Source organism: Oncorhynchus nerka, linkage group LG1 (genome assembly GCF_034236695.1).
Source record: "Oncorhynchus nerka isolate Pitt River linkage group LG1, Oner_Uvic_2.0, whole genome shotgun sequence".
Lineage (NCBI taxonomy): Eukaryota > Metazoa > Chordata > Actinopteri > Salmoniformes > Salmonidae > Oncorhynchus > Oncorhynchus nerka.
The window spans coordinates 10,604,163-10,669,456 of record NC_088396.1 but is presented as its reverse complement, the minus strand read 5'-3'; the positions used below and the strand labels follow the sequence as shown (position 1 = coordinate 10,669,456).

General features: G+C 42.5%; 2 protein-coding genes across 3 annotated transcripts; both read right to left on the bottom strand.

The window, feature by feature from the left end:
• Nucleotides 1-19,631: 19,631 nt before the first annotated feature.
• LOC115138755 (aspartate--tRNA ligase, cytoplasmic-like) lies at nt 19,632-49,947 on the bottom strand. Of its 2 annotated transcripts, XM_029675986.2 has the most exons (18): nt 49,781-49,947; nt 37,759-37,861; nt 37,518-37,547; nt 37,288-37,345; nt 36,540-36,632; nt 32,612-32,714; nt 29,479-29,581; nt 29,105-29,185; nt 26,898-26,957; nt 24,888-24,999; nt 22,853-22,987; nt 21,966-22,113; nt 21,624-21,770; nt 21,413-21,455; nt 20,743-20,823; nt 20,524-20,635; nt 20,290-20,361; nt 19,632-20,115 (listed from the first exon to the last, which is right to left on the bottom strand). In XM_029675986.2, the coding sequence occupies exons 1-18, from the start codon at nt 49,801-49,803 to the stop codon at nt 20,024-20,026; spliced, it is 1,596 nt and encodes a 531-aa protein (XP_029531846.1). In that variant the 5' UTR covers nt 49,804-49,947; the 3' UTR covers nt 19,632-20,023. The 2 variants fall into 2 exon arrangements, with proteins under 2 accessions (XP_029531846.1, XP_064859212.1); XM_065003140.1 differs by lacking the exons at nt 37,288-37,345; nt 37,518-37,547; nt 37,759-37,861; nt 49,781-49,947 and adding an exon at nt 34,100-34,219 and having other exon boundaries at nt 36,540-37,280.
• Nucleotides 49,948-58,633: 8,686 nt separating this feature from the next.
• On the bottom strand, nt 58,634-60,635 carry LOC115138692 (C-X-C chemokine receptor type 4-like). The gene is made up of 2 exons (XM_029675853.2): nt 60,530-60,635; nt 58,634-60,219 (listed from the first exon to the last, which is right to left on the bottom strand). The coding sequence occupies exons 1-2, from the start codon at nt 60,545-60,547 to the stop codon at nt 59,164-59,166; spliced, it is 1,074 nt and encodes a 357-aa protein (XP_029531713.1). The 5' UTR covers nt 60,548-60,635; the 3' UTR covers nt 58,634-59,163.
• Between the last annotated feature and the right edge of the window lie 4,659 nt (nt 60,636-65,294).

Genomic DNA, 65,294 nt, shown 5'->3' with positions numbered 1-65,294 from the left:
TTGTACAGGTCCAGGTTTTGCAGCTCAGAACATTTGCTATCTGGATTTGGGTGAAGGAGAAACTGGGGAGGCTTGGGCAAGTAGCTGTGGGGGTGCGGAGCTGTTTGCTGGGGTTGGGGTAGCCAGGAAGAAAGTATGGCCAGACGTAGAGAAATGCTTATTGAAATTCTCGATTATCGTGGATATATTGTTGGTGACAGTGTTACCTAGCCTCAGTGCAGTGGGCAGCTGGATATTTTTGTGCTGGTCGAGGGCAGTCAGGTCGGGAGTGAACCAAGGACTATTGAAAGTAACGCAGGCATTGTTACCGTAATAATATTAGCCAATTTGAAAAAGTAATTTGTTACTTTACTCCGTTACTCACAAAAATGATCTGATTAGGTAACACGTTATTTTCTAAATACCCCAACACTGATCCCAGATTAAAATCCCACCCACAGCTCTAATCTGGAACGCATTTCAATGTTGGAATCTTCCTCTGCTAACTTCAAAGACACTGGCAGGGTGGGATCACTGACGGGTGGCTATTTTTTGTCTCCTACATGTAAGTTTCATAAACATGAGCTTATGAGGAGTGATATATACCTTTTAACATGTTCGGCATAGATACAGTAGATACACTGTCCGTTGCACCACCCAAAAGACCTGTACATAATGGGAGCATTCAGAGAAGTGCGAAGGCATTCTGACAAAGCCTGTCCTGTGGACCACTGATGAGCCTCTCTTCCACGTCGCCCAGGATGGTGAATACCTTTGGGATTTGATGCCAGTAAGGAATAACAATGAGGATGGATTGTTCTCTGTACCGTACACAGCTTTTGACCTCTCTGTTGTAGGATCCACTGCTGTTTGTTTTCCCTGGCAGTGTTGCCGGGCTACACCTCAGCAGCAAACATCAGGTTTTCCTCTGCATACTCATGACCTGGGAAATACGAGTCCACACACGGAACACAGACATCAATACAATTCTTACAGAAGACTGGTGCAGAGATAGTGTTTCTAATTCCCATGTGTCCGTTTGAATTTAATGCACAGAAAAGAAGAGGGTAATTTCCCTACCAGGCCATAAGAGGGTTTCAACCCTTTTAAGGCGCAGACTGTGTCTAATGATGACAACATTGTTGAGGCACTGCCTTCATACATTTTCCCTGAAGACAAAATAAATATTTGTTGAACTCATACGCAACAAATAGACCTATCTACCATCATTACCACGATATATACCACACAGAGGATGAAACTCAAAACAAACTGCAGCATAGTGCAAAAAAACAAAAACTCTAAGTATAAAAATCCTTGTTTTTACTCTTACCATATACAGTGGCAAGAAAAACTATATGAACACACACCGTGTAAACATTCACAGTGCAGGGTGGGAAAAGTATGTGAACCCTTGATTTTACAACTGGTTGACCCTCCTTTGGCAGCAATAACCTCAACCAAACGTTTTCTGTAGTTGCGGATCAGAGCTTCACAACGGTCATAAGGAATTTTGGACAATTCCTCTTTACAAAACTGTTTCAGTTCAGCGATATTCCTGGGATGTCTTGTGTGAACCGCTTTCAAGGTCATGCCACAGCATCTTAAATAGGGTTTAGGTCAGGACTCTGACTGGGCCACTCCAGTTGATTTACTTCAGTGTTTTGGGTCATTGTCCTGTTGCATCACCCAACTTCTGTTGAGCTCCAGTTGGCAGACAGACAGCCTCCTGCAAAATGTTTTGATAAATTTGGGAATTAATTTTTCCGTCGATGATAGCGTTTTTTATAGGGCAGGGCAGCTCTAACCCACATCTCAAATCTCATCTCATTGATTGGACTCCAGGTTACGTAACTCCTGACTCCAATTAGCTTTTGTAGAAGTCATTAGCCTAGGGGTTCACATACTTTTTCCAACCTACACTGGGAATGTTTAAATTATGTATTAAATATAGTGTCACGCCCTGACCTTAGAGATCCTTTTGATGTCTCTATTTTGGTTTGGTCAGGGCGTGAGTTGGGGTGGGCATTCTATGTTTTGTGTTTTTATGATTTTCTATTTCTATGTTTTGGCCGAGTATGGTTCTCAATCAGGGACAGTTGTCTATCGTTGTCTCTGATTGGGAACCATACTTAGGTACCCTTTTTCCCACCAAGACTCTTCCTAGAGCTGGCCACCCGGCCAAACTGAGCAATCGGGAGAGAAGGGACACTGTGTTGTCTATTGTTGTGACTTCGATGAAGATCAGATCAAATTTGATGACCAATTTTTGCAGAAATCCAGGTAATTCCAAGGGTTCACATACTTTTTCTTGACACTGTATACAGCAGTGGTGGAAAAAATACCCAATTGTCATACTTTAGTAAAAGTAAAGATACCTTAAAAGAAAATTACTCAAGTAAAAGTAACCCGGTAAAATACTACTTGATTAAAAGTCTTCAAATATTTGGTTTTAAATATACTTAAGTATCAGAAGTAAATGTAATTTCTAAAATATACTTAAGCATTAAAAGTAAAAGTGTTAATCGTTTCCAATTCCTTATGTTAAGCAAAACAGACGGCACCATTTTTATTTTTTATTTACGGATAGCCAGGGGCACACTCCAACACTCAGACATCATTTACAAACAAAGCATGTGTTTAGTGAGTCCGCCAGATCAGAGGCAGTAGGGATGACCTGGGATGTTCTATTTATACAGTGGAAAGTATTCAGAACCCTTGACCTTTTCCACATTTTGTTATTTTTTAGCCTTATTCTAAAATTGATTACATTATTTTTTTCCCTCATCAATCTACACATGGGGGCAGCAGTAACCGAAAGGTTGCTGGATCAAATCCCCGAGCTGATAAAGTAAAAATCTGTCATTCTGCCCATGAACAAGGCACTATTCCCTGGTAGGCCATCATCATAAATAAGAATTTGTTCTTAACTGACTTGGTTAAATAAAAAATTTAACACACAATACTCCATAATGACAAAACAAAAACAGGTTTTCAGTATTTTTTGCAAATGTATAACCCCCCTATTTACATAAGTATTCAGTACTTCATTGAAGCACCTTTGGAAGCGATTACAGCCTCGAGTCTTCTTGGGTATGACGCTACATGCTTGGCACACCTGTATTTGGGGAGTTTCTCCCATTCTTCTCCGCAGATCCTCTCAAGCTCTGTCAGGTTGGATAGGTCTCTCCAGAGACCTGAAAATAGGTAACACTACAGGTAACACATAGCACAGGCCAAAGAGTTGAATCTTGATTTCATCAGACCAGAGAATCTTGTTTCTCATGATCTGAGAGTCCTTTAGGTGCCTTTTGGCAAACCTCAAGCGGGCTGTCATGTGCCTTTTACTTCCGTCTGGTAGTGGAGTGGTGGTCTTCCGTCTGGTGGTGGCCGGGTGGCTAGCTCTAGGAAGAGTCTTGGTGGTTCCAAACTTCTTCCATTTAAGAATGATGGAGGCCACTGTGTTCTTGGCGACCTTCAATGCTGCAGAAATGTTTTTGGTACCCTTCCCCCAATCTGTGCCTCGACACATTCCTGTCTCGGAGCTCTGTGGACAATTCCTTTGACCTCACGGCTTGGTTTTTGCTCTGACATTTACTGCTGTATTTAACATTCAGCAAAAAAAGAGCTTGCGTCCCTCCTGGAATAGTCTATAGGTATAAGAAATGCAAAAAAAAAATCCAGAAAGCAATTCAAGTCTAGCTTTTCCTGCATGGCACTACAAGAGTGTTTTTTTAAAGAGGCCAGTAGAGCACAGGTACTTGCGTATTGCACAAGAGACAAAGGCTATAAGTTAAAAGCTTATTATGCATAACCCATCATTAATTAGATACATATCAGGCTAATACTCCATTGAATGTATTACCTGAAAATGGTAGGCTAGGACATCTATATATGTGGCAATATATCAATCTAGAACAGGATATTCTATTTTGGATGCAATTTTAATGGAGGGAGAATTTTAAAAGTTGATGGAGAGAGAGTGCTCAAGCATGCACTGATTTAAAGCAACGATATTCGAGTGATGGGCTTTTTTTAAACTCTGCAGCTACAATTAAAAATAAAACGTCTTTACAATTAAAAATAAAGGTGAGGCCAGGGGTTTTTAAACTGACCCCCGAAAGCCAGATGGAGATGTGTAAATTAGACATGAATTATATTACTGTAGCATACGCTATGCTGCAGCAAATGTATGCCTACATGTCACAAGAATAAAAAATTCCAAGATGAGATAAGTCTACATGCATTGTGAACTGCGCTGGCTGTCCCCACCCTGAGCGTTGATTCATCATACAGAGGCCGTAGAGAAACTAATTTCATTTCACGCCATGGTGTTCATATAAATCATTTACAGGTTTCTCGCAGTTATTTATCTCAGGAAAAGATAACCGCGTTCCCGCCATTCAACCCTAATTGACTCCGCCTCTAGCGTTGCAGTGGTCATAGACCCTGCAGACCCACAGAGAAATGAGGTGGGTGATGGGTCATGGTTATGCCTACTTTGTAAATATTACTTTTTCTCTCTTGAAATAATACTCTCTCTTGAAATAGTTGGGACACTATGAAGTCTATATCATGTTAATAAACAACACATATGGTGAGGTAGGAATACTACAGGCTATACAGTGGATTTCAGTAAATAAGTCACCATCCATAAGGTTATTTGGGCGATTGAGGAAACCCAGAGTAATACACTTTTAGATGCTCATCCATAAATTTACCTCTGGAAGGGCTTTTACTGACCGTCGTAATGCCTCATCAGTCGAAAGAAATCAAGCGCCTCGTTCAAGAAAGGAGACAGCTTAATTAAGAAACAGTGGAAGAAGGCCTCTGAAGTGGAAAAGGAGGGCATAGAGGCACTTCGGGCTGACATCAGGCTAGATCCAAAATGGCGTAGCAGTCGAACGTCTTGTCGTGTCGTGTCCCGTGTATATATCGTTTTTTAATATTTTTTTAAACATATTTTTCTTCGCATATCTTTTAAAACATTTTGTTAAACCTCAACTTCTAAATACTCTCCTGCAACCCGCCTCACCCAATGTAGCTATTTTCTTCTAAAGTATTTATATCTACTTTGGATCCGGAACCCCTCAACTGAAGCTAGCCAGCTAGCTACCAGCTAGCTACCAGCTATCAGTCAGCAAACCATTGCTAGCGGTCTTCAGCTAACCGGTCATCAGCTAACCTTTAGCTCGGAAAGCTCTCGCCAGTTCGAACAACGCGACTCTAACCAGAGCATAACGGACCTATTATTTTTTATCCCCGGATTCCCACCGGATTCCCACCGCAAACGGAACATTTTCAGCTGGATTCCTCACAACTAGCTATCTAGCTAACCGCAACCCCGGATGATTACTCCTGGCTAGCGTTTCCACCCACTTAGCTTGAAGCTAGCCCGGCCAGAGCTCCTGTGCTACCACCGAAGCATACTCCTGGGCTACAATATCCGGACCCACGACCGGTCTATCGATGTCACCGCATGAAGAGGAATAAACAGACTCACCCCATCGCGACGTCCCCCAAAGGCTAACTTTCTAGCCCTTGCTATCTCCTTGCTTGCTAATTCCGCCTGCTAACTACTAGCTTGTTTAGCCCGGTCCGCTAACTGCTACCTTGTTTAGGCCTGGCCTACTAACTGTTAGCTTGTTAGCACAGGCCTGCTAACCGTCTGAATCGCCACGTCCCAAACACTCACTGGACCTATATTTACTTTCTATCTCTTTTCGATTTTTAATTTGTTTATACCTTCCGGTAACCTGCCTCACCCAATGTGATACGGAATCGCCATTATATTTTTAATTTTTAGAACACACTCAAGAACCTCCAGAAGCTAACATTTACATTACATTTACATTTAAGTCATTTAGCAGACGCTCTTATCCAGAGCGACTTACAAATTGGTGCATTCACCTTATGACATCCAGTGGAACAGCCACTTTACAATAGTGCATCTAAGTCTTTTAAGGGGGGTGAGAAGGATTACTTTATCCTATCCTAGGTATTCCTTAAAGAGGTGGGGTTTCAGGTGTCTCCGGAAGGTGGTGATTGACTCCGCTGTCCTGGCGTCGTGAGGGAGTTTGTTCCACCATTGGGGGGCCAGAGCAGCGAACAGTTTTGACTGGGCTGAGCGGGAACTGTAGGCAAGCACCATGGTCTTGTAGCGGATGCGAGCTTCAACTGGAAGCCAGTGGAGAGAGCGGAGGAGCGGGGTGACGTGAGAGAACTTGGGAAGGTTGAACACCAGACGGGCTGCGGCGTTCTGGATGAGTTGTAGGGGTTTAATGGCACAGGCAGGGAGCCCAGCCAACAGCGAGTTGCAGTAATCCAGACGGGAGATGACAAGTGCCTGGATTAGGACCTGCGCCGCTTCCTGTGTGAGGCAGGGTCGTACTCTGCGGATGTTGTAGAGCATGAACCTACAGGAACGGGCCACCGCCTTGATGTTATTTGAGAACGACAGGGTGTTGTCCAGGATCACGCCAAGGTTCTTAGCGCTCTGGGAGGAGGACACAATGGAGTTGTCAACCGTGATGGCGAGATCATGGAACGGGCAGTCCTTCCCCGGGAGGAAGAGCAGCTCCGTCTTGCCGAGGTTCAGCTTGAGGTGGTGATCCGTCATCCACACTGATATGTCTGCCAGACATGCAGAGATGCGATTCGCCACCTGGTCATCAGAAGGGAGAAAGGAGAAGATTAATTGTGTGTCGTCTGCATAGCAATGATAGGAGAGACCATGTGAGGTTATGACAGAGCCAAGTGACTTGGTGTATAGCGAGAATAGGAGAGGGCCTAGAACAGAGCCCTGGGGGACACCAGTGGTGAGAGCACGTGGTGAGGAAACAGATTCTCGCCACGCCACCTGGTAGGAGCGACCTGTCAGGTAGGACGCAATCCAAGCTAACTAGCTACAAGCTATTTAGTCATTGTTAGCCACGGCTAACTGTTTTTTAACCTGGATAACACTCGCCAGTCCAGCTTCCCTGCCCCATCCACCGCTGCCCCCCTGGACACTGATCACTTGGCTACATAGCTGATGCATGCTAGACTGTCCATTAATCACGGTACTCCATTCTGCTTGTTTATGTTTTATCTGTCGGCCCCAGCCGCACTCAGGCTCTGTGTGTAGTTAATCCGACCCTCCCTGCCTAGCCAACGCCATTTTACCTGCTGTTGTTATGCTAGCTGATTAGCTGTTGTTGTCTCACCTACTGTTTTAGCTACTGTTTTAGCTAGCTCTCCCAATTCAACACCTGTGATTACTGTATGTCTCTCTCAAATGTCAATATGCCTTGTATACTGTTGTTCAGGTTAGTTATGATTGTTTTAGTTTACAATGGAGCCCCTAGTTCCACTCTTCATACCCCTGATACCTCCTTTGTCCCACCTCCCACACATGCGGTGACCTCACCCATTACAACCAGCATGTCCAGAGATACAACCTCTCTCATCATCACCCAGTGCCTGGGCTTACCTCCGCTGTACCCGCACCCCACCATAACCCTGTCTGCGCATTATGCCCTGAATATATTCTACCATGCCCAGAAATCTGCTCCTTTCATTCTCTGTCCCCAACGCTCTAGGCGACCAGTTTTGATAGCCTTTAGCCGCACCCTCATACTACTCCTCCTCTGTTCCGCGGGTGATGTGGAGGTAAACCCAGGCCCTGCATGTCCCCAGGCACCCTCATTTGTTGACTTCTGTGATCGAAAAAGCCTTGGTTTCATGCATGTCAACATCAGAAGCCTCCTCCCTAAGTTTGTTTTACTCACTGCTTTAGCACACTCTGCTAACCCTGATGTCCTTGCCGTGTCTGAATCCTGGCTCAGGAAGGCCACCTAAAATTTGGAGATTTCCATACCCAACTATAACATCTTCCGTCAAGATAGAACTGCCAAAGGGGGAGGAGTTGCAGTCTACTGCAGAGATAGCCTGCAAAGTAATGTCATACTTTCCAGGTCCATACCCAAACAGTTCGAACTACTAATCTTGAAAATTACTCTCTCCAGAAATAAGTCTCTCACTGTTGCCGCCTGCTACCGACCCCCCTCAGCACCCAGCTGTGCCCTGGACACCATTTGTGAATTGATTGCCCCCCATCTAGCTTCAGAGTTTGTTCTGTTAGGTGACCTAAACTGGGATATGCTTAACACCCCGGCAGTCCTACAATCTAAGCTAGATGCCCTCAATCTCACACAAAGCATCAAGGAACCCACCAGGTACAACCCTAAATCTGTAAACAAGGGCACCCTCATAGACGTCATCCTGACCAACTGGCCCTCCAAATACACCTCCGCTGTCTTCAACCAGGATCTCAGCGATCACTGCCTCATTGCCTGTATCCGCTACGGAGCCGCAGTCAAATGACCACCCCTCATCACTGTCAAACGCTCCCTAAAACAGTTCTGTGAACAGGCCTTTCTAATCGACCTGGCCCGGGTATCCTGGAAGGACATTGACCTCATCCCGTCAGTTGAGGATGCCTGGTCATTCTTTAAAAGTAACTTCCTCACCATTTTAGATAAGCATGCTCCGTTCAAAAAATGCAGAACTAAGAACAGATATAGCCCTTGGTTCACTCCAGACCTGACTGCCCTCGACCAGCACAAAAACATCCTGTGGCGGACTGCAATAGCATCGAACAGTCCCCGCGATATGCAACTGTTCAGGGAAGTCAGGAACCAATACATGCAGTCAGTCAGGAAAGCTAAGGCCAGCTTCTTCAGGCAGAAGTTTGCATCCTGTAGCTCCAACTCCAAAAAGTTCTGGGACACTGTGAAGTCCATGGAGAACAAGAGCACCTCCTCCCAGCTGCCCACTGCACTGAGGCTAGGTAACACGGTCACCACCGATAAATCCATGATTATCGAAAACTTCAACAAGCATTTCTCAACGGCTGGCCATGCCTTCCGCCTGGCTACTCCAACCTCGGCCAACAGCTCCGCCCCCCACCGCAGCTACTCGCCCAAGCCTCTCCAGGTTCTCCTTTTCCAGATAGCAGATGTTCTGAAAGAGCTGCAAATGGACCCGTACAAATCAGCTGGGCTTGACAATCTGGACCTCTATTTCTGAAACTATCCGCCGCCATTGTCGCAACCCCTATTACCAGCCTGTTCAACCTCTCTTTCATATCGTCTGAGATCCCCAAGGACTGGAAAGCTGCCGCAGTCATCCCCTCTTCAAAGGGGAGACACCCTGGACCCAAACTGTTACAGACCTATATCCATCCTGCCCTGCCTATCTAAGGTCTTCGAAAGCCAAGTCAACAAACAGGTCACTGACCATCTCGAATCCCACCGTACCTTCTCCGCTGTGCAATCTGGTTTCCGAGCCGGTCACGGGTGCACCTCAGCCACGCTCAAGGTACTAAACGATATCATAACCGCCATCGATAAAAGACAGTACTGTGCAGCCGTCTTCATCGACCTTGCCAAGGCTTTCGACTCGGTCAATCACCATATTCTTATCGGCAGACTCAGTAGCCTCGGTTTTTCGGATGACTGCCTTGCCTGGTTCACCAATTACTTTGCAGACAGAGTTCAGTGTGTCAAATCGGAGGGCATGCTGTCCGGTCCTCTGGAAGTCTCTATGGGGTGCCACAGTGTTCAATCCTCGGGCCGACTCTTTTTCTGTATATATCAATGATGTTGCTCTTGCTGCGGGCGATTCCCTGATCCACCTCTACGCAGACGACACCATTCTATATACTTCCGGCCCGTCCTTGGACACTGTGCTATCTAACCTCCAAACGAGCTTCAATGCCATACAACACTCCTTCCGTGGCCTCCAACTGCTCTTAAACGCTAGTAAAACCAAATGCATGCTTTTCAACCGTTCGCTGCCTGCACCCGCACGCCTGACCAGCATCACCACCCTGGATGGTTCCAACCTTGAATATGTGGACATCTATAAGTACCTAGGTGTCTGGCTAGACTGTAAACTCTCCTTCCAGACTCATATCAAACATCTCCAATCGAAAATCAAATCAAGAGTCGGCTTTCTATTCCGCAACAAAGCCTCCTTCACTCACGCCGCCAAACTTACCCTAGTAAAACTGACTATCCTACCGATCCTCGACTTCGGCGATGTCATCTACAAAATTGCTTCCAACACTCTACTCAGCAAACTGGATGCAGTTTATCACAGTGCCATCCGTTTTGTCACTAAAGCACCTTATACCACCCACCACTGCGACTTGTACGCTCTAGTCGGCTGGCCCTCGCTACATATTCGTCGCCAGACCCACTGGCTCCAGGTCATCTACAAGTCCATGCTAGGTAAAGCTCCGCCTTATCTCAGTTCACTGGTCACGATGGCAACACCCATCCGTAGCACGCGCTCCAGCAGGTGTATCTCATTGATCATCCCTAAAGCCAACACCTCATTTGGCCGCCTTTCGTTCCAGTTCTCTGCTGCCTGTGACTGGAACGAATTGCAAAAATCGCTGAAGTTGGAGACTTTTATCTCCCTCACCAACTTCAAATATCTGCTATCTGAGCAGGTAACCGATCGCTGCAGCTGTACATAGTCTATCAGCAAATAGCCCACCCATTTTTACCTACCTCATCCCCATACTGTTTTTATTTATTTACTTTTCTGCTCTTTTGCACACCAATATCTCTACCTGTACATGACCATCTGATCATTTATCACTCCAGTGTTAATCTGCAAAATTGTAATTATTCGCCTACCTCATGCATTTTGCACACAATGTATATAGACTCCCCTTTTTTTCTACTGTGTTATTGACTTGTTAATTGTTTACTCCATGTGTAACTCTGCGTTGTCTGCTCACACTGCTATGCTTTATCTTGGCCAGGTCGCAGTTGCAAATGAGAACTTGTTCTCAACTAGCCTACCTGGTTAAATAAAGGTGAAATCAAAATAAAATCAAAATCAAAACCCGGTTGGCATCCCTCCGTAGAGCAGAGAACCTACAGAAACGCAGAAGGAAGAAAGAACAAACTAGAACTTGATTCGATGTTTAAAACGGGAACGTTTTTCATCCCAAAATTGTAATAGCGCCCCCTAATGCATAACTGGTTAAACCATCCAAGTCACGCAGAATCTCGATTGTGAAGGGAGTACTCTCTGACCTGAAATTCTTCATCGGAGATGACCAAATCCCAACAGTGTCTGAGCAGCCGGTAAAAAGCCTTGGAAGGTGGTATGATGCAAGCCTGAAGGACAAAGACCAGGTGCAACAGCTGCACAAAGACATCAGTAGTAGCCTACAGTCCATCGACAACACCCAGCTACCTGGAAAGCTAAAGGCCTGGTGTCTGCAGTTTGGTCTCCTACCCTGGGTGTTGTGGCCCCTAGCAGTGTATGAGGTTCCAATCTCAACAGTGGAGAAGATGGAAAGAGGAGTCACAGGCTACTTAAAGAAGTGGCTCGGAGTTCCACGATGCCTCTATGGAGATGGTGTCCTCAAGCTGCCCCTCACCAGTCTAACAGAGGAATTGAAGTGTGCAAAAACCAGGCTCCAGATGACACTGAATGAATCTCGAGACCCAGTGGTGAGCAACAACGCGCTGACCTTGGCAACTGGGCGCAAATGGAGGCCAGGAAAAGCAGTCCAGGAGGCAACAGCAGCCCTCAGACATGCTGACATTTTGGGTCATGTTCAGCAAGGGAGAGGAGGCCTTGGGCTAACTAGCCGTGCTACTTGGAGTAAGGTCACTGCACCAGAGCGGCGGAAGATGGTAGTGCAGGAAGTACGCCATCAGGAGGAGGCTGCAAGGTGGGCCAAGGCAGTCTCTCTTGCCAAACAGGGACAGTGGACTCGATGGGACAGTGTGGAGAAGAGGAAGATCAGCTGGAAGGATCTGTGGGCCATGGAAGCGAGGCGGTTGAGCTTTTCCATCAGAGCAACATATGACGTCCTTCCAACACCAGTTAATCTTCACCAATGGTATGGTGAAGATCCGGACTGCGCCCTCTGTTCCATGCCAGCCAACCTCAGGCACATTCTCACATGTTGCAAAACAAGCCTCACCCAAGGACGCTACACTTGGCGTCACAACCAAGTCCTTAAAAACCTTGTGTCCGCCCTGGAGGACAAGCGAGCTGCCACCAACTCCCTACTACCCCCAGCAGCATCACACCCCTTACGGACAACCTTTGTCCGCGAAGGGGCTAAAGCACCGAAGAGCATCTCTACACAATTAGAGCGAGACCAGCTGCGTTTGGCCCGCGACTGGAAAATGCTAGCTGACTTTGGCCGACAACTTGTGTTTCCTCCGGAGATCGCAACCACCACCCTAAGACCTGACATGGTGCTCTGGTCCCGTTCGCTCAAGAAGGTCTTCATCATTGAGCTCACAGTACCCTGGGAGGACTCAGTAGATGAGGCTTATGAGCGAAAACATCTGCGCTATGCCGATCTAGCTGCCGAAGCACGGCATCATGGCTGGAACACAGAAGTCCGACCAGTGGAGGTGGGCTGCAGAGGTTTTGTGGCAACATCTACAACCAGACTGCTTAGAGACCTGGGAATTAAGGGCCAGAGCCAGCGTTCGGCAATCAAAGCTGTATCGGAGGCGGCAGAAGGCAGCAGTCAGTGGCTCTGGATGAAGAGGAAAGACCCCAGCTGGGCCCCGAAGTGAGAGGGCCAGGAGACTCAGGGAGGAGGACGCCCCTTCCATGCATAGTCCCATGGGATGTTGGCTATCAACAACAAGGCAACTCTATGACTAATTGGGAATGGGACGCAAGCTTAGGATTGATCACCCTGTCGCTGGCTGCCTTTGGGGAGGGTGTATAGTGTGAAAGGCCGAAACACCCTAGGAACCAAAGGTACACTACTGACGATGCGCTCCCCAAATTTCACCAGGCTCACTGTTCATGAACTCTTGGAAGTGCTTGCACAAAGGATAGTAACATCTCATCCTGTGTTCTTGGAATCCTATGTGGCACCTCCTCTTGGCTGGAATGAAACCCTCTTTGATTGGATGTAGCCAGCTCTGGTGCCAATCTGGCCTATGTCCCATATGCATACAATGATTGCTTAGTCTGGATTAGGCCAGGGGTTTTCAAACTTTTCTTGCCCAGAGACTCCCGCACAGGCAAACCAGTGACCCAGGACCCCCATCATGTCAGCAAGAAAAAAATAGTTATCATTAGGTGAATGATACTGGCAAGTAGAAGTAATCAACGTTTTAAAATGAATACATTTGGTAGACAGTTTCATTATTTATACCTCCCCACAGTTCATTGGAAGAGGAAGTGTAAACTCTACCGTAGATCTTCCGGCGCCGACAGAGATGGCCGCCTTGCATCACGTTCCTAGGAAACTATGCAGTATTTTTAAAATTTTATGTAGACAGTGGCGATTTTAGCATGTAAATCTTGGTGGGATAAATTCCCCATCAAAGCCATTCCAAAAAACAACACTAAACAATGCATTAATTGCACTATAACGGTGACAAACTGCGCCCACAAACTGTTAAGGCCTGCATAAAGCTGTCCCAACAGCAGAACTTCCTTTTCAGCTGAGTCTTGTCTGGCAGCAAAACAGTTCTTTCAGCCTCCTTTACTGCCTTAAAAAAAACTGTGGATATGGCTGACTTGCTTAAACAAATGTGGTTTCTACTGACAATTGAGATGTACAAACTATGGCATAAGACTTGGTCAATAGAACTATTTATTCAGCACTTTTGAAATGTACAGTGACCAAATTCAGAACATGGGCCATTCTTACAGTATTCTCCTTGTACAGCAAGTCAGAACCGTATGATAAATAAAGAGGGCATATAAGCAGACAATGAAAGTTCTTACAATATTCAATGATGACATTTCTCTAACACAGGCTATAGGCTACATGTGCACCACCATGTCAGAACAGTAGGCTAAGTTATAAGGGGGCAAGAGAACAAATTATTAAGGTGAGACACATGGGCTACTAACAGCTTACTACACAACATACACCTATTATTACTTTCGTAGCTACAGTATGCATCTCTCCCAGGCATATTACATAATTTATTTAATAATTTATTCATACTCACCTTGTTGTGCTGTGCTCACTTGAACAGGAAGGTGGCATGGCGATCCTTTTTGTGGACAATTTTTTTTTAATCATCAAAGTCTGGGATTCTCTGGATTTATGGTGCTTTTAAGACAACTGGGAACTCGGGGGAAAAACAAGGTTGAATCATGATGTCAGTGATCTTCAGGTCGGAGGTCTATGAAGAGGCTAGAGTTCCCGAGTTGGAATTCCGAGTTGGATGACCGTTCAAAACATATTTTCCCAGTCAGTTCCCAGTTGTCTTGAACTAACTGAGGTCTGAGATTTCCCAGTTCCGAGTTTCCAGTTGTTTTGAACAGGGCAGAAGTCATGCTGGATTGACAGAATGGCCAATGTATTCTATATTTTCTGGCACATTGTTTTACATGTGAATGTTTATCCTTTTAAGCTTGGAAAGGAGAACGTTAAACCCAGACTTGGTCCACACACCCACTCCACTGAATAGCAGGCTAGTGATTGCTTTGCAACGCTTGCAGTTAGCCACTGATTGCTTCCAAACCACTCATTGTTGAATTTGCTATTTCCAACTTGTTGGCGTAATGTTTATGTCCAATGGCCAATGAGCACTGATACGTTTTATCTAGAATTTCTCTTCATATGACAAGTATTGAAAAGGATTTGCCAGTCGATTGTCGACTTGATTCGTGATGATGACTGCTTGTCTAGCTGGCTAGCTAAGATTTTGAAAGTATGATGTTGACATGATATGTCCAATCAAAACTACGGTAGATATAGTGTGATTTGATGCCATTTTATCTGTGACCAATGACCTTGAGCCTTCTTGGATGGGCACTTCTAATGTAACTCTAATGCAGCACCCAAGGGGCTTGAATTTTCGAGCTCTTCCCATAGATTCTGCATTGACGTAGTGTCCCCATTAGTGACAGAACACTGAGCCAATCACAGCGCAACTAGAGAACATTACCAACCCCTATGCTCTGTATTTTCCGCTGGCTGCCCCACCACCACAGAATGCGCTGAGCTAGGCTGAAACATCTGCATTTTGGAGCGGCCTTAGACAAGAAATCAAAAGAGACCACGTTTATCTGCAGCTTTATTAACTCAATGATTTTTTTTGTACATTGTTTGCAAACTCATATGTGACACGTATTAATGCCAAAATAACATGCCAAACAAAAAAATATATCTGCCCCACCTGCCCTGAACGACTGGTCGCCACTGCCTGTAGACAAAAAATGTGACGTGTAAGTAATATACTAATCTTTACAGAAGCTAACATTAATTGACTTAACACGAATAACCTGTTGTTAAAATCACATTTAGGTTTTACTTCCATGGGCTGTGCTCTGGAATGTCCTGTGGGGAACCAATCGCTATACTTTCTCATCTGTTTCTTGTAATATATATAAACAAGTTAAGATATTGTGTACAATGTATACCTACAATTGAATAGCTTGTCTTAGTAAGTTGTTTTCATACATTATTTGCTGGCAAAAATACAATAACAGATGTAGCTACCTAGCTAACAACAAATGTTCCCACAACATTAGAGAACGTTCCTGTCACGCCCTGATCTGTTTCAACTGTCCTTGTGCTTGTCTCCACCCTTCTCCAGGTGTCGCCCATCTTCCCCATTATCCCCTGGGTACTTATACATGTGTTTTCTATTTGCCTGTTGCCAGTTCGTCTTGTTTGTTCAAGTCAACCAGCGTTTTGTCTCAGCTGCTTTTTCCCAGTCTCTCTTTTTCTCGTCCTCTTGGTTTTGACCCTTGCTTGTCCTGACTCTGGCCTGCCTGCCTGTTCCTTTATTAAGAGTCTCCTTATGTTAGTACCTAACATTTTCATAGGAGTGTTCCAGTGATGTACAAGGAATGTTTCTAACAGAACATTCCCTTAATGTGAAACAGACCTTACCCAGGTGCTGGGTCTCCGCTAGGGATGTCCTGGACTCAGGCCTCATATTAATGTTCTAGACACGTTTCATGGGAACGTTGCAAGAACATTCTATTTCTTTGGGACCGCCTGGAAAGGTCCTGATGACTGACACACAGGAATGCTCTTGCAACGTTCCCATGAAACGTATCTAGAACATTATTATCTTATATTCTGAGAAAATGGCAATCATGTTCTGTGTATGTTTGGTGGGATGTTGATGGAATATTCTCCTATCCCTCAAACTGGACACAGGTCAGGAATGTTCTTGCAACGTTCCCATGAAATGTGTTTACAACATTAATATCTTATGTTCTGTATATGTTTGGTGGGACGTTGATGGAACATAAAAATGGTATGTGGATGAAGGTCATGCTTCGGTAGAAGATATTTATTTGGTAAAAGACCGAGTCCATATTATGGCAAGAACTTATCAGATAAGCAAAGAGAAATGACAGTCCATCATTACTTTAAGACATGAAGGTCAGTCAATACGGAAAGTTTCAAGAACGTTGGGTAAGTTCATTAGAGTTACCAGGCCAAATAGATTCTTCACAGAGTTCAAATAACAGACACATCTCAACATCAACTGTTGTGCTAATTAATTACTTAAAAATCATACAATGTGATACTCTGGATTTTTGTTTTAGATTCCGTCTCTCACAGTTGAAGTGTACCTATGATAAACATTACAGAACTCTACATGCTTTGTAAGTAAGAAAACCTGCAAAATTGGCAGTGTATCAAATACTTGTTCTCCCCACTGTATATGAAGTTAGAGTTCATAGTCCATTGATGTGCCATTTTATGAAACATTCCAACAATTGGACCTTATTGATTGTCGTATGACCAATGATGTGAATAACATGTAGCTATGTCTATGCTTACGGCAGGTGGATTTTACATCTTGTGGGAGGGGGGACTTTTAGGTATTCTTGCCATCGTAGTCTTAGTTACTGGGATAATCACTGCCATAGTACTATCCTTCACGTATGTAAGTGCCTCGGTGTAGTCAAATGTTGAACTATTGAAAAAAAAGCTGAAATAATATGCTTGCATCTTTTTCACATCAAATGCACTTCAATAGTAGGGTGTATCTCTATTTGTAAGTACACCATATATACAAAAGTAGGTGGACACCCCTTAAAATGAGTGGATTTGGCTATTTCAGCCACTCCCGTTGCTGACAGGTGTATAAAATTGAGCACACATCCATGCAATCTCCATAGACAAATATTGACAGTAGAATGGCCATACTGAAGAGCTCAGTGATTTTCAATGTGGCACCGTCATAGGATGCCACCTTTCCAACAGGTAAGTTCAATACATTTCTGCCCTGCTAGAGCTACCCCGGTCAACTGTAAGGGCTGTTAATGTGAAGTGGAAACGTCTAGGAGCAATAACGGCTCAGCCGTGAAGTGGTAGGCCACACAAGCTCAAAGACTGCCAAGTGCTGAAGCGCGTAAACATCATCTGTCCTCGGTTGCAAAACTCACTACCAAGTTCCAAACGGCCTCTGGAAGCAACGTCAGCACAAGTACTGTTTGTCGGGAGCTCCATGAAATGGGTTTCCATGGCCGAGCAGTAGCACACACGCCTAAGATCACCATGTGCAATGATAAGCGTCGGATGGAGTGGTGTAAAGCTCACCGCCATTGGACTATGGAACAGTGGAAATGCATTCCCTGGAGTGATGAATCACGCTTCACCATCTGGCAGTCCGACTAACAAATCTGGGTTTGGTGAATGCCAGGAGAACGCTACCTGCCCATATGCATGGTGCCAACTGATTTTCGTGGTTCGGCCTATGCCCCTTAGTTCCAGTGACGGGAAATCTTAATGCATACTATGACATTCTAGATCATTCTGTGCTTCCAACTTTGTGGCAACAGTTTGGGGAAGGCCTTTTCCTGTTTTAGCATACAATGCCCCTGTGCACAAATTGAAGTCCATACAGAAATGGTTTGTTGAGATCGGTGTGTAAGAACTTGACTGGCCTGCACAGAGCCCTGACCCCAACCCCATCGAACATCTTCGGTATGAATTGGAACGCAGACTGCGAGCCAGGCCTATCACCCAACATCAGTCCCCAACCTCACTAATGCTCTTGTAGCTTAATGGAATTAAGTCCCCGCAGCAATGTCTCAACATCTAGTGAAAAGCCTTCCCAGAAGAGTGGAGGCTGTTAAGCAGCAAAAGGGGGACAAACTCCATATTAATGCCCATGATTTTGTAATGAGATGTTTTCATTTTTATTTAACTACCGGTAGGCAAGTCAGTTAACAAGTTCTTATTTACAATGACGGCCTACACCGGATGACGCTGGGCCTATACATACAGTAAAGAAGGTCCTGTGTTTTCTTCCACTCGCAGGTCCCACGGCTTCACGTGCTATACGTTGCAATCGGAGCTGTCGTTTACACACTGGTGAGCTCTTTGAAAACCCTCAGTATTTCAGAGGCAATTGGAGAAATGTACATTTCTCTTGAACCAACCTGTACGGAATTAACCATTTCTTGACATTTTTAGCACCTAGCTACTCATCGGAAAACGTGAGCTTTCCGTCATCCCAGATGAGTGTTTTTTGGAGCACTTTCACTTTATGCTGACATCGTCCAGATCTTTATTTTCCTCATGCAACTAGTTGGCGCTTCCACAGAACAAAGGCAGGGGGATGACGTTTGACCTGGTGTGGATCATCCTTCTATTGTATTTATTCGCCCAATCGGTCACTGCTCCTAAACAAAACAAAAAATGTCTGTCTTTTGATGCCGTTAACATGGTAACCTTATGAGAGTGCTGCACAATTTCAATTAAGACTAAATATATACCACAGTATATTTATTATTCCCCGAATGGATGTTATGAATGCAACAGGCTTGTCTGAATGACATATGACTTGACCTAAGTATTTTTGTCAAAAACTTGCCTTTTCTCCTGAAACAGTACAAATAATTAAATATGAATTGTCAATACATTAAATGTTAAAATAGCTCAATAAACTGTGTGCTTGTATGCATCCATTGATACTATATTACAAATGACAGTATATTCTAACATCGCTTCTCTTAAAAATTGAATGTGATACACTGTAGAAAGGGATGAACTTTCCTTGAGATATATATTTCAGAACCCCTCCTTAATCGAGACAAGTACATATCAAAAGGTCTCTGTAGTTCTGCAGTTCAGTCTGTGAAAAAGCAATTATTCCATGGGGACTTAATTACAACCCAATCACCAACCTAACTGATTTAGGATGGAATAGAGGGGGGATGTAATGAAAAAAAGCATGTTCTCATATACAGCTTATCAGTATAGGGACTTTTCCAATTATGAGCCTACTGATGAGTTCTTCCCTTGAGTTGATTTCAGACACTATTCCTTTCAGGTGCCATTTCACCATGGTGCTTTTCCTGACAAAAGGAGCTTTATCATGTCCACCAATTATAAAAAGTATAATGAACCCTGAAATATGTTTCAAACATGACATCAGCCGTCCCCACAGGTAATCAAAAGACTTCTACATTGTTTCTCAAGTAACCAGGCTTGTAGTGATAAAAACGCCCGAATGAATCAGTGGAGAAAAGCAAGCACCTTAGCACATTCTCTATAGCAAAGAATGTGTTGAATACGATAGGGGTCGTTTCTCCCATAAAAGAACGTAAAGAAATTAAATGTGCTTTTGAAGTTCTTAATACTTTTTACTTTAAAAACATCAAACAATTACAACAAATGTCAGCAGACCATGATTATTTATTAGTCATACCTCTGTAGTGTGACAAAGACTGGTATCAAAGTTGATCGACCCCATAGAAAAGTGTTAAGAGATACAACACAAGGTAAGTAATGCATAGGTGAGCCTAAGCCAACACATCCCTTAATCATATTCCACTTCTGTATTGTGTATTAAGACTCTTTCTCCCTTATATTATCAATCTATTTCTTCATGTGTCATTTTCTATTACTGAATACTGTTGACCGTAGTAGTACCCTGGCTTGATTCTCTATTTGTTAACCGCAGTAGCACTTCAGTGTCGTGGCACTAATTTCTCAACTCTGTCTGGTGTTTTGGAGATGAATATAGATTCCCCATGTCCTGCATCTGTCTCCAGTGGCGATGGCCGTTCAGGGGGTCAAGCGTTTGGGGTCACGGGGGAACATGGAGACCTGGCGGACATTGTGAAGACCCAGGTAGAGCATGCAGACTCTTTCCAGCCCTGAGGGAGAGAACTCACCGTCACCGTCACAGTACACTAACGATGAGTATATTTAGAGTACCTTTACAATGTTTTTCATAATGACTATATTTACCATGAGTATATTTAGCATATATTTACATTGGATTTCATATTGAGAGGGTATGGGTTTAGAATAAGTATTTCATGTCTTACCAATGCCACCACCTCCGTGTGGGGGAGCTCCGTAACGGAAAGAGTCGATGTAGGACTTGATCTTCTCCAGATCTGCATCAACACTTTACATATCAGCACCAGCCACCAGTGAATTCGTAACATAGTAAAAATATGCTTATTCTCTAGCAATCGCTTGAGAGGAGGGAAGGAAGCATGATTTATTGAGTGACAAATATTGCCGCTTTGAATAACAAGGCAGAGTTGTCTAATTACCAATGTTGTGGTGAATGGCCCTCTCAGTGAGCAGCTGGGCATCGTGGATCCTCTGAGCGCCAGAGAGGATCTCCTCTCCTCTCATGAACATGTCGTAGGAGTTGGAGTATTTCTGAGGAGGAAACATCAGTCGTATAACAAGTTCAGTGAATGCCACAATGGTGTCATGAGCATGTGTTGTGTGCGTGTGTGTGTGTGTGCGTTTAGTGACGCGCATACTTTGTCATTGGGGTCAGGCATGGTGTAGAAGGGCCTCACAGCCAGGGGGTACTTGTCCAGCACATAGAAGTCAGTGTCATACTAACAGAAAGGAAACAGAGATGAGTTAGTCCGCTTTACAGCTAGATATGACCTGCATGTGTACCTACAGGTAACTGCCAAAAATAAAGGAAACGCCAACTTTCGTGTCTTAATAGGGCATAGGGAAACCACGAGCCGGCATGGATTCCATGTCTGGAACTCGATTGAAGGGATGTAACGCCATTCTTACAAAAGAATTTCCATAATTTGGTGTTTTGCTGGTGGTGGGAAATGCTATCTCAGGCACCGCTCCAGAATCTCCCATAAGTGTTCAATTGTGTTGAGATCTGGTGACTGAGACAGCCAGGGCATATGCTTTACATCATTTTCATGCTCATCAAACCATTAAGTGACCACTCGTGCCCTGTGATTTGTTATCTTATGGGGGCATAGCCATGGTAGCCAAAATAATGGCCTACCCAGCATTTTATACATGATTAACTCCGAAACCACACCTGTGTGGAAGCACCTGCTTTCAATACACTTTGTATCCCTTGTTTACTCAAGTGTTTCCAATATTTGGGCAGCTACCTGTAGCTCCAGAGAGTAATATAACTACCCCCGAGAAGTCAATGGCATGATAACATACCTTTTCTTTCACCAGACGACCGAGCAACTTCTCATTTGGAGTGCTGTGAAAAATGTTAAACAATTGACTTTAGATCAATTAAAAGATAAACAAGAAAAACATCAGTTCCCGACTTAAAAGCAAAGCCGTCTTTATTTGAACTTTACTTGAAGGTGTTATCAACAACATGCGTAAACGTAACACTGCTGCAAACTCTTGACCCGCCACGGACCTGAGGTCCTCCTCGTCTCCCATGTCCACCCCGGCCTCCCGGAGCATGGCCACGCCCTCCGTGTACTCCAGCCTCAGAGTGGGCTCCAGGAACCTGAAGGGCTCACTGGAGTACTGCTTCCCCACCGTCTGGATCTCAGTCTGGAACCTGGACAACATACACACACATAAACAAACAGGCGAGCGAACATACACATCGATGCCGTGCCCTTTCAGCGGTGTACTTTCTATAGGGCGTCATCCATGTGTTCCAGTTATAGCCCTGTAATGGGCCCTCTAAAGATTCAACCGTACTCATTCACTTTGCTTGCAAATATGGGTTAGAAGTGCATCAACATCTTACCTTTCTCGGAGCCCTTTGAAGATCTGCACCATGGTGTCGGTGATGGACTCGATCACTTCGTGGTAGTGGTAGTTGAACGCCAACTCAATATCCAGACCTACAAACTCTGTCAGATGACGATGGGTGTTGGAGTCTTCTGCTCTGAACACTGGAACGGAGAACATCTTCAGTTAGTATATCAGTATTTCACTAAGAGGATTAGATCCATCACCCCAGAGGTATACTAGACATCGGAGGCAGCGTCTCAAATGGCACCCTACTCCCTTTATAGTGCACTATTTCGACCAGGGCACATTGACCAGACATACGAGACTGCAGTGTGGGGAGAAGTCATTACTCCCCTGGTTATGTGTGGATCTGGCCAGGTGATGTCCCTGTTGAGCTACCTCACAGAGAAGAGACTGGGGACATTATGCAACCAAGCACAAGCCAGTGAGATAAATGTTTCCTATGGCTCAACATGTGCGCAGTCACAACACCATCTACATATGCATGAAATAATCTGTGTATATGTGGTAATCCGCCCAGGTTTAATATTGTGTAGGTCACTTTTCCTGAATAGTGTTTGTTTGTTGACTACATAACTAGTGACTGATGTATTCAACACAACAGTTTCATTCATTCCCATTATTGGATAGTGTTCATTGGGGAGTGAAAAGGGGTTAGGTGAAGGGCTTAGAGATGTTGTCTTTTCAATATATATATTTTTATATTTGACACTTTATTCAGATGGCTTGAAACAAAAGGGGAGAGACGGTCCAGCAGGAACACAGAAGTAAGGGGGACGCGAGGATGGAACCCTTGTCTCCGGGGGGGGAGTAAAGTATATGTGCCTGGCGGGAAGCATTACAGCTAGACCACAGGTTCTGCCCTAGATATTGACTCACCTGGTCCCACACAAAACACCTTGTCAAAGTCAGCACAGATACACATCTGCTTGTAGAGCTGGGGAGACTGGGCCAGGTAGGCGCTGGTTTTGAAGTAGGACACAGTGAAGACGTTCGCGCCACCCTCACTGGCAGCTAGAGAGGAGAAAGATACCTTTGAGTCAAACTATCTCAGAAGAGAAGCAACACATGACCCAAAATAATATTTTTTAACTAACCTTTGTGACAATTCAATTTCCTAACAATTTAAGCATTTCACTGTTAATCTACATCTGCTGTTAACGAAGCATGTGACAAATACAATTTGATTCGATTTTGATTCCAATTATTAACCATTAAAAGAGATTCTACAGTACTTTTAGCTAGTAGTTCTAAAAGTAGCGGTCATGACCAAAAGTGGTCCCCGGAAAATGCGTATTACAGCAGATATGTGCCCAACTTCATTGCTCTCTCACTCTCTAAAATGTTTATATTTTTTTGTTTTTTAAACTCATTTACCGACTTCGGTAGAATTATTTGAATTCCATTATGTTTTTTTTCTTTCTGTGAGCTCAATGTGCAGTTTCTGTAGAGATAAATCAGATCAAGCCTAAACTGTGATATGTAGTAGGGAGTTGTAGTTTCCAACAGGCCAATATTCTACATAGTTTAAGGCAGAAAACGTGGTAACAACAATGACCATAATCCATTGCGCGTTTGCCTACTTGTGCGGTCTGTATTGAGCTATAATAAGAACAGTGTAGGAAGACACGGAGACAGGGGAGAAAACTTGCAATCAAGAGGGACAGAAAGCAGTTGCTTCGCTACCCGAAAATACCTGATATAAGTGATTGATAGTTGGTATTCAGTAGTCATAAAAGCATGCCTTGTTTACTTTTAAGAACTTCTAAAATTGTGATTTTGTCAGACAGCATAGGTAGCAGCTCTATAGAGATGAGATGATGACTAGGAATTAAATAATAAAGTCATCAAATAAAATAAAGTAATGTGAATAAATTATGGTTAATAAGTAATAAGCAGTAATGGGCACTAACCTTCATTTTAGATTTTTTTTAAACTTGTATTTAATGTAAAAAAAGAAGAAGATTGAAACCGAAACCTGTGGTTATTTTTTGTAGAATCTAACTGTAACCGAATGAACCTCAAAAAGCACTAACATTGACACATCCAGGTTAAAAATTTAAAAAACTTAGTAGGCGCCACATTTCTGGAGCATGTCTCTAATTTACGTATGAGCCATATTTGACAAAGGTGTTGTCCTTTACAGAAGGGTGGTCACAGAGTACATTTTGTACAGTGTACGTGTGATGGGTGTTGGCAGAGGAAAATACGTTTTTTCTTTGAGTAGTAAACACTGTTGATACACAGCTGCTTGCACCTAAAAAGGCGGCAATTTTAAATGTGTCAATGCCAGGCTGGGCTTATTTCATTGGCTCCTACAGTTGAGGAAGTGAAAGGAACACTTGTTACACCCCAGCTCAGTACACTACACGAGGTAGTACATGTTGTGATGTGGTGGAATGTACAGCAGTAAACAACACTTATGTCTTACGTTGGTTTAAAGCTTATTTCTATAGCTACAAAATATGACACACGCTCACTCATTATGTGCTCACACTTGTGAAGTGCAGTTTAGCTCATCAATAAGAGCACAAATGACCAGACAAAGTCGAGCCGGCACTGCTCCACAAGGTAACTGGTAGACAGTAATCCTACTGTGAATTATCTCAAGGGTATGTGAACTAGAGACCCTATCAGCAATAGAGGAATGAATGGCCTTTTGAGCTTGAATTTCTACACTGCTCACACTCTACTCCCCACCTTCCATTACCCAAACCCATCTGAACATGAAAGAGCATGTATCCTTGAGACAGTTTGCAATTTGCAGACAAAATAGTGGGAAAGTACCTCGTCTTCCCTACTACCTGTACTTAATACAAGTCAAGTAGGAATCTAAAGGCCAATATTGTTCGCCTTTAAACTTTTAATTGACAAATCATGTCCAGTCTGAGACACAGGGGCACGTTGGTGGTACCTGATATGATTTTGGGGGTCTGGATCTCCACAAAGCCCTTGTTGGTCAGGGTGTCTCTAAAGAGCTGGCAAACTCCCGACTGCAGGCGGAAGATGGCCTGGCTGGTTGTTGTCTACCAGAGGAGCAACAAGCAGAAACAACAAGAGTCAACAGAGGTATTACACAATGCCAAAGATGAGTCAATAACACTGCTTTGAGTCACATCTTGCCTCATACAGTCTCGACACCTTTCATTTCATTAAAGGGAGTGGAAATAGTAAGGCTTGGCCTATTTCCAAATGGAACACTCAATTTTACCTTTTTATTTTTTTGCCGTTGATTCAAGTTAGAGTAGGGTGCATTTCACACTAATATCAGCCTTTAGAAAATAAACATGAGATATAAAGCTTTGTTCTCTTTTTAAAACCTAACATTGGCAAACAAGTTAATCTGAAATTCTCTATTCACATACAAACATATAGTCACATATAAAATCAGCTTTGAGAAATCTGGTTGTATACAGAGGTAAACTTAGTTGCATAGAAAATAACCCAATCATCAAAACAACTCGTGATGAGGCACGTCAATGAGCTGGGTATTACACAGAACATCTGTGATGAGCAGAGGAACCGTTAAAACCCCCCCAACCCTATGACCGTTGGGCTACAAACAGCATTGTGAATAGGTGTGCTCTTAGTTCTAAGTTGACTCATTTCTTAATATGACTGGTGTTATTAGTAAGGATTTATTCAACCAGTTCTATCTGGCTTCATGCATATACATAAAGCCAGGGTCAGGCACTTTGATGAACCTCCTGATTGAAAAAAGGCTCACATTTCTATCTTCTAGACTTTCCCAAAGTCCTGAACGGGAGTTTTCTGTGACTATCCTATTGTCAGACAATGACTCTGGGCCAGTCAGACTTTAGTTCAGGGCCCTGTTAGAAATGGTCAACTGATATTTTAGTCCATGAACCCCCCCCAGCTCATGGATTATATGTATAGTTGACAGAGGTCAGAAAATAACTACTGCTCTGATGAATAAAAACACTTCTGAAGAACCCTAGAAAAAAACACTAGACAAATACCATACCCGGCGAGCCAACCAACTGCTATGATAGCCTGAGTAGGAACTGACATATCAAAAGTATTTACATAACTCAAGGATTTCCTGTGTAAAACACCTCTACTGTGAGCAGATGGGCGGGGCTGTGGTGTCATCATAGATCACTTCTCTTTCGACATCCTCACACCAGGGTGGAAGGTATAAAAGAGAGTGAGAGCAAAATAGCTCAGTGCGTCACTCTCGTTGACATTCAAGCTCTCAAAACAAGTGTCTAACGGGCCATGGCTTGTGGTTTTGGTCACACGCCACCACCACCACTCAGATTGTGACTTACTGCTATTGTCTTTCATTAGAGTGCAGCCATTTATTTTCAGCAAAAATGTCTAGCTAGTATATCTATTTCTCAAAGGGAGTTCCAATGAAAATTCTGGGAACTAATCCTTCCATTTTCACAACAACTTGGAAAACCCCAGCCTGGTGTGTTAGGAGCCGTTTCATTACTTTTGACCCTTGATTGTTGAGCCGGGTTTGGGGTCTGTGTGAAAACCGCTTTATGGGTTTACTGTTCATTTAAGTGTGGTTGTGATAACAGGCCCAAGTCCATGAGCTCAAAGAGACATTGTGTAGAAGCAGGTGTTGTGACAAAGCCAGTCTGAGGCGAGCGCTAAAGCTGTTTTCCTGCTGCTGCCACATCAGTGTGGGCGCCTCAGAACAGGGCACAACAATGAGACCTCTAGCAACCCTTTCCTTCCCGAATCCCTGCAGTTCTATACTGCACTCTACAAGCAGGCTAACTCAGTGCCTTCCTGCGATTCTGTCACAAATGGCATCTCATCATTACAATATCTGTTGATACAAATGTAATGTCTTCAAAACCCAATAAAACTCATTATGTTTCGTTTTTGTGTAATTAATTTGTCATCGAAGAAGGTAACACTGGCTTATGAGTGATTGTGTAGAACTTACTCTGAGATCAATGACTCGGTTGTCCAGTCTGGTGTCCTGGTTGACCGTCGCTCTTCCGTCCTGAGGAGACACACAACCATCATTTCACCACATTACAAAACACTGAAGTACTTAACACATCTGAAGAACATCGGAAACAAGCTAAGTGTGAAAACTGTGCCTACAGTGTGATATTCAAAATGTATAAAATGTTCTGTGTGTCCTACAGTACACTGAGTGTACCAAACATTAGGAACACCTTCCTAATACTGAGTTGCGCACCCTGGATTCACCTGTTCAGTCTACATCTTAGAAAGAAAAAGTGTTCTTAATGTTTTGTACACTCAGTGTATATCTATGTCTGTTTGTTTTTAAACAAAGCAGGTCTATAAGGTTTAAAAATAGAACAGGATAGCACACAATAAAAAATAAAAAATTATAATAAAATGTAGTGCAGCAGTAAATATACAAATAGTATGTAAACATTATTAAAGTGACCAGTGTTCAAAGACTATGGTCATGGAGCAGCAGTCTCTAAGGTGCAGGATAGAGAGAGTACCCGGTGGTAGCCGGCTATTGACAACCTCTAAGTTGAAGCAAGTGGCTGAATAAATAAGGTGACGGGGCATTATATAGTGTTCACTTTCTGCCGTGTTTGAGAAGTCCAAGCCCATTGGACGAGTTATCTGTACAGCTGCCACTGCTTGATTTCCTTGAGTTTTTTTCTCCTCTCTGTTCTCGGCCTGTCTGCTTCTCCCCCCTCTTCTCCGAGCAGAGCCGGCAGGCCCGTTGCCCTAACGACTCCATACTCCACACAGACAAAGCGTGTACACTGTACTGTTCTTCCTTCAGACAAGCATATGTCAAGACTTTGTTCATTAGCACAATGTCTCTCGTTCACATTCACTTGTATATGACCAAACTCGTTAGACCCTACCTACATATGTGTAACTTTATAAGCTGGATTGCCTGTCTTAGCATTACGTTTATTTTAGTTTGAGCTCGTTAGCATATTAAGCTATGAGCCTCCATGGAAATGATCTATTACATGTGCTAATTTAGTTAGCATTCTGGAAATAGACACCCAATGGGCTGTTGCGTTTTTGGCGACCCCTTATGTACTAAGCCGGTAATACCGTAAATCCCGGTATGTGAGGAGGACGGTATGACTATATGAAAATCTGGATAGCACCCAACCCTACTAAACACCTTCAGCCATTTCAAGGAAAACAACAAAGCAACCGACGTGGGCCCCTGCCACTCTTGAGGACTGTGTGCTCCCAATGTACGTGGCCGACGTGAATAAGACATTTAACCCTTGCAAGGCTGCCAGCCCAGTCCTCAGAGCATGCGTAGACCAGCTGGCTGGAGTGTTTACGGACATATTCAATCTCTCACTGTCCCAGTCTGTTATCCCCACTGGCTTTAAGATGTCCGACATCGTCCCTGTACCCTAGAAAAGAGTAGGTAACTGAACTAAATTACTTTTGCCCCGTAGCACTCACTTCTGTAATCATGAAGTGCTTTGAGAGGCTATTTAGGGACGATATTACCTAGATCTTACCCAACACCTTAGATCCACTATCCGCCCCAACAGATACAGACAATGCAATCACCAATGAACTGTTTGAATACGACCAATTCCAATCATACAAAAGATTAAAAGAGCACAGAAGCTCCTAAATATTAAAACACAATGCCCAAGGTTGTCAGGCTTCCTGGAACTCACGTGGGGTTAAAACAGCCTTTGAACACAGTTCACACATCCTGCTCAGACAGGGAGACACAGAGCCAGCCCTCCCCAACGGCAGGTGCTGTAACGGACAGACAGAACAGACAGGCCCAGCCCAGAGTCTCCTCCCCAACGGCAGGTGCTGTAACTTAGTGACGGACAGACAACACCTGGGCCGCATCTGCAGCTGGGTTTCGCTTATGGCATAAACACCGACACCCTTCAGCTGTCTCTGAACTGTACCACACTAGAGAGAGACGACCCTTGAGACAGACACCGACCGAGAACATGGCAGTATAGGACCAACACAACTCCAAAACAACAGCCACAGGCATTGAGTGTGGGGACCAAGTCATGCATTTTTCATCCAGTATCTGTGTTTGAACTGGAACAGCATTAGAAGAGAGGATCATCTCTGAATGCAATGAGTTTGACATTTGATCAGCTACAAAGGGCTGCCTGCGGGAGGCCCAAGAGCCCTGGCCCTCATCCTCACCTCATCCCCCTCTCCATCCGGCCTCACACAATCCTCCAGCTGCAGGGGCAGACGAGGCTCGGCCTGGCTGATCACAAAAATCTGAGACAGGGGGGGAAGGTGATTTAGTTTTATTTATTTTTTAGAAGGGAGATGTTGGTTCAAATAGATTTACAGTTAAGAGTACCTCTACATTCACGGTACTTTCCAAGTTGAACTGCTGAGTGGAAAGGAAAGTACCACAATTCCAAAATCAGAAAGCAAATCAAGTCTCATACAGTTATCTTTTAACCAGTAGTTTCTCTGATTAATAATGAGAGTCAATGGCTGTCCCTTCATCACAGTAAGTCTGTTGGAATGTGGGTGTGGTCAGACGGAGCATCAGACAGCCCTACCCTCTCAATGTGCAGCTCCACATCCTGCTGAGTGCAGCTCTCGATCTTCTGCTCCACTTTCCTCACCATCGCCTCCACGTCCACGATGCTCTCCTTGTTGATGCTACAGGCGGGGGGGATGAGAAGCACAGCGCTTAGAAGTCTACACAGTTCAATTGGAGTCAAACAAGTGGGAGGCTAGCTGAGAACTGAAAGTTTCCATTCAAAACCCTGATTGAAGTTCAAACAGTCACAGAAGTGTTTCAAAAGCTGAGAAATTGTGTTTGTGTGTGTGGGGGGAGGGGGGGAAACTTGGATAAAATAATAATAATAAAACAAATCATAACACTGACTACTCTTCCTGAGGTAAAATGTCACAGGATCACATTGTTTGGATGGTTTCAATATGACCATATTGACAGATATATTTCCTATATTCTTTTGATTGAATCAGTCTATTGGGAGAACGTGTAAAAAAAAAAATGTTTTAAACATAATGAGACACCAATATGAACTACAGTAAAACACCAGTGGCCACACAACAAAAAGACAGAGGTTAATCAACTATCTGAAAGACATGTTGAGAGAACACCGGAACAGGCCACCGCTGTCCTTTCTCAATGTTCTAGATCCAACAGAGCCATATAGAAATATGATGAGCTATCAATACCAATTGTCACATAGCATGGAGCCAGATGGAACAATCCCAGTGTAATCCTTCACCTCTTCTCATTAAAAAGCAGTAACGAGAGACAGGACAGTGGTGAATGGTGATCCCAGTCAGTCCTCTGCAGCTGCCTCAGTCACAGACATCCACTACGAGGATCAGCTAGACAAATAAAGCCCACATTAATAACCTCCTCCCTCAAACATCCTACCAGCCTGCCTGGGGACAATAAACACTGCCCATCAACTAATAAGTCATACAAGTAATGCTTTTGATTGACCGGACTAGTGTCTTGTCCACGGGCTGTACTTGTACATCAAGCTGCCTTCACAATACAGAAAAAGGAGATCCTATGGACCGCTCTGGCTCAGAAATGGCTACTTACTATAGTCTTAGCGAACAACGGACTATATATTATAAAGATATGTGAAACATTTCAATGCATTGTTTAACGCGCTCTAGTAAGAGAAAGTAAAACGAGACACGTAGAGGAAATTGTTGACGGGGACGCAGAGGATACCCTAACCCTAATTTAACTCTGTATGGGGAAGTTTAAATACTGTATGTGACAGGTGTTGCAAGCTCTTCTCTATATGTCACCACTAACCTCAATCAACCTTGATGAATATGAAAGGACTCCTGTAATGCAAAGCTTACTAAGCGTCCATAGAATTCAAGGAACATAGAACATTAAGAGGCTTGATTTGAACAACTTGTTAGGGCCAAGTGTGTGCTTTGATAGATGCTGAGTGTGCTTTGATAGAAGCTGGTTTGTGACTGATGCTTAGTCATGGATCAAATGGGTAGTATCCCAAATGGCACCCTATTCCCTATATAGTGCACTACTTTTGATCAGAGCAGTCAAAAGTAGTACATTATGCAGGGAACAGAGTGCTATTTGGGAAGGAGCCATCCATGGGCTAAGTGGTTGCATGCAATAAGTGCAATACAATCAACTGCCACATCAAACCACATGACATTACACAAGCAAAGGAAAAAGGAACCAAATCATTTGAGGAATCGCACCACAGGATTTCTATGAAACACACAATCTGATAAGACAAGATCAAGCCAGAGCATTAATGTCCTTAAAGAAGTAAAAACCAGGGTCGTATTCACTAGGAACCAAGCGAAAGCAAATGGGCCAAAACAGGGGCCTTGCTGAATTTGTCCAATAAGAAACGCATGTTTTTGTTCTCGGTTGCAAAGAGTTTTGCTTCGGCCTGCACTAATGAATACGAGCCAGCTCTGAAGCAACCTTCAGATTGTATCATTACACACAAAAGGTTGAGAGGAAACAGAGTGGTCAAACCACTCTGATACAACTTACAAGCCTGGTCAGAGGTTTCCATCAATGAGGTGGACCAGTGTGACTTAAGCCTTGGCCTAAATAACTTGTGTGGCCTTTATTTGTGGTCAGTTTCCTTCCTTACCAGTCTAAGCCTGACATAGACCTAGTTCAGCAGGAAACCAACAAGTGGCTGAGACCTGGTAAGAGCTTTTCTGGGGTCTGGCAAACATGTGACATTAAGTGGAATTCATTTTTATTACCTTTATTTAACTAGGCAAGTCAGTTAATAACTAATTCTTATTTTCAATGACGACCTAGGAACAGTGGGTTAACTGCCTTGTTCAGGGGCAGAACGGCAGATTTGTACCTTGTCAGCTAGGGGATACAATCCTGCAACCTTTCGGTTACTAGTCCAACGCTCTAACCACTAGGCTACCTGCCGCCCCAAATACGCATGGAAGGTGCGTCACAATCGCTACATGTAAACAACTGGAGACACTGCCAACTAGAATAAGAGTGTAGGAGTGATTGTTAATTGTTAATCATTTTTGCTGGCTAAACGTGGGTCTAACTTTAAACAATTCACTTATTTACCGTTAATTAGCCATCACAAATCTCTTTGCTAGCCAACGCGACATTGTCTCCAAAGTATCTCCAGTAAAGTTAATGTTTTGACGTTTGTCTCCACATTCCAAGCGTATTGGACTGATTTACTGATCACAAAACAAGTGGCGTTTGACCTATCCGGTCCTCCCGTTTACACTTCATAGTTTGTAACGAGTGTTCGAGTCATTCATTACTGTCAGGTGCAATCAAGTCAACTGAAAGAGATGAGAACATATCACATGCTTGGTATGGAAAAGTACAGTATCCTCTTATTGTTATGCTTTTCATAAAAAGCTCCAGTAATGGACTAATTTGACTCTGACCCCAGAATGACTAATGATGCTCAGGCTCCTAACTACCTCTTCAACTTTGATGTACTGTATATATTGTATCTACTCTTATCTGGGCAGGAACGGCTCCATTAAACACTTCTGTACTGTATCCCATCTGAAAAAGTGGACCCTTTTGTCGGGAGCGGAAAAATTACAATTCTTTCAGAATGTGTGAAAATGAATCGGGAGCCCATTAGGATCCAGCTTTTCCCACCATTGTTTGTCGGGGGCCACCAGGAAATGCAGTCTTGTACTCACTTGGCGGCAAACTTCACCATCTGCTTGCTGGCACGCTCCCCCACGGCGACTAGGGCCTGCACGTTAAACTGCTGCTGACGCAGGACCAAGAAGCACTGCTTCCCTATAATGACCACAACAACACAATAGACATCAGCTGGGTACATCTAATTGGGTCTAGCAACTCCTAATGCACGTGTCAAAAAAGGAGAGCCATGGTTCTATACAATGCCAGGTCACTATCTCAGGCCAACATGGCAGAAGTCATACCTGCTTTAGATACCACCTCTCGCCCATAAAAAAAAACACATTTTCAATGCATTTCCAGGTAACGGTCAGAGAGCAGTGAACGGACGACCCTTTAAAGAAAGTGTAAGGGGGGGTCGAGAGCCAATTCCCAAACCACACACCTTGAGACCAAGGTAAACTATCATGCCAACATCAGAGACCACCCAAGTGCTTTGATGTGGTTTCCTCTGTTCATTGACTGGAGGAGGGCCGATTACAAAAAAAACATTCACTTCATCCCAGTGTAAATCAGGATGTTATTCTGCTCTCAAGGACATCCTTCACTGTAGAGTTGAATGAATGGAGGGGTTTTCCTGGAAGGAAGCCTTCACGAGATCATCACAATATGATGGTTTATTGATTAGCATATTGTTATCACAGATGTGTACGTGCTCGATGTTTCGAATCATTCTGGATGGCATCCGACTAAGGCAAGGCTCACTGAGTTCATTGTATTATAGCCTCAAACTCAGACAACCTCGGAAAATGACTACATTTAATCCAAGTTTGTGGTGCCATTTAAATAACTGAGCTTTGGTCTGAGTTTTCAAACTTTTCAAAAAGGAACTTGCATGTGCCTGTGTAATACATATAAACATAACATGTAAAGTGTTGATCCCAAGTTTCATGAGCTGAAATAAAAGATACCAGAAGTGTTCCATAGGCACAAAAAGCTTATTTCTCTAAAATATTTTGAACAAATTTGTTTACATCCCTGTTAGTGAGCTTTTCTCCTCTGCCAAGATAATCCATCCACCTGACAGGTGTGACATATCAAGAAGCTGATTAAACAGCTTGATCATTCATTACACAGGTGCACCTTATGCTGGGGGGGCAATAAAAGGCCGCTCTAAAATGTGCAGTTTTGTCACACAACACACCACAGATGTCTCAAGTTTTAAATGGCGGTGTAATATGCATGCTGATTGAAGGAATGTCCACCAGAGCTGTTGCCAGATAATTGAATGTTTATTTCTCTACCATTAGCCACCTCCAACGTCATTTTAGAGAATTTGGCAGTATGTCCAACTGGCCTCACAACAGCAGACCACGAGTACCACACCAGCCCAGGACCTCCACATCCGGCTTCTACACCTGTGGTTCGTCTGAGACCAGCCATCCGGACATTTGATGAAACTGTGGGTTTAAACAACTGGGGAATGTCTGCACAAACTGTCAGAAAGTCTCAGTGAAGCTCTACTGCGCACTTGTCGTCCTCACCAGGGTCTTGACCTGACAGCAGTTTGGCGTTGTAACCGACTTCAGTGGAAAGATGTTCACCTTCGATGGCCACTGGCATGCTGCAGAAGTGTGCTTTTCATGGATGAATCCCGGTTTCAACTGTACGGGGCAGATGGCAGACAGCGTGTATGGCATTGTGTGGGCGAGCTGTTTGCAGATGTCAACGTTGTGAACAGAGTCCCATGGTAGTGCTGGGGTTATGGTATGGCAGGCATAAGCTACAGACAATGAACAAAATTGCATTTTATCGATTGCAATTTGAATGCACAAAGATACTGTGATGAGATCCTGAGGCCCATTGTCGTGCCATTCATCCGCCGCCATCACCTCATGTTTCAGCATAATAGTGCACAGCCTGATCAACTCTATGTGAAGGAGATGTGTCGCGCAGCATGAGGCCAAGGGTGATCACACCAGATACTGACTGGTTTTTCTGATCCACACCTCTACCTTTTTTTTTTTTTAAAGGTATCTGTGACCAACAGATGCAAATCTGTATTCCCAGTCATGGGAAATCCATTAGGGCCTAATTTATTTCAAATGACTGATTTCCTGACATGACCGGTAACTCTGCGAGTTATATAAAACTTTGCACTCTGCGACCCCCATCCCCTAGGTCCCTCACCACCCGGGTTGCAAATAAGGTGAAAAACTCCATTCTGGTACCATGCAGTTATTTTCCTAAATTGTGTACATTTCTAGTAGCTGTTGAACACATTTGCCAACCTGAGGAGAGTTGACTGAAAATAATGTCTATTTCACCAGCCACGTTGGCGGGTGGTCAACTTGCAGGGCTCCACAGTGTGAACGTTACATTTGAGAATAACAATGGTCAAAAGTCAAGTATGTGGAAGTCAGGATTAGAAAAAAGCTGCAGTAGTCGTTCAAAGTTTTTCTGCTGTTCTGTTTCATAGCTGCTAATCGCACAAAGAAATAGGAATCCTATAACCCACCTCGCAAAGTAACACTGCTTGGCAGGAAAGCTGTGCGCACTGAGTGAAATGCTGATAGATTCATTTTTGGAGGCGCTGCACACAGGCATAAAAATTGGTCTAATTTACTTGAAAGTTTACAAAGTGAAACTTTGTCCTCGTGTTTCTTGGCCATTTACATTTAACTAATTTAGCAGATGCTCTTATCCAGAGCGACTTACAGGAGCAATTAGGGTTAAAATGTCTTGCTCAAGGGCACATCGACAGATTTTTCACCTAGTCGGCTCGGGGATTCGAACGAGTGACTTATCGATTACTGGCCCAACGCATTGAAAATGTACATTGTTTGTTCACAAGCTTGGTTGTTTTTCAACGTTAGTTTGAGTCTGCTGCTTCAACTGATAGCGAAGAGACGCCCTAGTCAGAACTCAAATCTCACACACACACAATGACTCGAGTGGACCCGTTACCACGGTAACTGCACGCCCTTAAAGGGGCAGCTGAACTTTTTGGTTAAAAGACTCCAGTAACAAAAACTGAAATTAAATTGAGCAATATACCACATTACTTCTTACGAATACATTTCTTGTTTCAGAAACAATTGAAAGCATGGTCATCTGTTGTTTTGTGTTTTTTGAATGTAATTATGGAAAATAAATATTTTTGTTGGTTAAAGATCTGAGTGACTGGAAGATTTTTGATCTACCTGCTACAGTGACTGGTGAACCAAATAGTTCATTTTAGGCCCTGATATTTGGCCCAATGACAGTTGGTGATCTGTTTGGTAAACCCTGAGGTTCAGTTACAGAGCCATTTAGATTAGAAGCAAGGTACTTAAGTGGTGTAAGGTACTTAAGTAAAAAATACTTTAAAGTACTTTAAAGTACTTTTTTTAGTATCTGTACTTTTCTTATATTATTGACAACTTTTATTTTTACTTCACTACATTCTTAAAGAAAATATTGTAGTTTTTACTCCATACATTTTCCCTGACAACCAAAAGCACTTGTTACATTTTGAATGCATAGCAGGACAGGAAATGGTCAAATTCACACACTTATCAAGATAACACTTGGTCATCCCTACTGCCTCTGGGCTGGCGGACTCAAACACACAAATGCATCTTTTATAAATAATGTCTGAGTGTTGGATTGTGCCCCTGGCTATCCGTACATTTTAAAAACAAGAAAATTATGCGGTCTGCTTTGCTTAATATAAGGAATTTTAAATTATATATATTTTTACTTGGGTATATTTTAGCAATTACATTTACTTTTGATACTTTAGTATATTTAAAACCAAATACTTTTAGACTTTTACTCAAGTAGTATTTTACTGGCTGACTTTTACTTCGAGTAGCTTTCTATTAAGGCATCTATACTTTTAATTAAGTATGAGAATTGGGTACTTTTCCCACCACTGATAAGAAACATGGCTGTGGCCTGAGGAAGTGTGTTATGAAGCTGGACAAAGATGGAGAATCTCACCTTTAGCTCTGCTGGTGTGAACCCTGGCACGCACCCAGATCAGCTGGTCAGCCTTCTCAGGTGTCAGCTTCTGGACACGCACCAACACCCTGTCTGGCTCACAGGGCAGAAAAGAGCACCTTTCAATACAACTTAAAAGACCATATACTCCCTTCCCCCCACACACACACTAATATTACGAGGAGAACAAAAGTCATAAATATGAAACACTGCATAGAAGTCGCCCCATTCTCTGTGCCTTATGACAAATGGACTCGGCTTTGCCGTGTCACTCTGAGGCATGCTTAAAGTTATTATGATCAGCTAGTTGAGACAGAGAGCGGCCTCATGCGCCCCGACGGCTGTGAGCCGCCCATTTGGCTGAACCTGATTCCACCCACATGAAAGGCAGGCTGGCTGTCTCTATCGTTCCTCATCCCCGAGGACAGGCATGCAGGTGAGAAACAAACTTTGTTCTCTGCCATTTGGAGCTGAAAAAGCAGGCAGACAGGTGGACGACCCAGTTTCTTTCACGTTTATCTGGGAGCAATGGCAGGCTATTAGTCACCACAATCATCTTTGATATCTAGGCCGTCTCTACTACTGCCACTACTGACGCCATGTCCCTGAGTCACTCAGATATAATCACGTTGTCTATATTACTTAACAAGTAGTAGTAAACATGGTTGTTGAAATGGAGATATCCTCTGTATATAATATGTTTGTTTTGAAGAACAAAGAGGAGGAGGAAGTTGCTGACTGTACTGACCCAGTTTCTGCTGGGACTGGACCATCTGGGGGACACCGTACCGATCCTTGGCAAAGTCCTGCACAAATAACAAATAATCTGCTAAGCATTTAAATACAATAGCATTAAAGGAAACATCAGAGGTGCATAAAATGTCATATTCATTTAACATTCCACCATATAGAAAAGGTGTAAATCAATAAGTAACATATGAAAACTGAAAAAGTGAATTGATCCTCCAGGATATTTACATCTTCATCTGTGCTTTGTGTGTCAGCAGCCTGAAAACAATAGAGACAAAACAGTTAGTTAATGCAACGGGACATCCTGATGAATCCTGATAAAGGGCCTTGTATTGGAAACAGCCAGTGGACTGATATTATGACAAATATAACTGATAAACAATGGAACCCCCCTCCCTTGCCCGATTGTGCCCTCCGCACGTCACGTCAACAGCTGTGAGGGGCAGAGAGGCAGATAAAACCCACTGACCAGCTTGGCCTGCTTCTCAGCTTTCTTCGCCGCTTTCTCTGCTTCCTTCTGCTGTTTCTTCAGGCCTTTCTTCGACTGGGCCTGGTCCGCCTCCTCCGCGGCTCTGCAACAGGAAGTCCAGAACAACGCAAAACATTTAAGTCCACTTCCTAGGTCTATTTTTCCAGCTTCCTGTAGGAAGTTTTTGACCAGTTAATTCAAGCCATCACCACCTCTGGCTTGCTGTCCCAATGACAGGCTTTTAAGTTTGTCTACCTTTAATCCTATTGTTTTCACATGCTTTCAAACACAGCAGTTAGCATGTGAACTCTGGGATGGAGCGGGGAAAGGTGTTTACACTGTCACACAGTGAGATTAGATGGATAAACACAAAGCAGGTATGAGCTGGGGAGTAGAACAATGCTTTTACTATTCCTCTCTAATCCCCTCAAAAGGAGAAAAGCCCTCGAAATGAATAGTAGATACGGATAACCTTGTTATGATAGCATTCATCTGGATAACTAGTGGTGCCTTTATTTGCAAACAATGTGTTATGCTGACAATTCAATAACTCAAGGGGAGCTGGACAGAATACAATCAGTCTACTGTGAAGACAAATAAGGATGTGGACATTAATTGCTAACGACATAGCCTGGACAGCAACATGGCTCATCAACCTAACAATGGACACAACTATTAGGGAAGTAATAGGTTGCTTCAAATTGTTGGCCAATGGGATTAAGGACTACAAGGGTATCAAGCCTACAGTTGAAGTCGGAAGTTTACATACACCTTAGCCAAATACATTTATATTCAATTTTCCACAATTCCTGACATTTAATCCTAGTAAAAATTGCCTGTCTTAGGTCAGTTAGGATCACCACTTTATTTTAAGAACATGAAATGTCAAAATAATAGTAGAGAATGATTTATTTCAGCGTGTATTTCTTTCATCACATTCCCAGTGGATCAGAAGTTTACATACACTCAATTAGTATTTGGTAGCATTGCCTTTAAATTGTTTAACTTGGGTCAAAAGTTTCAGGTAGCCTTCCACAAGCTTCCCACAATAAGTTGGGTGAATTTTGGCCCATTCCTCCTGACAGAGCTGGTGTAACCGAGTCAGGTTTGTAGGCCTCCATGCTCACACACGCTTTTTCAGTTCTGCCCACAAATTATCTATAGGATTGAGGTCAGGGCTTTGTGAGGGCCACTACAATACCTTGACTTTGTTGTCCTTAAGCCATTTTGCAACATCTTTGGAAGTATGCTTGGGGTCATTGTCCATTTGGAAAAACGATTTGTGACCAAGCTTTAATTTCCTAACTGATGTCTTGAGATGTTGCTTCAATATATCCACATACTTTTCCTCCCTTATGATGCCATCTATCTTGTGAAGTGCACCAGTCCCTCCTGCAGCAAAGCACCCCCACAACATGATGCTGCCACCCCCGTGCTTCACGGTTGGGATGGTGTTCTTCGGCTTGCAAGCTTCCCCTATTTCCACCAAACATAACAATGGTCATTATGGCCAAACAGTTCTATTTTTGATTCATCAGACCAGAGGACATTTTTCCAAAAAGTATGATCTTTTTCCACATGTGCAGTTGCAAACCGTAGTCTGGCTTTTTTATGGCAGTTTTGGAGCAGTGGCTTCTGTTTTACTGTGGCTAGAGATACTTTTGTACCCGTTCCCTCCAGCATCTTCACAGGGTCCTTTGTTGTTGTTCTGGGATTGATTTTCACTTTTCGCGCCAAAGTATGTTCATCTCTAGGACACAGAACACGATAATAATATTACTAACCAGTTAGGTGTCGCAAGACAGGAGGTATTATTCTAATACACAACCTGTGATAGTCAAGAGGTTTCATTGTACTCAGACAGTAAATGGTCTACAGGAAATAACACTGATCAAGGGAGAACGGTGATATAAATAGCAATATAAAACAACATTCACAACAGCATTAGATGACGTTGTGCACATGATTTTAAAAGAACGACCTGAAGCACCTACCAGTATTTTTTAACAATTCCCGGTCAACTTGTTTTCTTTCGCAAAGGAAATCTTAATAGCTTTTTTCACTTTAAAATATACACTACCGGTCAAAGGTTTTAGAACACCTACTCATTCAAGGGTTCTCCTTTATTTTTACTATTTTCTACATTGTAGCATAATAGTGAAGACATCAAAACTATGAAATAACAAATATGGAATCATGTTGTAACCAAAAAAAAGTGTTAAATAAATCAAAATATATTTTATATTTGAGATTCTTCAAATAGCCACCCTTTACATTGATGACAACTTTTTGCACACTCTCGGCATTCTCTCAACCAACTTCATGAGGTAGTCACCTGGAATGAATTTCAATCAACAGGTGTGCCTTAAAAGTTATTGAGGTCACATGATAAATTCACTTCAAAATGTAGATGAAGGGGAGGAGACAAGTTAAAGAAGTATTTTTAAGCCTTGAACATGGATTGTGTGTGTGTGCCATCCAGAGGGTGAATGGGCAAGACAAAATATTTAAGTGCTTTTGAACAGGGTATGGTAGTACGTGCCAGGTGCACCGGTTTGTGTCAAAAACATCAACGCTGTTTTTCAAGCTCAACAGTTTCCTGTGTGTATCAAGAATGGTCCACCACCCAAAGGACCTCCAGTCAACTTGACACAACTTTGGGCAGCAGTGGAGTCAACATGGGCCAGCATTAGGGTTGCAAAAGGTCGGAAACCTTCTGGTAAATTTCCGAAATTTGTCTTTCATGGGAAGTTAAGCACGGGAATTTGGGGAATTTTGCTTAAATTCATCAAAAATGTTAGCTTAAAACAGTGAACCTTTTTTTGTGGGATACACAAGGCAATCCTAGGTCTTGTAGCATATTTTGGTTAAACTATCCCAAATTCAATGGAATTGCAACCCACTGCATGCACAGTGCATTCTTCCATCACATGTACAGCTGATTCTCAAGATCTTGCACACTAATGAGATTCAATTGAGCACACAGTATTACACTACACGCTTTCTGGTAAGTTTTGATTACAATACTGGGTGGGGGGAATATATTGTATATGACAAACATGATTTTTTTGTTAACTTCTTGAGTGTAGGGGGCAGTATTTTCGTTATTGACTAAAAAACATACCCATTTGAAACTGCCTATTTCTCAGGCCTAGAAACTAGAATATGCTAAATATTGTCTGTGAGTATGACAGAACTGTTATTGCAGGCGAAAACCTGAGGAAAATCCAACAAGGAAGTGCTGTTTTTCCTGAAAGCTCTCTGTTCCATTGGATGCCTTGCCTCTGTTTAAAGGGATATCAACCAGAGTCTTTAGGCATAGTTTCAGGCTTTTATTTTGAAAAATGAGCGAGAAAGAACCCATCGCATCAGTGGATGGCTGGATGCCAGCAGAGTTTTTCATGCGCAACAGCCATTTTCTCTCGCTCGCCTTTCTACACACTTTACGGATACTATTTGGAATTTATCTGCGATGTCGTGACCGCTCGAGCCTGTGGATTTCTGAACATAACGCGCCAAACAAATGGAGGTATTTTGGAAATAAAAATCATCTTTATGGAACAAAAGGAACATTTATTGTGTAACTGGGAGTCTCGTGAGTGCAAACAGCCGAATATCATCAAAGGTAAGCGATTTAATTTATTGTTTTTCTGATCGTGAACAATCTACTTGGTTGCTAGCTGTTCGTAATATTTTGTCTACTGATAGAGATGTGCTTACATAAACGCTTGTTATGCTTTCGCCAAAAAGTTTTATTGAAATTTGACACGCCAGGTGGATTAACAACAAGCTAAGCTGTGTTTTGCTATAGTGCACTTGTGATTTCCTGAAAATTTAATCTTTTTAGTAATTTAATTTGAATTTGTCGCTGTGCAATTCAGCGGATGTTGATGAAAATGATCCCACTAACGGGATGGGTGCGTCAAGAAGTTAACTAGTAAATAGTAGCCTACAGCAAAGTGTGTTTAAATCAACTTGTTAACAATTTCTGCTGGTTCGTTTTTGCTACCATGTGGGTTTGAGCTTGCTTGAGCCTGCTCACTGAGGAGTGTTAATTCACCTGTTTCCATACATATTTCATTTTAAAACATTTGTCTTACAAAGGAGTTGTTTAATCTAACTGCTTAACTATTTATCTATACATGGAATTGTATTTGGTTTTTACAGGAAAATGCTACGGGCACCATCTGATGTGTGGAGACATTTCACTGCAGCTAATGTAGAAGGAAAAGTTTTGTACATTTGCAAATACTGTGCCAAAACAAATGTGAGGAATACAACAAAGATGCAGAATCATCTGGCCAAGTACCTAAAGTTCCCTCAGCGCTCACAACAAGCAACCTCTGACAAAAGTCCCTCTACTTCTAGTCGAAGTGAAAATGATGAATCAGACACCTTATCGAAAGCAACAGCTCATGGTCCTCCTGGAATAAGAAGTATTTTTGACTCAATAGAGGAACATAGTCAGAGAAATGCTGATGAATGTCTTGCTCGAGTTGTATGAAACTTTTTCACCTCTAATGGTTACAGGCAATGTGTATTGGAAGATATTTCTGAATATTCTTCGCCCAGCATACACCCCTCCAACCAGACATGCTTTATCTACTCATTTTCTGGATGCAGAGTTCAACAGAGTTCAAGTGAAGGTCAAACATCAAACATCTCCAATCGAAAATCAAATCAAGAGTCGGCTTTCTATTCCGCAACAAAGCCTCCTTCACTCACGCCGCCAAGCTTACCCTAGTAAAACTGACTATCCTACCAATCCTCGATTTCGGCGATGTCATCTACAAAATGGCTTCCAACACTCTACTCAGCAAACTGGATGCAGTCTATCATAGTGCCATCCGTTTTGTCACCAAAGCACCTTATACCACCCACCACTGCGACTTGTATGCTCTAGTCGGCTGGCCCTCGCTACATATTCGTCGCCAGACCCACTGGCTCCAGGTCATCTACAAGTCCATGCTAGGTAAAGCTCCGCCTTATCTCAGTTCACTGGTCACGATGGCAACACCCATCCGTAGCACACGCTCCAGCAGGTATATCTCACTGATCATCCCTAAAGCCAACACCTCATTTGGCCGCCTTTCGTTCCAGTACTCTGCTGCCTGTGACTGGAACGAACTGCAAAATCGCTGAAGTTGGAGACTTTTATCTCCCTCACCAACTTCAAACATCAGCTATCCGAGCAGCTAACCGATCGCTGCAGCTGTACATAGTCTATTGGTAAATAGCCCACCCATTTTCACCTACCTCATTCCCATACTGTTTTTATACTGTTTTTTTTATTTATTTATTTACTTTTCTGCTCTTTTGCACACCAATATCTCTACCTGTACATGACCATCTGATCATTTATCACCCCAGTGTTAATCTGCAAAATTGTATTATTCGCCTACCTCCTCATGCCTTTTGCACACATTGTATATAGACTGCCCATTTTTTTTTTCTACTGTGTTATTGACTTGTTAATTGTTTACTCCATGTGTAACTCTGTGTTGTCTGTTCACACTGCTATGCTTTATCTTGGCCAGGTCGCAGTTGCAAATGAGAACTTGTTCTCAACTAGCCTACCTGGTTAAATAAAGGTGAAATAAAAAAAATTAAAAAACAAATCATAGAGAAAGCAGACTGTATATTGCAATCATCTCTGATGGGTGGCCGAATGTTCGTGGGCAAAGAATAATTAACTACATCATCTCCACCCCTCAACCAGTATTCTACAAGAGCACAGACACAAGGGACAACAGACACACGGGTCTCTACATTGCAGATGAGCTGAATGCAGTCATCAATTACCTTGGATCACAGATGTTATTTGCACTGGTGACAGACAATGCTGTGAACATGAAGGCTGCTTGGTCTAAAGTGGAGGAGTCCAACCCTCACATCACACCCATTGGCTGTGCTGCTCATGCATTGAATCTGCTCAAGAACAACATGGCACTGAAAACAATGGATACACTCTACAAGAGAGCCAAAGAAATGGTTAGGTATGTGAAGGGTCATCAAGTTATAGCAACAATCTACTTCACCAAGCAAAGTGAGAAGAATAAGAGCACCACAATGAAGCTGCCCATTGGGGTGGTGATGTCATCATGTTTGACAGTCTCCTGGAGGGGAAGGAGTCTCTCCAAGAAATGACCATATCAGTCTGCCGATATGGACAGCCCCATCAAGAGGATCCTCCTGGATGACGTATTTTGGGAGAGAGTAGTAAGCAGCCTGAAACCTATAGCAGTAGCCATTGCATGGATTGAGGGAGACATCCTGTCTGATGTTCAGACTCTGCTTGCAGATGTAAGAGAAGAAATCCGTATGGCCCTGCCCACTCCACTGTTGCGCCAAGCAGATGAAACTGCAGTTCTGAAATACATCAAAAAGCGTGAAGACTTCTGCCTGAAGCCCATACATGCCGCAGCGTACATGTTGGGCCCCAAGTATGCTGGCAAGAGCATCCTGTCTGGTGCAGAGATCAACAAGGCTTATGGAGTCATCACTACCTTGTCTCGCCACCTTGGCCTGGATGAGGGCAAGGTTCATGGCAGTCTGGCGAAGTACACTTCCAAGCAAGGGCTTTGGGATGGAGTTGCAATATGGCAGTCGTGCCAACATATCTCATCAGCCACCTGGTGGAAGGATCTTTGTGGATCTGAGGCTCTTTCCCGTTGCCTACATCATCCTCCAAATCCCACCAACATTAGCTGGCTCAGAGCCATATTGGTCCATATTTGGGAACACACACCAAAGCACTCAACAGGCTGACCTATACAAGGGTTGAAAAATTGGTGGCCATCTGGGTAGATTTGAGGCTTTTTGAGCCTGACAACGAGCCATTCTCAACAAGGCTGGAAAGTGATAGTGAAGATGAGGCCTCAGAGTCTGATGTTCAAGAGGTGGACATTGAGGAGGTCCAGGGAGAAGACATGGAATTCTGAGAGGAAGACAACCAAAACTTTACTTTCTAGACTATCATTTTACAGATGTTGAAAACGTTATTGGGAGATGCGATGGATCATTGGGGATCATTCAATATTCCCCTTTGTTGTTCAGTGAAATCATCCCATGTGAAGAGTCAACTCATTTAATTCAAGTTCGATTTATAACTAAATTATTATTTTTTTTTCTTCTATTGGAAGGATTTAATCATTTGCAATTATGTCATAATTGGTTTACGTCTCAATTTGATATGATAAATATACCCAATGCAAAAAACATCTACATTTAAATGGTATTAATAATAATTTGCATACATTTTTGTTAATTCCCATATATTACCATGGAAAGTTTCCACCTCTGAATATTCCCCAAAATGTGCAACCCTAGCCAGCATCCCTGTGGAACACTTTTGACACCTAGTAAAGTCCATGCCCTGACAAATTGAGGCTGTTCTGGGGGCAAAAGTGGCGTTGCAAATCAATATTAGGAAGGGGTTCCTAATCAAAATCAATTCAAATGTTATTGGTCACATACACGTACTTAGGAGATGTTATTGCAGGTGTAGCAAAATGCGTGTACAAAAAAATGTTCTGGGCTAATAATATAAGAAATAACGCACAAAAAAACAATACACAGCAAAGTTGCTTAGGAGCTAGAAGCAGAGCTGCCATATCTGTCGGCACCATCTTGTTCTTGTTTGGTATACTCAGTGTATGTCTGCTGCAGAGAGACAAGAGAGAGCATGACAAAACATAATAAATCAGGGGATAAAAAAAAGTGCTAAAAACATGTTGGCTCACAATTAAAAAGATGGAGAACAAGCTATAGGATGAAAAATATCTGAGTTTTGTCGCAGGTATAGCCATCTAGCGCTAGCTGACGCTACCTAACGCTACCTACAGTAGCAAAAAAATAAAAAAAGATGTAATTGTAGTGATTTTTCACCCCCATCATTAGAGTACATTACATTATACTGTACTCTACTTATGTGGGCTCTACTGTAATGCACTATACTCAACTTTTCTTTACTGTGCTCTACTCCAACTGTGGTTTGTAACTACTATGATTTCCCATTGTGGCCAATTCAATTGTAGTCATTTTGTTACAGATTATTCGGTCACTACCGATTTGGTAACAGGGTGATGAGTTTTAATAATTTGAAGGGGCAGCGCAGTTTTTTAAATATTTTTTTATATATACACACTATGGGATCAAAATAATACTGATATTGTGAAAATTATGATAATGCCCTTTTTGTGTAAGGGCTGTTTTAAATAAATGCCTGGAATTTCAGCCTGTTCAGGTGAGATGGAACTTTTGGCCACAATGTGATCTGATTATAATAGACCAATGACTGTTCCTACGGGTAAGGGACTGGGCTCTAGACCACCCTATCAACCAATCAGAGCTTTGTATTTAAATTTTTTATTTTTTTATTTTACCAGGCAAGTCAGTTAAGAACAAATTCTTATTTTCAATGACGGCCTGGGAACAGTGGGTTAACTGCCTGTTCAGGGGCAGAACGACAGATTTGTACCTTGTCAGCTCGGGGGTTTGAACTTGCAACCTTCCGGTTACTAGTCCAACACTCTTAACCACTAGGCTACCCTGCCGCCTCAATATCTTGACATTTGTTTCATATCCCACACAATCAGACTGAGCATTTCAATGGACAAAGGAGGCTCAGGGAAATAAATTATTAAAACTATATCTTTTGGAATTATTTTTCATTAAATAAACACACATTGATTTATTCGATATATGCTACCCTTCCTACGGGCTCATCCTGACATGACACTCCAGCATGACAATGCCACCGGCCGTATATATACTGTACTCTACATCATCGACTGCATCCTTATGTAATACATGTATCACTAGCCACTTTAACTATGCCACTTTGTTTACTTTGTCTACATACTCATCTCATATGTATATACTGTACTCGATACCATCTACTGTATGCTGCTCTGTACCATCACTCACTCATATATCCTTATGTACATATTCTTTATCCCCTTACACTGTGTATAAGACAGTAGTTTTAGAATTGTTAGTTAGATTACTTGTTGGTTATCACTGCATTGTCGGAACTAGAAGCACAAGCATTTCGCTACACTTGCATTAACATCTGCTAACCATGTGTATGTGACAAATAAAATTTGATTTGATTTGATTTGATTTACAGTGAGGATTTAAAAATAGAATGCTTGGGGGCTTTAATAATTCATGAACAAAGTTATTACTGATACAATTTAACTAATTGGTAGGTCTACCTGTACTTGTTACTTCTGTGAACTTTCATAATCCTCCCTCCTAATGGGGTAGAGAAAGTTGGTAACAGAATGACTAGGCAATAATTCCTAAACCAACGAAGAGAAATAACTTCCGGCTTTTACTTCAACATTATTGTGTTTTGATGTACTTTCTAATACCTTAAGACTTTTTCTAGTAGATGTTTTTCAGAACCCTTTTCCATCTGTGTGACCAGATATCAAAGCCTTGCTTTATTAATAATTTTAGGATAGAAAAATGGTTGAAAAACATAACTATGCCTTAATTTCCCCAAAATATAGACTCTTAGCATTCATTTAATACCAAAATGGATATGCTCCTATAAACTTCAAATTGGTGCTCATGGGGTCTTAAACATGGAAATGACCACGAGGCAATCTTTCACCCAAACTCAAAATTCCTGACATTGAATTATGTGGCAAATCCTTAAATTCTGTAATACGATCATAGCAACCCCTGGGAACCATACGAGTATGTCAATAGACAATATAGCCAGGATGAGTGAGGGGAATTAAGCACATTCACACCCATCTACATATCCAGTGGCATTAAAACACAATGAGGAGAGGAGGAAATTGGTGGTAGGACCCCTGACCAGGCTGCAATACAGTTAATGCCATCTAGCTTCACAGATGACATATTCCTCCAAATGGAAGACTCAGGGAGTCAGTCTAAATATGTTAACGGGTGCCATCATGCACAGACGAATAAAGTACTAATCATTAACAGAAAACAAATCATTGAATAAGTTAAAGTAAAATGACATTAACTGATTCATTAGGTACAATACTCATTCTTAACTTTAATGAACAGGCCTAGGATACTGTACACATAGGCCTAGGCTAACTTTCACTCATTATTACAGTGTTTCCACTTTTTGGGACTTCTGCTGCCCCCATGACACCTTCCCTCTGCTGTCAAATCACTTCTGGAATAGCCTACACCTGCCGTGAGCATGGTCTTCATTACATTTAACCCCGCCAATTGTAGTTGTTTAATGCACAGTAGATGCAAATATATACAGTACCAGTCAAAAGTTTGAACACACCTACTCATTCAAGGGTTTTTCTTTATTTGTACTATTTTCGAATCATGTAGTAACCAAAAAAGTGTTAAACAAATCAAATTAAATTTGAGATTCTTCAAAGTAGCCACCCTTTGCCTTGATGACAGCTTTGCGCACTCTAAGACAGCCCTACAGGGAGACAGAATTGTCCTCACAGTGACAGACCACGTATAACAACACCTGCAGGACAGGTACAGGATGGCAACAACAACTGCCCGAGTTACACCAGGAACGCACAATCCCTCCATCAGTGCTTAGACTGTCCGCAATAGGCTGAGAGAGGCTGGACTGAGGGCTCGTAGGCCTGTTGTAAGGCAGGTCCTCACCAGACATCACCGGCAACAACGTTGCCAATGGGCACAAACCCACAGTCGCTGGACCAGATAGGACTGGCAGAAAGTGCTCTTCACTGACGAGTCGTGGTTTTGTCTCACCAGGGGTGTTTGTCGGATTCACGTTTATCGTCGAGGGAATGAGCGTTACACCGGGGCCTGTACTCTCGATTTGGAGGTGGAGGGACCGTCATGGTCTGGGTCGGTGTGTCACAGCATCATTGGACTGAGCTTGTTGTAATTGCAGGCAATCTCAACGCTGTGCGTTACAGGGAAGACATCCTCCTCCCTCATGTGCTACCCTTCCTACGGGCTCATCCTGACATGACACTCCAGCATGACAATGCCACCGGCCATACTGCTCATTCTGTGTGTGATTTCCTGCAAGACAGGAATGTCAGAGTTCTTCCATGGCCAGCGAAGAGTCCGGATCTCAACCCCATTGAGCACGTCAGGGACCTGTTGGATCGGAGGGTGAGGGCCATTCCCCCAAGAAATGTCCAGGAACTTGCAGGTGCCTTGGTGGAAGAGTGGAGTATCTCACAGCAAGAACTGGCAAATCTGGTGCAGTCCATGAGGAGGAGATGCACAGCAGTACTTAATGCAGCTGGTGGCCACACCAGATACTGACTGTTACTTTTGACCCCCCCTTTGTTCAGGGACACATTATTCCATTTATGTTAGTCACATGTCTGTGGAACTTGTTCAGCTTATGTCTCAGTTGTTGAATCTTTTGTTCATACAAATATTTACATGTTAAGTTTGCTGAAAATAAACACAGTTGACAGTGAGAGGACGTTTCTTTGCTTAATTTATATACTGTATTCTATCATATTCTACTGTATCTTAGTCTATGCCGCTCTGACATTGCTAATCCAAATATTTATATATTCTTAATTCCATTCCTTTACTTTAGATTTGTGTGTATTATTGTGAAATTGTTAGATATTACTTGTTAGATATGACACTGTTGAAGCTAGAAACACAAGCATTTCGCTACACCAGCAATAACATCTGCTAAACACGTCTATGTGACAACTTGATTTGGTGCATGATGGCACGGTCAGAAGACATTCGCATGCATGCATGATTAGCTTGCTAATGCTAGCTAGCTCCTACTAACAAGTTAGTTCACTGTCGTTAGTTGCTAACGTTAGCTAGCTGTCACACTTTAACTGTAGCTGCTATGCTTGACTTTTTCTATGCAAAAATGGCCAGTTACATGTTTGCAATTACCTAGCTAGCAAACTAACGTCCGTTTATTTATTGGTAGAAAACTGATAAATTCAATTGCTTTAGAAATCACCTGCATTAGCAAGCCAGATGCTAACGTTAGCAATTAACGTTAAAACATTGAGAAATGAGAACGCTGATCATTTTCTCTTACCCTTGGACAGCGTCTTTAGTCATGACACTTATGGTTATTTTGGGTAGTTAAGGTGGCTCGATATCAAACGTTTCTTGACTATTATTCTTTGACAGAGTTATCACATCATCTGCTCACATGCATTGGTGGTCGTAGAAGGACCTGATGCAAAGGAAAGGAGTTTCACTCAATCCGGGTAGAAACTGTGGCAAAGAACAATAGTTCCGCCAGAGCTGTGGAAATCTCTCTTTTTTTTATAATAATAATGAAAGATCGATAATATGGATGTTCACACTTTTTATTTAAGCAATAAGGCACAAGAGGCAGTGCTGTATCATAAATACAGTCCCAGGTAAATGGCATTGTCGCGCCAGAGCAGTCAACCCATTTACCAGTGAGGGCCAGTCAACCAATGTCTCCCATGCCTTATTGCTTTTTTTAAACTGTTACCAACATATTTAAATAACAATGATTTACATATTTTAATGAACGTTATACCATGGCATTGTTGAATAGTTGTTTCTGATTGGCTTGAAGGTCATTCTGGAGCGTGCATTATTTCCATATAACACACAGTATATATGCATGGTAGAATTCAATGGTTGTAGGTCATATAAAAATTTCAATATACCACGCCTATACCAGGGCTGTTCTTATGCACAACGCAACACGGAGTGTCTGCATACAGCCCTTAGCCATGGTATATTGACAATACACCATAAACACCCACCATGCTATTATAAACTGCTTAACAACATAATTATATTAATACAAATAAATGTTTTGTCATACTTGTGGTATATTTAAGCAATAAGGCCAGGGGGGGTGTGGTATATGACAAATATACCATGGCTAAGAGCTGTTCTTATGCATGACTCAACGCAGAGTACCTGGATACAGCCCTTAACCGTGGTATATTGGTCATATACCACAAACCCCTGAGGGGCCTTATTGCTATTATAAACTGGTTTACCAATGTAATTAGTGCAGGAAAGATAAATGTTTTGTCATACCCATGGTATATATGGTCTGAAATTCCACGGATTTTAGCATTCAGGGCTTAAACCACCCAGTTTATAATGATATATTTTCCTATAACACACAGTGTATTTCAAATCGAATCAATTTTTATTTGTCACATACACATGGTTAGCAGATGTTAATGCGAGTGTAGCGAATGCTTGTGCTTCTAGTTCCAACAGTGCAGTAATATCTAACAAGTAATCAAACCATTCCCCAACAACTACCTAATACACACAATAATAAAGGGGTGAATGAGAATATGTACATGTAAGTATATGGATGAGCGATGGCCAAGCAGCATAGGCAAGATGCAATAGATGGTATAAAATACAATGTATACATGTTATATGAGTAATGTAAGATATGTAAACATGATTAAAGTGGAATTATTTAGAGTGCATTGTATAAAGTGACTAGTGATCCATTTATTACAGTGGCCAGTGATTGGGTCTCAATGTAGGCAGCAGCCTCTCTGAGATAGTGATTGCTGATTAGCAGTGTGATGGCCTTGAGATAGAAGCTGTTTTTCAGTCTCTCGGTCCCAGCTTTGATGCACCTGTACTGACCTTGCCTTCTGGATGGTAGCGGTGTGAACAGGCAGTGGCTCGGGTGGTTGATGTCCTTGATGATCTTTTTGGCTTTCCTGTGGCATCAGGTGCTGTAGGTGTCCTGGAGGGCAGGTAGTTTGCCCCTGGTGATGCATTGCGTCTTGCGTCTCGACTCTGCATCTGTAAAAGTTTGTCAGGGTTTTGGGTGACAAGCCACATTTCTTTAGCCTCCTTCACCACACTGTCTGTGTTAGTGGACCATTTCAGTTTGTCTGTGATGTGTACGCTGAGGAACTTAAAACGTTCCACCTTCTCCACTGCTGTCCCTTCAATGTGGATAGGGGGTTGATCTCTCTGCTGTTTCCTGAATTCCACAATCATCTCCTTTCTTTTGTTGACGTTGAGTGAGAGGTTGTTTTCCTGACACCACACTCCGAGTGCCCTCAATGAACAGCCTTCTTTCATAGGTATTCCTTTTGTCCAGATGGGATAGGGCAGTGTGCAGTGTGATGGCGATTGCGTCGTCTGTGGACCTGTTGGGGCGGTATGCAAACCGAAGTCGGTCTAGGGTGGCCGGTAAGGTGGAGGTGATATGATCATTGACTAGTCTCCAAAAGCAATTCATGATGACAGTAGTCGGTAGTTATTTAGTTTAGTTATCTTGGACACAGGAACAATGGTAGCCATCTTGAAGCATGTGGGGACAATAGACTGGGATAGGGAGCAATTGAATATGTCCGTAAACACACCAGCCAGATGGTCTGAGCATACTTTGAGGATGCGGCTAGGGAATCCGTCTGGGCCAGCAGCCTTGCGAAGGTTAACACATTTAAATCAACATTTAAATCAACCACGGAGAAGGAGGGGAGGCGCAGTCATTGTTAGCGAGCCGCGACTGTGGCACTGTATTATCCTCAAAGCGAAAGAAGGTGTTTAGTTTGTCTGGAAGCGTGACGTCGGTGTCTGTGGCGTGGTTGCACGGTAGAATTCAATTGCTATTGTTTTACATGTTATGTTTATGCTGCAAATCATGGAACAGACCTTCCATGTCATTCATTATTTTTCCATAGAATGCATAGCACCTCGTTGATTATCCATTCCATGTTCTATGTTTCTATTTGATTCTATTTTTTTTAACCTTTATTTAACTAGGCAAGTCAGTTAGGAGTTTTAAGAAAATACCCCCCAAAAAAGTATGAGATAAGAATAACAAATAATTGAATAGCAGCAGTAAATAACAATAGCGGGGCTATATACAGGGGGTACCGGTACAGAGTCAATGTGCGGAGCACCGGTGTCGAGGTAACTGAGGTAATATGTACACGTAGGTTTAGTTATTAAAGTGACTATGCATAGATTATAACAGAGAGTAGCAGTAGCGTAGAAGTGTGTGTGTGTGTGGGGGGGGGTAGCTATTTGATTAGCTGTTCAGGAGTGTTATGGCTAGGGGGTAGAAGCTGTTTAGAAGCCTCTTGGACCTAGACTTGGCACTCTGGTACTGCTTGCCGTGCGGTAGCAGAGAAGACAGTCTATGACTAGGGTGCATGGAGTCTTTGACAATTTTTAGGGCCTTCCTCTGACACCGCCTGGTATGGAGGTCCTGGATGGCAGGAAGCTTGGCCCCGGTGATGTACTGGGCCATATCCACTACCCTCTGTAGTGCCTTGCAGTCAGAGGCCGTGCAGTTGCCATACCAGGCAGTGATTCAAACAGTCAGGATGCTCTCGATGGTGCAGCTGCCAAGTATTTTCAGTCTCCTGAGGGGGAATAGGTTTGTCATGCCATCTTCTCGACTGTCTTGGTGTGCTTGGACCATGTTAGTTTGTTAGTGATGTGGACACCAAGGCGCTTGAAACTCTCAACCTGCTCCGATAGTGCCACGTCGATGAAAATGGGGGTGTGCTCGGTCCTCCTTTTCCTGTAGTCCACAATCATCTCCTAAGTCTTGATCACGTTGAGGGAGAGGTTGTTGTCCTTGCACCACACGGTCAGGTCTCTGACCTCCTCCCTGTAGGCTGTCTCATCGTTGTCAGTGATCAGGCCTACCACTGTTGTGTCATCAGCAATCTGATGATGGTGTTGGAGTCGTGATTGTGTTGGAGTCGTGCCTGGCCGTGCAATCGTGAGTGAACAGGTAGTACAGGATGGGACTGAGCACGCACCCCTGAGGGGCCCCCATGTTGAGGATCAGCGAGGCGGATGTGTTGTTACCTACCCTTACCACCTGGGGGGGCCCATCAGGAAGTCCAGGACCCAGTTGCAGAGGGAGGTGTTTAGTCCCAGGGTCCTTAGCTAGTGATGAGCTTTGAAGGCACTATGGTGTTGAACGCTGAGCTGTAGTCAATTAACAGCATTCTTACATACAGTTGAAGTCGGACGTTTACATAAACCTTAGCCAAATATATTTAAACTCAGTTGTCCACAATTCCTGACATTTCATCCTTGTAAAAATTCCCTGCTTTAGGCCAGTTAGGATCACCACTTTATTTTAAGAATGTGAAATGTCAGAATAATAGTAGAGAGAATTATTTATTTCAGCTTGTATTTCTTTCATCACATTCCCAGTGGGTCAGAAGTTTACATACACTCAATTAGTATTTGGTAGCATTGCCTTTAAATTGTTTAACTTGGGTCAAATATTTCGGATAGCCTTCCACAAGCTTCCCACAATACGTTGGGTGAATTTTGGCCCCTTCCTCCTGACAGAGCTGGTGTAACTGAGTCAGGATTGTAGGCCTCCTTGCTCGCACACGTTTTTTCAGTTCTGCCCACACATTTTCTGTAGGATTGAGGTCAGGGCTTTGTGAGGGCCACTCCAATACCTTGACTTTGTTGTCCTGCCATTTTGCCACAACTTTGGAAGTATGCTTGGGGTCATTGTCCATTTGGAATTTGTGACCATTGCGACCAAGCGACCAAGCGACCAAGCTTTATTGCAACCAAGCTTTATCTTCCAGACTGATGTCTTGAGAAGTTGCTTCAATATATCCACATAATTTCCCCTCCTCATGATGGCATCTAATTTTGTGAAGTGCACCAGTCCCTCCTGCAGAAAAGCACCCCCACAACATGATGCTGCCACCCCTGTGCTTCACGGTTGGGATGGTGTTCTTGCAAGCCTCCCCCTTTTTTCCTCCAAACATAGCAATGGTCATTATGCCAAACAGTTCTATTTTTGTTTCATCAGACCAGAGGACATTTCTCCAAAAAGTATGATCTTTGTCCACATGTGCAGTTGCAAACCGTAGTCTGGCTTTTTTATGGCGGTTTTGGAGCAGTGGCTTCTTCCTTGCTGAGCGGCCTTTCGGGTTATGTCGATATAAGACTCGTTTTACTATGGATATGGATACTTTTGTACCTGTTTCCTCGAGCATCTTCACAAGGTCCTTTGCTGTTGTTCTGGGATTGATTTGCACTTTCCGCACCAAAGTACGTTCATCTCTAGGAGACAGAACATGTCTTCTTCCTGAGCGTTACGATGGCTGCGTGGTCCCATGGTGTTTATACTTGCGTACTATTGTTTGCACAGATGAACGTGGTACCTTCAGGCGTTTGGAAATTGCTCCCAAGGTTGAACCGGACCGGAAATTACTCGTGTCATGCACAAAGTAGATGTTCTAACCGACTTGCCAAAACTATAGTTTGTTAACAAGAAATTTGTGGAGTAGTTGAAAAACAAGTTTTAATGACTCCAACATAAGTGTATGTAAACTTCTGACTATGCTGTATTCTATTCTACTGTATTTTAGTCAATGTCACTCCGCCATTGCTCGTTCTAATATTTATATTTTTCTTAATTATTTTACTTTTAGATTTATGTGTATTGTTGTAAATTGTTAGATGCTACTGCACTGTTGGACCTAGGAACACAAACATCTGCTAAATATGTGTATGTGACCAATACAATTTTATTTGATTTGAACATGTGATCCACACTATATATACAAAAGTATGTGGACACCCCTTCAATTTTTTGGGATTTGGCTATTTCAGCCACACCCATTGCTGACAGGTGTATAAAATCGAGCACACGGCCATGCAATCTCCGTAGACAAACATTGACAGTAGAATTTATGCCCTGCCAGATCTGCCCCGGTTAACTGGAAACTTCTAGGAGCAGCAACAACAGCTCAGCCACTAAGTAGTAGGGCACACAAGCTCACAGAACGAGACCACTGAGTTTTTTGTTGTTGTTTTTTTCACCTTTATTTAACCAGGTAAGCCAGTTAAGAACAAGTTCTCATTTACAACTGCGACCTGGCCAAGATAAAGCAAAGCGGTGCGAAGCGCGTAGTGTTAGTGCATAAAAATATTCTGTCATCGGTTGTCATCGGTTGCAACACACTACCAAGTTCCAAACTGCCTCTAGAAGCAATGTCTGCACAAGAACTGTTAGTAGGGAGCTTCATGAAATGGGTTTACATGGCCGATTAGCCGCACACAAGCCTAAGATCACCATGCGCAATTGTCATGTAGGATATATTTCATCTCCAATGTTTTTTGAAAACAAATACATTTGCACAATGAGCACTTGATGTCTCTCAAATACATCACTACATGTATTAGTTAGCTAGCTATCAAACTTTAGCCATATTAGCATTGACATGAATTCAGTCAAAACAAGACATGGTCTCAAAAACAAGATTAAACTATCTGACACCACTCACTTAAGATCCCCTACATTGCATTTATTGTCATTGTTGGTAGCTATCTGGCCAACCAGAATCACAACAACATACAGACTTTTGCCCCATTGAAGGTGCGCATTGTCTTCGTGACGTTGTCAGCGAACACATCTTTTGTACCAGTCATATTAAATCAGGTACAGCTCAAGTATTTGAAATAAATTAGTATCAAGTAGTTTATGTGTTTGACCCAGGTCCGATACACAGATTTACACAGCGTTGTTTTTCCCCAGTGTGTGACCCCGCTGACATTTTCTTTTACATTAATGGCCTCGGCAACTAAATTACTTTGACACCCCTGCTGGGGGAGCATGAGTATTTTCACAGGCTGTTGGCCACAGGAGCTCCTGATGCAGGAAACAGTCTTCCTGCTGGTCACTTCCCAACTAAAACAATGTAACCGTTAATAATAGGCTAACGCCCCAGAGGTACCTTGTCTGTTTGTTTTACCAAAGCCCCCAACTCACAACACTATGTGACACTTCCATAAGGTTAATATGAAGGTGGTCTTGCTATTCCCCAATAATGTCATCCCACAAGTTTCACCATAGCTAAGGATAAAATCTTGCAATGGAATTGATTTTTATTCAGTATGTCCATCGATTGGAACCCATCAACAGTCGAATGCATATTGATAATGAACCCAGTTTCAGACACAATGTCCTGTGCATGTCAACAGCTTCAGCCTTTAACCCCTCAAAAGGGCAAAGCATCCTATCCAAATGTTGACTCAAAGTATTTTGTCAAATGTTTACCTTAAAACCAAAAATATTTGAATTTCAAGTCATTGATTTGTGTTGTAATCAAGGTACATCTAAATGATTCTGTCTAAATTAGAGGATAGTGATGATCGTGATGGTCACATTAAAACTGAATTGATCTTCTGACAAAATAAGCTAATCATTTCTATGTCATTTCAATACAATACATTTCCGATCACATATCAAAGGAATTGATATTCCACCACCAAAATGTTTAGATGGTGTATGAACAGAAGTGCTTGATCATTGACAAGCTTTGTATGATGGCATGAAGTTGGGGTATCCTCTAAAGTAGTCTGGAAGCCTCCCATCTGTCATATAGAGCAGGGGTTCCTAAACTTTTTAACTCGGGGCCCCCTTCCAGCATTGGGAAACACTGTTCATGACACAAACTGTTCACACCCCTTTTGTTGGTGGAGAGAATTTTGCAGGTTTAAAGCTTATTTCCTGCAATTCTCTACATTTTGCCATGTCTAATGTGAATTGATGTGTTATTTAAGTAACAAAAATATTACAGCGATATGGGCTAAAAATCCTAAATAGAAAAACATTAGCTGACATGGGCTAGTTGATCTGGACATTTCTGACAAGTTATAAATATCTCTCTAAGGTATGCAATGGCTAACATGACAAGGTGAACTACCCAATTTCCAAATTGCACTTTGTGCATTCCACTATTACAACTTTCAAGAGTAAGTTTAAAGCCAGACTGAGTTCCTTTAAAAAATATGTATATTTCTTTTGTTATGGGGGCCCTCCCTGTCCACCCCTCGCCCCACAGTTTGGGAACCACTGATATAGAGGTTTCCAGGTGAAGGTTAAGAAGCAGAAGTGGTGAGCACATCTGAACTCAATAGAGTGTGAATGGCACAATTCTCCATTCAGCTCATTCAGGCAGCTGAGCTCTCATGCTAATAGGTGGACCATTCCAACACATTAACAAATGAAAAAGCACTTCTCATTGCATCCTGTTTTATTGTGAGCAGACTATAAAAACCTAGACAAAAAAACAAGCTTCTGGGACTGATGGGGGTACTTGATACCTTTTTAATGTAAAGATATGGTAATGCCTCCTATTTGGACTCTGGTGAAATGACTGTGAACACCATAATGCAGTGAAGCCATACAGCTACTTCATTCGCCATGGCATCCTTTGTTGTGGCTGCCTCCAGTCTCCAACTTGATCATCAGCCTTTCATCATTTCAAATGAATACATTCACCATTCACCAATGGCTTAGGAACGATTAACATGTCTGTCTGCTTATTTGTTTTCAAATTCTATGGGCCTACATAATCAGTGTGTTCCCTTATTGTATTACTATCCCAATTTTACTTTAGCCTTTAGATTTCAAAAAAATCTATTATTAATCTCAATCTTTGTTTGTCAACATCAACAAAGCACCAATCTGGGATTGGTTGGTGGACGTCGTTCAGCATCTCTAATCATAAACTCAGATAGTTTAAAAATGACATCATTGAGTTGAAACACACTGGGCCATTACGCGCTCGGTACATTATTGGGGGAGGGGTGCAGTCGGTCTTATGAAAACATTGTAGGCAAACTAAACTAAACACCCATTATTCTCTTACTCCAGCGGAAGCCATATGGGCGCTCATTTTGACTAAACCTCAGAGCTTTTGTACTGCTGCGGCTGATTAAGATGTTAAAGTGCACAGATGCCCTTGCAATTACAAGGCTCTCAGTCCTCCTCAGTCAGAGAAGGTGGAGGCATTTGTGTTGGAGACCTGACACATACCTCCCCCCTCTACTCAGACCTCTCCTTTGCCCCCCAGGGGACATCAGTCACCCACTTGGAAGAACATTTTTGGGGGAAGAAATCAACACCACACAGCCATCACATGTCCTTTCTCATTTTTTATTTATTTTAGAACATTTGAGAACACACAAAAATGCAATGACTTTGAAATGATACAAACACTTAATAACAAAATACCAAAAAAGAATTAAAAAAACGTTCAGCATGAGCGACAGCAATAAATAGTAACTTCTTATCGCACAACTTAAGTGCGAACACAAAGGCAAACAACTATGTACAGATCTTTAGAAGAAAACAGATAGTATCCCATAGCAGGTATGAAGAAGAATTGCATGTCCCATCATATTGCTAGAACAACGCATCCTTTATAATGATCTGCAAGGAAATGTAGCAGGAGTAATATATACATTTGACAAGTCAATGGCCACCAGGCTCTGCCTGTAGATTTAAATCGTCTATTTACATACAACAATTTGATTTAGGGAGAACGAAAACTCAAGTGGCAACTACAAATAGACAAATCTTTAAAAACTGTACAAAATGTAGTTTGTCCCTGAAAATATAGCTTAGTTTTAACCTGAAGGTTAAAAGTCATTGGTTGGTGACTGTTAACTGGACAGGGCACCTGAAGACTCAGATTCAGTAGACACAGATGAAATGGGTCCTCTCTTTTTTGTCAGCATCTTATGACTTGATCTACTGCTGACAATCAGTGCATTCCGGGCAGATTTCTTAAATTTAACACCCAGGAAAGCATAAAGGATAGGGTTGAGACAACAGTGAAAGTATGCCAGAGCCTCTGTGATTGAGATCCAAGTCTGCAGACTCTGCTCCAGGGCACAGCTATGGGAGATCACATTGAGCAACATCAGGGTGTCCACGAAGATCCCCACACAGTATGGCAGCCAGCAGCTGAAGAAGCACAGGACGAGGATGACAGTGGTCTTGAGAGCCTTTCTCTTCAACACCTGACCCTTGGACCCCTGGGACAGCTTGGCGATGATGATGCAGTAGCAGGTGAGGATGACCAACCCGGGAAGGACAAAGCCTACCAGAATGTGCTGGAAACGGAACCCCGCCATCCAGTAGAAGCTAGTTTCCTGGGGGTAGATGCGTTGACAGATGGTTCTGGAGACTCCATTCTGAGCTGTGGCAAACACTATGTCAGGCACGGTGAGAATCACAGCGGGTAGCCATACAGCTACATAGATCACTCTGTCTGCAAGAAACGTCCTGGTGGTTTGACTATTGGTGGCATGCACCACTGCCAGGTACCTGTCCATACTGATAAAGGCCAGAATGAGGACGCTGCTATACAGGTTGATGGTGTAGATCACATGCACAGTGGTACAGAGGAAACCGCCAAAGTACCAACTGCTGGCCGCATCCACCGCCCAGAAAGGTAGCGTGAGGACGAATAGGAGGTCGGCCACCGAGAGATGCAGCCTGTATTTATCAGTCTTCGTTTGGACCTTTTTCTGGTAGCCCATCACTATCAATACCAGTCCATTCCCGACGATTCCTAACAGGAATATTATTCCGTAAACTGTCGGTAAGAAGATCCTTTGAAAATCATCACCACTGACTCTGTTGCACGGCTCCTCATAGGCCAAGTCATAATCCCCTGATTCTTCCGAGCCGTTGTCGTTGTAAAAAATGATGCTCTGCAAAAAAAAGGGGGAGAAAGTGTGAATGTATAATAGTTTATAATAAGTCTATTAAATCGAATAATTTGCTGTTTGTGAAAATATAATGTATGCCTATTTTGGGCTACATCTGCTATATTTGAGAAACTTCCATTATTCACTTGGAGAAAATTAAATACACACAAAAATAGCGGTCAATTATTGATGATATAATCTGAGAAACATTGTCTAATTGATTCTACAGGAAAACGATCTATAGACCTATCACTATATTACATCTATAGAGAGTATTAGGTACGTGTTTGAATGACTGAAATGGTAAACTCACCTCGTAATAAGAAGACATCGTGACTGAAAGAGAGCACTGTTTCTCTGCGGGTGCAGTGTATGAGCAACTTTGGTGACCTGAAGATTTGAATGCGCCTAAATAGCCTACTCCCCTTGCAATACCCTTGCGCTCCTCCCAAAGGCGGAGCCCTTGGTGGCGTGTGACACCATGTCGTTTTTAGAGTTACCACAGAAGTGGCCGACGCCCCCTAAATGCATAGACTATGAGAAAACTAAGTAGCCCGTATTTTACATTGGACCGATTCTACGCATGATTTTGAATGACGCGTAAATTGGGTTTGGAATCTCCGTGCACGGTGCAGCTATGTATTTTTCTCACAATAAATCAACGATGCTCCTCTCAACATTGATTTGGAGTGCTGTCGGGCATTTGCTGTGATGTGATTTGTCTGATAACAGTTTTATCCAAACCCAGCCGCGGCTCTTTCCACAGGTTGTCACTTTCTAAGTAGGCTACTGTTGTGTCTACACTTTTCAGGTGCTGATTGACCCAACGGGTTTGAAATATCCCTCTCTCCCTTATGTACTCATTCCCAAGACAGATCATAACCCTGAACTCTGTTCTTCTCGCCCTTTTTTCAACCAAAGTACTCTCACCATCTCTTATTTCAGTTGAAGTAATCCCCAGCAAGGGTTGGGTGATGACAAGGGGGCAGGTCACTATGATCTTTAGTGAAGAAAATGGTCACTCTGTAACCAAATAGCTGAGTATAGCATGCAAAGTTATCCTCTTTGAAATCTGATATGACTGATTGATTGAATGACTCCATCCACTTCACCAGTTCAATGTATGTGGGTTGTAAAAGCAAGTGTTTTTATGCACCACACTAATCACATCAGATACTATACATAGTGCAGAGTGGAGACCACCAGTTGATGTGGATAGGAGGAGAAGAGGAAGCAGTTTTATTAGGAACCCTTCTAATATTTTTTTTTCTCACTTTGGTTCAACTGCAGGTCCCGGACTCCTGAGGAGAGGGGCCGGAGAGAGAAGGAGAATGCCCAATGTATGGGAAAGGATGCCCTGCTCTTATCAAAGCTAGCCACTTTCTGTCCCTTTGAAATCGAAATCTGTGGTTGAAGAAGTGCTGATGGATTAAATGGATGGATTAAATTAAGTGGTGTCTTCCTACATAAAACCCCACACTCTAAAACCACTTCACGCCACACGCAATGATGAATAGAGATTGCAGAGATTTTTTATTGCGAAAGCATACCGTCAGAATTTTTTTTTGTGAATTTGACAGTTTGTCAGAGTCCTCCTTTGGGGGGGAAGTGAATGCAGACTTGAAAACCTTGTTCTAGGGCTCACAGAAGGTAAAGAAGACCATTACAAACACGTTTTGTGCCTTCAGTACAAATGTAATGTTGTATTGCATTTTATGTACACTCGTGTTTTAGTAGATACTCCACCATGCATGGAACAACACAGAAATGACTGTGAAATACATTAGTCTTGCCCACATTGTTTCTAGTGACTCTTGGATGTAAATCAACCCACTTTGGTTTTAGAGACCCTAATGCTAGATTGAGACATATAATGTTTGTTTAGATCATTTAAAAAATAGAAATGTAGTTGATATTTTCACTCTCTTTGTTGTTTTCTATTGGCATGCACTTTTCTTTTTTTCACAATCTCTAATGTTTTTCTCTTCCAAAAGACTGCAGAAAAAGTCTGCAGGTCAGCAAACCCCAATGTAAGCTGCAGGAGCTTGTAGATAGCATTCGGCAATCGGAATACAAAATAACTATGAGCTACTTACAATACAAATCAGAAGTGTGAACAGCCGTAAGAGGGCTCTTCAGTCAAGAATGGGTATTAAAATGAAGTAAGAATGCAGGGGAGATAAAGAGAAGAATAAGCAGAGTCTTGTAGAGGTTGAGTCAACAATGGTTGTTTTCCAGTCACAACTCATCCATGGCCCACAGCAAGTTAGCAGAGAACATTTTCATCATGATTGAAGCACTCCAATATCACCTTCACCATTTTTGTTACCACATAGAAAAGGAGGTACACCCTTTTGTTGTTGACTTTTGGGTTTCCCCAAAAAATAAGGTGTTTTTGAAATATGCTTTTCATCTGTCTGTAAGGAATGCCAACTGGTTGCAGCATATTTAAATGGGTGGGTCTTCAATAAAAGTGTTTTGATTAATTACGCAATATGGTACTTCTATGGATATTTGTCTTGAATGCAAGTACATACCCATTCGATTCCTATACTAAAACATTAGGAATACAGAGCTTACAGAGCTTTCCTCTCTCTGTTTATTCGTGTTCTCTTTGCCGATAGGTTGATTTACCAACGTACAACATCTGTTAAAGACTCTGGTTTATTTTGTTGTTCGTTTCAACATGTCTGAACATTAAGGCATTCTCAGTATTCCTATTGGAATGTACAACTCCAGTATCTAAAATGATTTTATCGGGGTACTACTGTTCTTCATGGTCTGTGGAGTCTTGGGGGAGGGGGAGGCTGTTTGCCATCTAGTAGGAGGTAGTAGGGATGAGAGATCTCCTCGTGCTTGTTTTGGCCTGCTCCCTGTGCTTTTGTGCAAACGTTTGTCTCCTTGTAAAGAGAGATGGGGTGAATAGAACCTGACACCTGAGTAGGTGACACCTCACCCATATGAACAGTGGTGATGTAGACAATTAGTCATAAAAACAAACATGTTTGGCTTTACATAGCTCCAAGTAGCTGAAGTTAATCGGAATTCATGTAGGAGGGTGTCAGCAAAAAAATGTAATTGGCACTTTGAAATATCTTAAAGATTACATTCTTCTTGTGTAGAATTTTTTTTGTTCAGAAAGCTTCCGGAATGCATGTTTGAATGCTTGTGTTTATAGAAAGCCCTAAAAATGTAAACAATAGACCCGCTTTAAGGACAAAGGTTGTCCTTATCTGAGGAAGGCACCTTCAGAAACGTCCTACTTGGGTGTGGGGTGACTGTATTGACTTTAGGAAAGCTCCTCCACTGACATCATTGGTCACAATATGCTGGTCAGCAGGGCCTTTGCAGTATATGAACCACCTGTCTGTCAGAAACATCACTTATTTCTGAAGTTCTGTTGAAGAAAAACAACAACTTAAACCTTAGGTATGAATTGGAATGTTTCAGACAGTTGTGAAACAAGAGGGTGAGACACGGGCAGGTGGGAGAAATAGTGGGAGGATGAGGATAGAAGAACCCCGGTCTCCGGTGGGGAGATGTATATGTGTGGTTAGAGCTGGGGGGTTGTTTACAGCTACATCACAGACTCTGCATGTGAAGTTCTGTTTTATCAATAGAGCAGATTCTCTTTAGAAAAAAAAAATGTATTCTGCCGCATTCTGCTGTTTTATGAACAACAGTCTATTTGTGACAGGAGGAACGCACCCAAACTTGTCTGAACAAAAAGAGGTTTTGGTTTCACCACCTGTTTAGGGTGAGACCTGTCTAACAGTATATAATTCTTACAAGCCAGCTCGTTGTTGCTGCTGGCCAAGGAACAGCCAGACAGGCTCTTAGCTGATGTTTAGCATGGTTCCTGTCACAGTGTTGACAGTCTACTTCAAATCAAAGATGGCCTCTGATTCATTGTTTAAATCTACAAATCAGTAATATGCAACATATTGGTGAAAGAGCTCACTGGAAATAAACTAACGCAGTCGGCGTAACTCATTGTTGAAAAGTACTGCATTATTGCATTTTGCTTTGATAGCAGGTGCCTACATCAGAACTGGCAGTGAAAGTTCAAGTGATGACCGTGTCCATCCTTCACTTCATGCTTATACGCGGTCATTTAGCGCTTCTCATATAGAAATATAAAGAGGCTTGTATAAAGTCAGCAAACACAACTTCCTCTGTAAAGGTGGGGTCAAACAGGAAGTGGTAGGTTTTCAGAACATCTCTTCCTCTACCTACCTCTACATCTATCAGTTCTGTATAGAGCCAAGCCCTTGTGGAATGCTCTGCCACCAGAGGTTACTCAGGCAAAAAGCAAGTTTAGTTTAAAAAAACAAATAAAAAATATATCGTATCACAGTGCCACTCCTCTTTCTAAATATCTAATTTAACTGTACTGTATACAAGAACACGAATATGTGTATATGAATACTGTGTAAATAGTATTTTTGTTGTTTCTTGCTGTCTTTTGTATATCTAAGTCTTTTTTTTATTTTATTGAATTTTGTGACATATTGTTTGTTGTTCTTGTCTATTACTGTTCTGTACTTTGTCATGTATTTGTACGTTTTGTGTGGACCCAAGTAAGAGTAGCTGCTGCATGTGTTGTAGCTAATGGATTCTAATGAACTAAACCTTGTTGACACAAATCCTGCCACTGTGTGATCTGACATGGGTTCACTGAGTAGTAGAAGTTTGAAAAAAGGCATGAGCCAATAAAATTGAAATAGGTGGCACTTCCCGTGAGGCTGTTGGGGAAGTGTATATCCAATTGGCTTGGAGCCCAAGTATAAGCCACAGCAGTGGTTGAGAAATGTAGTGCTATGTTTTATAAGGGAAGGGTGTTTTTCATGTGTGTCCATGATAAATGCAACACGGGTTCCCTTTCCTTTGTTCCTAACGGCTAAACTGTGGTTTGCGGTGTGCAATAGCCTTAACAAACACCCAGTCTTCTTTTGTGAGATCTCAAATACTACAGTTGATATTACAAAAATAGACCATGCAGCTCAAATAATTCTGCATTTAGGCCTATCCTCTCTATGTAAATATTAATTTCAGTGGTTTATAAAATAATTATAATT

Excerpts from the sequence above, each read along its gene's own strand:
- LOC115138755 (XM_029675986.2), bottom strand. The coding sequence starts at position 49,803 with ATGACTAAAGACGCTGTCCAAGG. Across the intron at positions 26,958-29,104 it reads CGGATGGAGAGGGGGATGAG|GACGGAAGAGCGACGGTCAA; the intron begins GTGAGGATGAGG and ends GTGTCTCCTCAG. Across the intron at positions 20,116-20,289 it reads ACACGGAGGTGGTGGCATTG|GGCTGGAAAGAGTCTGCATG; the intron begins GTAAGACATGAA and ends TCTCTCCCTCAG.